Below are 72,089 nucleotides of genomic sequence, written 5' to 3' on the forward strand. Positions count from 1 at the left end.
TAAGTTTGCTCAAAACCGGGTTAAAGTATCTAACCTTAATATTTACTTAACCAATGTTAAGTAATAAGGTGGGAAAATGCTAAGATACAAGTTCCATTAGAACAAAGATACTAAAACGGGTTTTTAACGAGTGTTCGGGTTGTCGGTTCGGGTCTTGGCAAATGGTCAAACCCAAAGTCAACTTTTCAAAATATTAATTATTATGAGATAACTCATTAAAACATAATAACACTTAACCAAGTATGTAGATCTATTGTTTTAGAACTAACAACGTACGTTAAGCGAGTGTTCGGTTTTGTCGGTCCAAACTATGTTATGAGATCAAGTTGGATCCAACATTTCCAAGTACTTAGGAAAATAATTAAAATCAGTTTGTAAACTATTTTTAAATAAATATACAACTCTTGATAGCTAAAAACACACTTGTGTGTCTTAAGCGAGTAAAAGTCGGATTGGTTCGGTTTCCAATCTCACAACAAGTTCATAGATGAATTCTACATACCCATATATCATAGATCTTGTATAAAAATTGTACAAATGAAAATATCTAAGTTATACAATTTAAAAAAGGTCAACAACAAGTCTTTTTAACAAAAGTTCAGTTTGGTTTGGTTTTCATCTCACAATGAGTTCATAGACGGATTCCACATACCCAAGACTTGTAAATGTGACTAACAAACTAAAATAAGCAGAAGTTAGGTATAAATGATATGTATAATAAGTTATGTGTGTGTGTGTATACATATATATATCAAGAACACGAAGTCCTCCATGAAGCCTTGCCTTATGACATTCGAAACTTAACCAACCAGAGTCGGTGAAGTAAAAATAAAGGAAACAAGGGGTGTGTATTATATATGTGTTGTACCACCATATTCAAGAGTTAGTAATGTTAGATGAACAAGTTAGAATTAAAGAGAAAACTCAGTTTGATTTTTAGAGGTCAAACATTCAAGAACACAAAGAAAATAACCTTTAAATCTTTGAATTTGAGAGAGAATTTGAAGTTGTAGCAGAGATTAATGGATGGAAAGGGTGGTGTATATATAGGGTAAGTTAAAATGGTCAAGCATAAAGGGTCTTGCATGAAAATGGGGTATTTTGGTCACATGTATGCATAAAAATAACCAAAAAAAACGTGCAGCTGCAGACCTGCCTTTGCGCCCCGCAACCACCCCTTCGCGCCCCGCGAAGGGGTTATTTCCTGATTTTTCAAAAAGGCAGTTTTGGTCCCCGTAGTTCGTTTTAAGTGATTTTTAAGCGTTTTAAAGACCAAATTGAATGTTTTCAAGACCCAACAAGTGTAAAACAATATCGTAACATAAAATTCATCATTTTGATTATTTCCAAAGTGTCGGTTTACCAAACGGGTCGGTTTACATAATAAAAGTTTACAAAACGAATACTATTCGGACCCGAAATTGACGAATGTCAAGCCTATAAACCCGAATACAAATGAGAAATCGCATACATATACATCCGATTATATAAGGGCCATTCGAATACACATAGAAACTCGCTTACAATGAACTCGCTTATAATGAACTCGCTTGCATGAACTCGCTTACAATGAACTCGCTTGCATGAACTCGCTTACATGAACTCGCTTACAATGGTGAACTCGCTTACATATGAAACTCGATCACAATATGACTTGATTACAATGAGATCGATTACAAAGGACTTGTTCACATACAAACGTCTGATCGATTACACCAAGGAAGTTTGAATACACACAAGTAATTTATACAATATACATATCCGAATACTTAATGTGATTCAAATACATTATACATATAGCCGAATGCATGATAACCCGTGTGCATATATACCTATATATACATGTGATAGTATGGATTGTAAGAACATAAAGAAAAAAAAGAAAAGAATACTAAAATGATTGAGTACCTTGTATTCCAATAAATTAGGACTTAAGGAATAAAATATACTAAGTAAATTGTAATCTAAAACAAGACCATTAGATTAGACCAGACTTAGCCATTTTGGCTAAAATATGAATAATATGATAGGACAAGTATTGATGCATGTAACTAATATACAGTTAGCAGAGCTCAGTTAAGGAAAGGATTAACGATTAACGGAGAACAAAACAGGATCCATGTGAGTTTCTAGCCCCATTCCTTGTTATGTTTTCTGGGTTTGTGCATACTCGATGTGATTAGTTAATACACTTACCTTAAGTGGTAAGTGCATGCCTTATATAATTTATGTATGAATGAATGCTTGTTGGTGCGTGAATGATCTTCGGATATTGCATGTACTGCCAGGGGATGTTTTGATGATATGAATGTTGTATATGATGAATGAATGATGTATGTACGTATGAAACTCATAATTATATATATAGAAAGATATAGCATCATAGTAGGGAAGAACGGGAAATCAGACCCTAATAATATCCGAGGATGGAGGGTACCGGACCCTAATAATATCCGAGGATGGAGGGTACCGGACCCTAGTAATATCCGAGGAAGAAGGGAGACCGGACCCTAATAATTTCCGAGGATGTAGGGCACCAGACTCTAATAATATCTGAGGTATGTAGGGCGAAATGCTCTTTATAATGTAAGGTTAGTTATGATTGTATATGGAAGAATGATGAACGGGTTAAGTATGTAATGTGTACCTTCGGGCACGTTTATGTGTACGTAAAGTAATTTATTTGGTTAACTAGAACTCACTCAGCGTGGCTGACTTTTAGTATGCACGCAGGTGAGTAGGATGAAACAGCTCGCTTAATGGGGACACGTGACATAGAATTGAAGATACTGACATCTCAAGGAAATGTTATGATGTTTTAAAGACTATGTTTTGTTTTTAAATGACCATGAATGTTTGTTAAGACAAGATATGAAAGTTATGTAATATGTTACAGTTGAAGTTTTATATTCCGCGTAAAGTTTTAATTAACTATGATATTTAGAACTGTGTTATGAGCAAATCCAACGTCCAATGTAGGGCACCGGTAACGGGGCCTTACATCCCCAAACTTTAGATTCTTCTCGTTTCACTACAATGAGTGGCATGAAACGACGCACCAGAATCCATCACCCAAGCATCAATGTTACTCTAAACACTGCAAACCAAAGCATCATCACTAGTGACCCCGTCATCTGTGTCGTCTTCTGTAACGTTCACCTATTTCTTACCATTGGGACACTAATTTCTAAAGTGCCCCTTCTCTTTACAACCCCAGCATTCAATATCTTTACGAGTCCTAGACTGACTCCTCTTCATTCTCCCACTGCCTCGTTGTTTTCCCCTATCTCTGCCTTCTGTGACTAACATATTACCTGTTGATTCACCTGAACTTCTGCGTCTTGAATCTTCTCCAAGAATCAAATCCCGAATCCCATCAAAAGTAATTCTTGTAGACGAACTACAAACTGCAGCCACTGTTTGCGACCAACTGTCGGGCAAAGAGGATAATAACAAAAGACCTTGAACTTCATCATCAAACTTAATGTCGAATGACACTAAGCGGGAGAGGTTCGAATTAAGATTATTAATGTGCGTTGTAACTGACCCACCCTCTTTCATTCTTGTTGTCACTAGCTCTCGGATAAGATAGATCTTATTCGCTGCCGAAGGCTTCTCATACATGTTGGATAGTGCCTCCATCATACACGAGCTGTGGTTTCTTACATGATGTTCAACGCCACATCTTCCGACAACGACAAAGTAATACAAGCCCTAGCTTTCTTGTCTAACTTCTTCCAATCTGCTTCTGACAACTTTTCTGGTTTTTTATCCTCAAACACTACATCCAAGTATTTATGAAAAAGTAGCGCTTCAATTTGCATCTCCCACCAACCAAATTTCTATCCATCAAACTTCTGTATCGAACCTTTCCGTCTTCTGCCATATCAATGACTAAACGAAAACCTGGATAAAAAACAGAAATAGACATAACAATTGTACGATCCCTGAACTTAACGACGGTTCTACTGAACTTTGTTAAACAATCAACCTATTTTAAACGCAACGGAATAACGAACTAACAAATCAGAAACTGAAACAATAAAACCTGACAAACGCGGTTGGCACTGGTTTTCTGTTTCTTTAATGCTCCTTCTGATTAACGATGGTTCTTCAACACATAGGATTTTGATTAGCCCACTCAGTCTAACAAAATATTTGAACTTGCGCCCAACCCAAAAAATTCTGACCGTCACAAACTGGCTAATGCCCTTTGTATTAATGGCCTACTTAATTTAGTCTTCTAGGCCCAAGCAAAAATAATGAAACTAATCTTGAGCTTCAATGGTTCACTACCAAAAAAAAAAACTTGCCCACTTTCCTTTTAACTTGTGAAATAAGAAGATAAAACAAAAAAAAATAGAATATGTTGCTTCCTATTTTTCTTCTTGAACGACGCACCACAAACAAAAAAGGAAAAAAACCACAAATGCTATTGGCCACGGGATGCAAATTACAATCGTAGAACAATTGCTTTCAACAAAAAATTAACAAAACCTGTAAATGATCTCCGACGACCCCTGGTACAGATTTAACCAGGTATTCTGTCAGCGATGATTACTTTATTCCCAGTCGAAAACCTAAACGGAGGCTCGCAGTCACGCGGCGGAACCCTAACTCCGATCTTTGGAGCGGCGGTGACGAACCGGACTGGTTCAAACGTGTTCTTCGTGTGTAGTGAACCTAAGATCTAGATACCACTTGTTAGGATTAAACACACACACGAACCGAACACGAACACGAAAGCAATAAACGAACACGAGGATTTAACGTGGTTCGGTCTAAACTGACATACGTCCATGGGTGGCAACTAGGTATTTCTTTTATTGAGTGACAATGATTACAAGTACATAATGTTAAATATACAGAGATACGACTAGGTTTTGTATCTTATTAAACAAGAAATCTAAACCGGGTCGGGCTTCGGTCTGGCCACCCTACACCCGTCTACCCTTTGAACTTCATATAATAAACCGGGCCAACAAGGCCTACGAACCCAACAATAAGGTCTTGAGGTAGTTGTTTTCCACAGTCCAATTTTCTATTTAAAGTATCTTAGTTTTAATAATTTTAGTTTTTAAAATAAAAATAAATTTCAAAAACAAATCTTTGCAGCTATTAATTAATAAGTTTTTAGGTCTAGTTACACCATTCAATCATGTCCATTGGGTTCGATATCCCGGACTTCCTACAATAAACAGGTACACTTTCCTATTTTTAGTGGCATGCTTTAGGATTTTCTAGGTTTTTATTACTAGGTGTGTTAGCTTGTTTGTTAGTTGAAATCCGTAGACTGCTTTTAGCATATCAGGTTTTTGCTTTCTAAGTGGAGTTAATGCTCTAGTATCCTCGAACAAGCATTAATTTCATATGCTAATGACAGTTGGGTGTGACTACGTGACAGTACAAATATATTGATAGTGAAGTCGGTAAAGATGTGGTTTGGTAAAGATGCAGATTCAGGTAATATATATTAATTTTCATTGGTGTAATTTGGGTTCCAAAAAAGTACGATATATTAGGATGGGGACGGAGATGGATTGTTTGCCAACTTTAACGCCTTTTGGCTAAACGGACTCTTCAGGTTAATTATCACTATATGCGTTTTATGTGGTGATGTAGAGGAGACAACATACCGTCTTTTCTCTTCTTGCCACATTGCAGCGGCGATAAAGACATAAATAAATGATTTAAGAGAGAAAGTTAAAAGGTCATAGGACCAACATGTAATTTTCAGAAGTCAGAGGGCCAACATGTAATTCTTTTAAACAGAAAAAAAAAAGCAAAATTAATAATATATCTTGGCGCTTCTTTTATCATCTCAATCGTTTCTTCAGAGCCAACAAGCACTCTGCCACAACATCCGTCTGTTGGATCTTCACCTCACCGAACCACCGTTAAATCAATCCAGTTGAGTAATTAGGTCAAAATCAATTGAATGTTATTGCGCACTTATTAATTACTCTCTCTCCTTCTCTCTCGTAATTGTGTTAGTCTCTGTATTGATTTTGTTGTGATTTTTTTATGCTTAAATAGCGTAATTAGGTCAAAATCAGATGAAATTAGTGATGTTCTTCATTTGTCTCTCTTGATTGTTTGATTATCTGTATTGATTTTGTAGTAATGTTCTATACTTAAGTTGACTTTAGTTGTATAGTTAATTAGGTCAAAATTTGTTGAAATTAATGATGTTCTTCATTTGTCTCTCGTGATTGTGAGGCACTCGGATCGCGCTTCATGAACATATATGGTAGATTGACTATGACTAAAGATTGATGCGCACTAGGTGTTTGTTAAAATGCATAGTGAAGCCGCTTATCAGTCGCTGTTTCTTTTACATGATTTGGCATTGATATATTCACATTCATGATCAGTACGTTTTAACTAGGAGTGCTCATGGTCCGGTTTTGACGGTTTTTTTTATCAAAAACCAAAACCGGACTGTTGAACTTTAAAACCGAAACGCTAAAACGGCTTAGTTCCAGTTTTTGGTTTCACGGTTTGAGTTTTATCTAGCTATATTCATGGGCGGACCCACATAGTTCCCATCGGGGTCCCGGGACACCAATGTTTTTTAAAAATTACTTAGAGACGATATATTAAATTTTGTAAGGACCCCATAAAAATTAATACTTGGAACCCATACTATTAAGGCTGAACTAGTCTAGTGGAAAGTCCCTTGTTTTTTCTTTGAGAGGTTGCAGGTTCAAGCCTCACCATACCCAGTTTTTGTTGTTTTTTTTAATATTCTAGTCAATATTAGTTATTTAGTTAGGGTATTTGTGTTTTTTCTTTAGTTTATCCCATATAACCATTATCACCATGCAACATATATAATGACAACATGAGTTTTACATATACTTAAATTATTTATCTTGCGTATGTATATTATAATTAATCATTTATTTGTGTAAGAGTTAGTTTTTCATGTCTTGGTTATTCATGTAAGACCATATATATATAGCTTACGCTTATGTTTTTCGGGTATAAATAAAAATGAATTAAAAGTGTATGTTCTATCTAGTTTCTAATCTATATTCTTTCTACTTACTTGTTTCCGATGACACCATATTTTCGTGTTTTATTATGTTCCTCCTCTCGACCCGACCCGAATAACGACCGACCCAAAAATTTGTAAACCGGAAAAATTGGGACCCAAAAATCCTGGGTCCGCCACTGGCTATATTGTTATCATCCTTCCTTCATTCCAAATCCACAATTATCATTTCTACGAACCTCTCGGTTATCATAATCTTCAATTCTACTAATATGCTCATTATCTTATTTATAGAAATGCAAATATATATATATATACATATGTATAATAACCCGAATTTTTAAATAACAAAATTTGATTATTATTATTATTAAAGTGTAGTTATAAATTCAATAGATATATATGAATTAAAGATTTTGTTGGAATGGAAAATAATACGTATACATATAGGATGAGAAATCTAAAGATTTATTATAATATTATCCAATCAAGTTTAAATCATATGGTATACTAAATATAATCAATATTTAGTAATGAACCATCAGCCTTTTTGAACTCATCCACTACACGAACCCACCGGATATTTTGGCAAAATAGGTTTTAGTGAGTTATCCCTGGCGACGTGTATAAAACCCCAAATTCACGAAACCCTACCAGTCGTTCTACCTCCGTGCGTGAAAGCACCACCTGTTTCCTTTCCGATCGATTTAAATCGTCGCACCTGCCATCAAGGATAACCTCTACAGCCCGACGGGAATACAACGATTGGCATCTCTGCTGTATCTGAAGCCGTTTAACTTACGATTTCTAAACCCAGCCGTAGGCGTTTGTGTGGTGCCGGCTCAGCCGCTGCCTTATTCCTCAAAATTGTTATTACTCATCCCCGAGGTATCGAATACGATCTCTATTATGTTTCGTCTATGTTTTAATCTTAGCCAATAACTTGGTGATCGTTGATCTATTTCCCGCGACGTAAGGCCTTGTTTAATTAGAAATTACTGTTAAAAGTTAATATACAAAGAAGTGCTCATGCAGGTTATATAACCAGTTCGTATATATATATATATATATATATATATATATATATATATATATATATGAATTGATTTCTAGAGTCATACGTAATATTTATTATGTAACTGATATGAACTTTTATTTATAACAAGTAAAAACTTAGGAATGATTAACTAAACTAAGAGTTTTGTTGGTTTCAATAATAATAATGTGAGTAAAGTTAGTTTTTGATCCTTTATATAAGCAGGTAAATATTTAGTGATTTATAACTATATAATAAACACTTATATATTTGAAGCTTAAAGGTTCTTGGATAATTACTAAATTGATTTTATGACAGTGAGCTTTTAACAATTTATATGAATTTTAAATGGTATGTGTCGTGGGCGAAAATCAATGAATTAACTGGCCGATGCAAATTAAGTTGGTGTCACTAAATCAAAATGTAAATAAACCGTAGGTTCTCATAACTCTTGAAGACTAGCCAACTTGTTTACTTTTGCTTGATATTAAGGTACGGATTCTGTTTCTTGTTACTTCATAGTACGGTTTCTGGTTTCTTTCACTCGTAGTATTAATTATATTCCGTTACTTCATAGTACGGTTTCCGTTTTCGTTTAATTCCGTTACTTTGTAGTACGGATTTTTGTTACGCGCCAATTATATTTTGAGTTCAGTTATTTTATATAATATATTTTAGTTATATGTTTTTAGTTTTTGCACTCTGTTACCCGAGCAATTTCTGACTTGTCGTTGGGGCGTCAACGGCATGGCAATTGTCGTGACAGTGCGTAATTAAAGTTCACGGCGTCTCTAACTAAGGCCACTTAGGGGCGTATGGATCGATCCTAGTTCTGTTCTGAATTCTGATTTCTGATTTCTGACTTCTAGGGGATGGAACAACGCGTGTACGCCACACGTGCCATCTCATTGTTGCATAGATTAGCTAACTGTGTACCCCTCTGTTTCTGTTTCTGGCTCTGGGTGCTTCTGTGTACACGACTTATTTTGTGGATATAATATTGTCGTGCCATCTCATTAGTGCATAGATTAGTTAACTATACCGTTCTGCTGTGGAGTTCCAGGATTAGATAAATGTCTTGCTATTCCATTCTCTTTACAATACTTATTAAACTCTCCACTTCTAAACCGTCGTTTGTTCTTAATTTTTTAACCTTTCTTTCTGTTTGGGTTTCAACTAATACATTCCAATCTCTAAAATGAGCAAAAGTTTCATGCTTATGCTTTAAGATATAGACCTAAACCCTCCTTGAGTAATCATCCATTATTGAAAGAAAGTAAGAAGCACCTCCAAGTGCCGCATGCTTTGTGGGACCTCACAAATCAGCATGAACATAATCTAGGATAGGATAGCCTTAGTCTTATGAACACCCTTTGAGAAACTAACTCTCTTTGCCTTTCCCAAAGATCAATTTTCACACGACCCATAATTTGTGCTAACCAGATGCTTTATCACATTTTGCTTTCTTAACTCTATCAAGTCTTGATCACTCATGTACCCAAGTCTCCTATGCCACAACAAAGCTGAATTGACCATTTTACCCTTTGTAGCAACAAACACACTAGGTTTATCAACACAACCATCTAACACATAATTGTTGTTTTCCCTTCTAGTGCCAGTTATAACCATTAAGGAACCTTAATTATCTTAGACTTTCCATCATTAAGACTAAAATTATAACCACTCTTTTCAAAGGTTCCCAATGATATCAAATTTCTTTCAATTCTGGGATATACCTTACATTTGGCAAGTCTATCGAAATTTCGTTATGCGATTTGAATGACACATATCCAACTCCTTGAATCTGACATGGCATGTCATCCCCTAGTTGCACAAATCCCTTCTTCTCAAGACTTAACTTACTGAACAGTTCTTTACATGGTGTCATGTGATAGGAACATCCCAAGTCTAACACCCAATCATGATTCGACTCAGAGTTCTTGACAACCATGTAAACATCAGAAATGTCCAACTAATCTCCTGAACCATAGAAACATTACCATTAGACTGATTCTTGTTTTTGATAGATTCTGCCTTCTTCTTTCTCCATTCTGGACAGTCTTTTTTGAAGTGTTTCTTAGAATTACATACAAAACATCTTTTCTTCTCTTTTGATTTTGATCTAGCACTACCACCCTTTATTTTGAAGTGCCTTTTGTTTTGTTCTGATCTTCCTCTCACATACAAACCATCAGAACCCTCATCTTTTACTTCACCTCTCTTCCTGCGACTCTTTAGAGTTCATTGTTGCTATGACTTCTTCCATTGACAGACTTTCTCTCCCAAAAATTAATGTATCAACAAAATGTTCATAGATATGAGGAAGAGAAGATAGGAAAATGATTTCCCTATCTTCTTCATTAATTTCAACCTCAATATTCCCTAATCAAGAACAATTTTACTGAATTCATCAATGTGAATTCATCAAGCTGACGACTTATGGAACGTGTACAACCGTTTCTTGAGATACAACCTATTAGCTAATGATTTGGTCATGTATAACCCTTCTAGTTTTGACCACACAGCAACAGCCGTTAATTCTTTGGAAACATCACGAAGAACACGGTCACCAAGACTCAGAATAATGGCTGAATGAGCCTTCTACAAAATATCTTCTCTCTACCGATCGTTTAACCCTTCCGGCATGTTCGGTTCCCTAACAAAGCATCGGAGATACCTTGATGAACCAGGAGTGCACGCATTTTAACCCTCCAAATATTGAAATCATTGTGGCCATCGAATTTATCGATATCAAAGTTTATTGTTGACACCATTCTTCAATCTTGAGTTCAATTGAATGAATCTTGATTCAATTGAACAAACCTTCAACCTTCGTTCAGATCGAGCTACAAGAGCTCCGATACCAATTGTTAATTTGGCACAGCGGAATTGAATAAGAACATACAAGATCAAAAGAACTAATCTCTTATTATTATGATCAAAACGAAACTAATTACACAAAGTCTATGAACAAAATGAATACAAAAGAAAGAAAATGAATGAATTTTATTTATCAGAATGAAAATCCTCAAATATTTATAACCCTAATTTGGAGATAACCACAACTAACAAAATGTCTTCTGAATTTTCACCTTTAGCCCTTGATCTTTCATCAACTTGACATTGACACTTAAACTTCAAAAACTAACTTTTACTAATGTCAACTATAACCTCTCTGACTTTTGTTGACCATTATTAACTTGTAACACTTACTAAAACATTACTAAAAACTAGTAATTCTAATCTCATCATAACAAACCATATCATAAAGAAATGAGTATATAGAAACGAAACCCTCCTTTGCTTTGTTTTGTTTTGTTTTTTTGTTTTTGTTTTTTTTTTGTAGTTTTTGATCATGTGTCCAATTATGCCATAGTTGTGGCTCTTTTAGAGTTCGGCAGTCACAATGATAGTGACCTGGGTTTTGACATCAAAATCATAAATTGGTTTCCAACTTGCATTCTCCCTAATATTGTTTCCTACATTTCTCGCAAAGATCCACCTCTTCCATCATGGCCCTCTTTTCTACAAATTCATGGTTCTGGTGTAGGCATTTCATCTTGTTCATAAAATATCGTTCGCTAAACTAAATTGCTAAAAAAATGTGCTAGGTTTAGCTGTCATCACTAGTCTTTTGGATGTCAACCACAATCCCTGTACATATCATTGTACCTTTTAGCTTATGTAGTCACCATATCAAGAATTAGGCAAGACATTTCACAAGTATCTTTTACTCTTCCCACTTCATTCTCTGACCACTCTTCCTTCAATGGCATAAGGCCTCGTATACAAACGAATTAGCATCATACCTTACCTTTTGGTCTTCCTTAAAGTCAATTATCTTGGTATTTGCATCCATTTTCTAATCCATTGTGAGCAATTACAGCATCCTTAATGCCATAAAATATAGGAAGATCACATATCTTAAAAAAACTATAGTTGCACCTTTTTGTTTCTCTACGTACTAGAACCCCATGAGTTTCATCACAACACAGTCATTAGTTATTTACCTTTTTTCCGTACCTTTCGTACCAACAGTTTTCTTACTTTATTCGCCTCGACCATGATTTTGACCATAAGCATCAAAATAGAACCCCATGAATCGCCATGTACACTTCATCAGCATAAGCATCACGGACAGTACTTTCCAAGGCAACACTATCATTCAAGGGTTGAAAGTTAGTCTTCATCTTCATCAGCTTAGAACCCCATGAGTCTCATCATCACCGTCACACAATCATAGGTTATTTTCCTTTTTTATACCTCTCTTGCCGATAGTCTCCTTGCCTTTCTCTTCACATTCCGAGTCTCTTTAGTTGTGACTTCAATCGCCTCGACTGTGATTTTCAGCTTGTTTCCATAAATCGTCATGTACACTTCTTCAACAATAGTATCATGAACAGTAGGTTCCATGCAACTCTTATCATTCGAGGGTTTAGAGTCAGGGTCCGTCTCCACAATGTAAGAATCTTCATGCATGGATTCGATTGGTTTGGTCTTTAGTTTGGTCATTAGTGATTTAGGAGAACGCCATAACCCCTAAAACGACCGACACCATAACCACTAAAACACCCTTCACCACAAGTTATTTTCGTTTCACGTCATAGTTTAGAAGGTAACAATTACCTGAATACTTGTTCTACGGTCTAATGTGAGAAGTCAATTTATCCACATGCCTAGGTTATAGATTATTAACCTTTACCACCAACAATGTATTAATTTTGCATGGGAACGTTGATCCACTTATCTATCATGGAGATCACTAGTCAATCCACTAGAATTAAATAGCTCACGTGTAAAACTTTCATGCATGGAAGCCATGCATAATAGCGTGTGCAAGAAACCGAGAAAACCGTTTCAACACCTGCGCAACTGGGCCATCCTGGACTTGAACCAGAGACCTCGCCCGTGAAGTAAATCATTGCACCTATGGTCCAACCAATTGGGAGAGAATCAATAGATTCCTTTTCGGGAGCGATTCATCCTTCCCGAACGCAGCATACAACTCTCCGTTGTACTACGCTCTCCAAATGTGCCTGTACCCCCTTCTTCCTTATGGCAAGTCTTTGTGAAAGAACTCCGATGAGAAGAAAAAAGAAGGCGTTAAGAGACCCTCCTGGCCCAACCCTAGACACTCTAAGATCTGAAAAATCCAAATCAAAAAAATCGAACCAAAAAAAAAATCGACGGTTGGTTTTATGCTTTCATAAAAACGAACTAACGATTCGGTTTTAGTTTTCCATGTAATAAAAACCGAACCGAATTCCTAAATTTTTATTTCTTTTATGTTTATTTTAAGTAATTTATAAGAATTTAATAAATATGTAACTAAATATTTTTGGTTAAATGTATAACAATCTATTAGTTAACAAAATTATTTATACTTAAAGACATTATTTTTTGCCAACTTTTTTATCGGCCTAAACTTTTCAAGCTTAAATGGCAAAAAAAATGAACCGGAACAAAAATGGAAACCGAAAAACCAAAACGAACGATTTCAAAAATTTCAAAAACGAAGTTTTGGTTTTAGCCTAAAACCGTACTGAATTGAACCACACACACCCTAATGCATGCATCTAATCCCAACGGTAATCCTAGCATGTAAGATGAGGTTACCGTGGAAGCCACATAAACACCTATCACCACCGTAGGTCGACTATCTTAAACATTACAGATCTTGGAAATCAATTCATCACCATACTTTTCATTCAATTCCACCATTTCAGTTGACCCATATGTATAGGAAATTATGAACCCGTACAATGGTGCTTGACGCGGTTTTTGTCATACGCGTCTCCCTTTGTAACTCAATATTTTGGATCCTCTGTTAGAGCCGTGTAATCTCTTGCCGTATTTTACATATCCAAACTTGCTTATGGAGTCGTTTGATTTTAAGATCCTGTGGGTCATTAGATGCCTCTGTTTGCGACTCTACTAGTAGAATACATATCTATAATGTGGGCTTGTGAGTTGAAGATACTTTTGTGATTGCCTTCGTTGACGATTCTACGATCGTGCAAGCATATCTCTTCATGCACAACCATTTGTCAAACCAAGATCTCTTATTCCAAATGATGCGGGTACGCATTTGAAATGGTAATCAAATCATATAAATAAATATTAAAATAATCAAGGCGAACTTGTGTTTAAAATTTTATCTTTAATTTCGAGTTGAGCTGAGTAGGCTCGGTATGATGTTCGACTCGAGCTAGGCTTGGCTCGCTAACAACCTTTTAAGTGTTGTTTCCCGATACATCGTGCGAGCATCTGACTAATACTAATAATACATAAGAGAAACCTTTCAAACTAAAGATTTGACTCGAATTTACGGGTTTAGATTTCCCTAAACCCATATAGCTCTTAAAAATTTTTGACCGAAAACGGGCAAATTTACACCACGTTTAAAAATTTTCGGGCGGAAAAACACCTAATATTACACTACCACTGCACGAAAAACGAGGGGGGTCGGGCTACCCCTGTCACCTTATTGTGCCTCGCCTCTGGCTATTGTAAACCAAAACAAGCCGAGCTCGAGCCTAGTCAAGCTCTCAGCTCGTTTACACCCCTATCTATAACCAAGCTTGGAACTAGCATATTTCAGTTTCAAAACTTCATGATTGAGCTTTAAACACTAGCCGGACTAATTTCAACCGAAACAAATAAAATAAATACAACAATTAACCGAACTTGGCCGAACCATAATTTTAAAAACTCATTACTAATCAAATAATCAAACAACGCAATCACATAACTAGATTAATATTTCGGTTTTACGGTTTTTTGCCATTTGAGCTTAAAAATTTTAGGCCGAAAAAAGTTGGCAAAAAATAATGAATTTAGATATAAATAATTTTGTTAATTGTAAGATAATAGACTATTATACAACTGATCAAAAAATATCTGAGTTACATATTTATTAAATTCATATAAATTACTTAATATAAAATATAAAAAAGTAAAAATTTAGGAATTCGGTTCGGTTTTTATGGTATGTTTAACATGCAAAACCAAAGCCGAACCGTTATTGCGGTTTTAAAAAAAATATAAAATCAAACCGTCGGTTTTTGTTTTGGTTCGGTTTTTCGATTTGAATTTTTTAGTTTTTCGATTTCTTGCGCACCCTTACGAAAATTAATAGGTCGATTCATGTCTACCTGTTTAGTACACAGAGCCTGTTAAGGCCAATCCTAATACCTGATAAAATCGTATAGGTTCGTATTATGTATTCGTGTATCGTGTCTAAATTGTCCGCCCTGGATAAAAATAAAAAGGCCCGTTAGAAGAAGTAGAAAACGTGTTATATATATCTATACTATATATAATACCTGAAACATAGGCAATTTAAGACATCCCATTTTTAGGTAATTTACAATTTTTAATGGCCAATGTATATCTTATATAACATGCAAGATATGAACAAACTTGTCCGTTAAAAAATATGTCTTGAAATAGTTATAACATAGCCCCTTCAACTTTACTCAACTTTTGTAAATTTAAGAAATAGTTACTGCTTTGGATCTTTATTTTTATCCATATATTTCTTTTAATTTTAATTGTAAATAACTTCTAACCAACGATTTCCCAACGGCCATAACTTTTTCATACGTTAATACTTTTTATAAACAAATTGTACTGTAAAATGAGCATTTTATTGTCTTTAATTTGGGTATGGTTTTGCTACATTTTTTCAAATGAAAAAAATTAACATATTACGTATGAGTATTCACAATTTGGTTTTAACAGTTCTTAAGTTATAGCGTGAGCCAAACCGTTGGTTCGATTTTTTGTTATTGAAAACCGAAACTGAACCGTTGAAACTTTAAAATGAATCATTACTAATGGTTTGGTTTCACTTATTGAACTTCAATAATAAATTTACCGTCTGATCCGGTTTTATATGACCAAATGTTCTGTATAAACTATAAACCAAACCCTTTACTATGGTTTGAACAAACGTTTTCAATGTTTCAAACGAACATTGAACATCCACAATTGTTACATGATTACTATAATTTTTGTTCCCCGCCGCATCACGCGCTAGAGGTGGGCAAATAAACCGGTTAACCAAACCGAACCGGTTAGAAACCGATAATGTTTTTTTTTTTTCGAACGGCAACTTTCATTAAAAGAACCCAAGCAAGAAGCTAGAGCCAAAGAACAACACCAAAATTAAAAAGAAAAATTACACCATTCTCTCCAATTTAAGCTAAGGAACGAAGATCTATTTTTAATCCATAGAAATCGATTATGTAGAAACCGGGTTGGAACCGATTGAAACCGTAGGTTTGGAACCTGTTTGTAATTTTCTCCACCAAAACCGGTTAATCGAACCAAAACCGAGCAAAAATCGGTCAAAACCCTAACCGAAACCGATCATCACTGTTCATGAAACCAGTTTTAACCCGAACCGAAATCGATCATAAACCGCCAACCCGAACCGGTTTCGACTTTTATTGACCAACCCAAACCGGTTTCGACTTTTATTGACCAACCCAAACCGGTTTCAACCTGAACCGATTTCAAATTATAAACCGGTTTGTGCACCTCTATCGCGAGCACCCGTCTAGTAATAATAATAATAATAATAATAATAATAATAATAATATAATATAACTAACGGCTCCCGCTAATTAAAGCCTAAACCCCTACGGTCATCAAACCTCGCTTTCGAACTACGCATTTAACAAATTAAGCCTCCGATCAAATCCATTCTATTCTATTCTAATCTTCGTGTTACAAAACATCGATTACTCAGCGATTCAACGCTTCTGTAAACTCTGTTATTGCTATTACTTCCTTAGGCTTTTCATTCGTCGGTTCTCAGCCGCTTCGATTCGGTAAGAAAATCGAATCTCTGATCTTTCAAACTCAAATATACACTCATCTGTTATTGCTATTACTATTACTATTACTTTCTAGGGTTATAACAATTGTATTTACTGTTTTAACTTAGTTGATCGAGGTTACTTTAAGAGCGATTTGTTCGGTTAATCATCATTGAAAAGTAGTTTCTATCTAGGGTTACAGTTAACGGTTTTAACAGTTGGAGTTGTTTTCAATGTTAAATAATATGATTGGAGGAGATTTGACTACTGATAGGTAGCAGTTTGGTGTAATTACGGACCGGTGGTTAATGATAGACGATACGATACAATCAGAGTGAGTAAATATGATTTGGTAATAACATGGACTTATTAATTTAAATTATTAATTCATTTAACAACGATTCCTTCGGTTATTACTTATTAATCATCACTGAAAACTAGTTTCTAGGGTTGCAGCTGTTAACGATTAGGTTTCAACAGTTGGAGTTGTAATCATACATTCTGTAAAATAATAATAGGTGACTAATTATGGTAGCATGAAGCTTTTAAGTGGTTAGTGATAGCCGATACAATCAGAGTAAATACGATTTGATAATAACATGTACTTATTATGGTAGCAGCTTATAACTGGTAATACCTTTTAATAGGATAATGACAGACGTAATTACTGACTAGCGATCCATGGTAATAGCTTTTCATTGTTGGATTCTTGTTCGTGACATCGGAATAGTGAAAACTATAGGTTAATGATCATACCTCCTTGTGTTTAGCCTGATGAAAAATGAATGTTATAAACTACTTAAATGTTGTATATATATATGGTGATGTTCATTATAGAACAACGAGTTTATGCGAGAACGAAAAAGCAAACTAAATCTTTTAATTTTTAAATTAGTGATTTATATTTTTTCAAAGTTTTTTTTACCTCATACATGCAAACATGTATGTTATATATATTTGTAATCATGAAACTGGCTTGTTTCATTTAACAATTTTTTGCAAGTTGGTTTAGTGATTTTTTTATGTATATAACGTATGTGTTTGTATGTATGATGTATAAATTCAGATGGAAAATATGAAATATTAATGAAAAATTAAAGAATTAAGATTTTCTTTTTGTTCTCGCAATAACTTAGCGTTTTATAGTAAACCTCTTATATATATGTATGTTAAGTAGTTTAAACTATTCATTATAATAATAATGAGGGACTTATGGTAGCGGTTAGGCGTAACTACGAACTGGAGGTTAATGATAGACGATACAATCGGAGTGAGTAAATATGATTTGGCAATAACATGGACTTATTATGGTTGGTAGCAGATTTTAAATGGTAATAACTTTAATAGGCTAATGATAGACGTAATTACCGACTAGTGATCTATGGTAACAAACAACTTTTTACTTTTGGATCCTTGCTCGTGACATCAGAATAGTGAAAACTATAGGTTAATGATCATGCCTCCTTGTGTTTTGCCTGAAAATTGAATATTATAAACTACTTAAATACTGTATATATATATGGTGATGTTCTTATAGAACACTGAATATATGCAAGAACGAAAAAGCAAACTAAATCGTTAAATTTTTTAATTATTGATTTATATTTTTTCAAAGTTTTTTTACCTCATACATGCAGACGTGTATGTTATATATATTTGTAATCATTAAACTGATTTGTTTCATTTAACAATTTTTTGCAAGTTGGTTTAGTGATTTTTTTATGTATATAATGTATGTTTTTGTATGTATGATGTATAAATTCAGATGAAAAATATGAAATATTAATGAAAAATTAAACAATTAAGATTCTCTTTTTGTTCTCGCAATTACTTGGTGTTCTATAGTAACCGCTTATTATATATGTACATTAAGTAGTTTAAATTATTCATTTTTCAATGTAAAGTAATGACGAGGGACTTATGGTGGCAGTTAGACGTAAGTACGAACTGGTGATCTATGGTAATAGCTTTTAAGTGGTTAATGATATACGATACAATAAGAATAAATAAGATTCGGTAATAACTTGATGCTATGCTGATAAAAACTCATGTATATAATGGTAGGGGACTTATGGTAGAAGCTTTTAAATTATTAATGATAGACGTAATTAACGACTAGCTAGCGATCTGGTAGGTAACAACTTTTAGTTTTTGGATTCTTGTTTTTGACATCAGAATAGGCAAACTATAGGTTAATGATCATACTTCCTTGTGTTTTGCCTGATGAAAATTGAATATTATAAACTACTTTAATACTGTATATATATATGGTGATGTTCTTATAGAACACTGAATTTATGCAAGAACAAACGAGCAAACGAGATCGTTTAATTTTTTAATTACTGATTTATATTTTTTCAAAGTTTTTTTTACCTCTTACATGCAAAACGTTTATGTTATATATATTTGTAATCATTAAACTGATTTGTTTCATTTCACAATTTTTTGCAAGTTGGTTTAATTATATTTTTTATGTATATCATTTGTGTTTGCATCTAAGATGTATAAATTCAGATGAAAAATATGAATTATTAATGAAAAATCAAACAATTAAGATTTTCTTTTTGTTCTCACCATAACTTTGTGTTCTATAGTAACCCTCTTATTATATATATACATTAAGTAGTTTAATTTATTAATTTTTCAATGTAAAATAATGATGAGGGACTTATGGTAGCAGTAAGGCGTAAGTACGAACTGGTGATCTATGGTAATAGCTTTAGTGGTTAATGATAGACGTACTTACCGACTAGCGATCTATGGTAATAGCTTTTAATTGCTGGATTATTATCCCTGATGTCAGAATAGTGAAAATCATAGTTTAATGATCATATCTCTTTTTGTTTAATCATCCATCATTGAAAAAACAATAAGATAATAGAATAGTATTTATTAGCTACTGATTTTGTATCTATTATAAAAGCATTAGTAAGATCTAGAATTTAGTTTCCAAGATTAACTTTTCATCTTGATTGCCTTGTGATATTCTGTTTGAAACTATATGCTTGTAATATTCTGAGGATGTAAAATTACACATTCGGCCATTAATTAAGTTGTTTATATTATAATGCTGTGATTATTAACAAGCTAGTTCAAGGATTAACTATACTGTGGATAAATTCTTTGTGTTATTGCATCCTGGCAGTATGTACAATCATCTTTATAGTAGTTAAAGTGTTTATTCACATATTTCTAGTGTTCACTTCTTAATTAATCTTTTTTGTTTTAATAGATTCATTGCAGCACTAGCATTCAAGATGTTGATGTTATCTTTTGTCTTCACTTTCCTAAGGTAATAATAATTTTATATACTATATTGATTATTGCATCCTGGCATACTTGTTGATTGAGTGTTATTCACGTATTCATGATTTACCAATTGTTTTAATGTTATGGGTTTGATTTGTTCACAGTGTCATTGCAGCACTAGCATTAGAGATGTTGAGGTAATAATTTTATATACTATATTGATTATTGCATCATGGCATACTTGTTTATTAAGTGTTTATTCATGTATTCATGATTTACCAATTGTTCACTTGGTCTTTTTTTTAATGTTATGGGTTTAATTTGTTAACAGATTCATTGCTGGTCCACCGTTCAGATACATTACTGCTGTCTTGCGCTCGTTGTTATCTTTTGTCTTTATTGCTCAGAGGTAATATTTTATGTTAATTACTTTAATTGTTATGGGTTGTTAATATGTTAATGTTTAATATAAGTGTGTTAATTTGTTAACTGTCATAGCTTAATAGGTAAATAGTTTAACATTGAATGGAAACCGTAAATACGAATCTGTTAATATGTTCAGTTTTGAGTTTTATTAAAAACCGCAATATTGGTTTTGGTGCGGTTTTGTGTTTTGTGAATAACCGAAAAAACGAACCGAACCGAAATAACCAAAAAATTGAAAAAACCGTAATAAACGAACCAAACCGTATTCATTAAAACCGAACCGACCTATAACTATTTGTTTAATTCTTCATGTGAATAATAATAATAACAAATAATATTACTCTATTAAATGTGCATCGTTTATGTTGAATTATTTTTTGGTTGAATAGTTTATGTTTTGAACTTTTTGTTTAATTCTTCACTTGAATATTTTTTTTTATATTTAACGTTTGCTATTGAATTTATGACATTTTATTTATAATTTTGATTGTAAGCATCTTTTTTAACTCTTAATATTTTATGCACAAATAAACAATATTTTGTTAATCATTATTTAAAAAAAACATTAAGCCCAATTAAGTACCTTGGGTCAAACTTTTTTGGCCCAAAATACGAGTAAAAAAACCGAATTCAAAACCAAATTGAACCCGAAAACCGAAAACCAAAAAAACCGAAACCGAACAGTTTTGAAATACCAAAAAACCGAAAGTTTGGTTTTCGGTTCGGTTTTAGCTTAAAACCGCACCATGCACACCCCTAATCTATACGTTAAACCTACACCAATCTTCCCACGACAAAGCATGCCCACCCGACCTATTCTTGACCCACAAATAATATATATAATATTAAATATACAACATTTAATACATTCTATATTATTTTACTTTTCTTACTTAAAAAGCCCAAAAAAATAATCTAAACCCAAAAGCCCAAAAAGTATAACCTATACCAGTAAACGCTACCCTTTATCATCTCTTTCATATTCAGACACACACAGCCGCGCACAATGAAAGTTTCTTGATCTTTGCTCTTTCACTTTCACTTTGTTTTATGCAACTGCAAATTATTGTGCAGGAAATCAAATGATAATCCGCCTGATGATGAACTGACCGGTTTATTTCCGGCAGACCCTTTACTGAGATATCTTCCCCTTAGTGGGATACCTTGACTGTTTAACCGAAAAATCTTACCTTGCACGGGCAAGAACACTCTCTCTTGACACGCTGACTCAGGTCTTAGTTTTATTTTGTTTGTTTTTTTTTTAATGAATTTCAATTAATTGAACGTTGATTTTAAACTGTTTTGACTCTGATCAACAGGCCTATACACAGCATAACATCAAACACCAGACACTTGTCACTGCAGTTAACTACGTTGACCTGTATTTGTCAAGAACAGAGGAAAAGAATGACTTTGAGGAGAATTGGATTCGGGTGTTTGCTCTGGTTTGCCTTTGGTTCGCGAGCCATGTACATGAGCCAGTCCCTTTGTCCAAAAAAGACTGGTGTTTGAGGTTTAAAATTCACCAACCAACTTTTGTTAAATGTGATGCTCAGTTTCATCTTGTTCTCGGCCCGATTGAAAATGTTCATATCCCAACCGTCTTCACATTTTTTGGGTACTACGAAAATGCATTGAAGCCGGTATTTTTCAAGTATCCAAAAATCCCAGTGCTTGTCATCCAAATCTGCCAAGGTATTTTTAATATTTAAATACACTTATATTTATTTAATTATTTATTTAATTAATTATTTTATTTACTGCAGATACTAGGTTCCTTCAATATCTCCCGAGTGAGATAGCTGCAGCAATAGTGCTGTATTTCTCGACTGATGTCGGTGACGATCTGTTTTTCGACACTACCGAGGTATTACCTTTTAATAGAATGTTTTTTTTTCACAGTACTGATTTTTTCATGTTTTGTAACTGGTAGGCCAAAGTAACTGACTGCGCCGTGCTCATTTTCTCATTGTTTCAACGGTTTAAAGATATCATGTGATAAATATGATGGTACTTTAATATGATCATAACAAGTTGTTACTTTTGTTTTGATGAGACTATCATACGTTTACTGTTTGGTTTCTTTCTTGATCTTGGCGCTAGTTAAATATGATGTTATGTGTTTTGATTTGCGTGTTTACATGGTTGGTAGCTTAAGGTATAAGCGGTTGTGTTTGGCTTCTGTTTACAGAAGTTTATTTAGTTAGAAGGTCTAGTACATCCATCGTTTACAAAATAACCGGGAATGCTCCCCCGTACTTTGTGGCGGGTATCGTTTGATTTTACAAAATATGTATATGGGTTTTAATCTACATGGAATCTTTTAGCTAAACATAACATAAGCACTAAAACAACAAAAGTATAAAGACAAATGCAGTGATGCCTCTTTGGATAAAAAATTGCAACTTGAACCAAAAGCATCAGTTCTGTAATGTAATACATGTAATGTAATACAGATTACAGACTAAGAAGTAATAGTAACTTAGCAAACATATAACTTAAACTAAGAAATCCAATTAGGAAAACATACATTCTAATACAAAAACATTAAATTTATAAAGATTTAGGTATAGAAACTGTCCAAGAAAACATTTTTTTATTGATTCACATTAGAGGCAACTACTTTTGGTAAAAGTGATGACTAATTGTTTATTCGTAACAGGTCAAATGGATAGAATCAGTAAAATGAGTCGAATTCCTGATGTGTAAGTGTTACGCATATAAAGGCACTTTATTTAAACAAAAACAAATTAAAATGTTATTGTAACGGATTTTGTAAACTATTTGAAAAGTAAGCATCATAGGCCACACTGGTCCAATCTGCAACTAAATAACGTGTTCTGGTTAACCCTACCCATGATCTGCAACTGAAACTTAAGCCTAAATGAATTCGGAAATTTGAACTTGTGATTTCGAATATTTTGACCCGGTATTAGATAATTATTTATTTATATTTTGTTTTTCTAATAACTTGGTTTTGTTGGAATCAACAAGTATTAGAGCTGAATTTGAATTGTCGAATTATAGTGTATATCAGTTCGAATTTAGTTTCAAAACTTCAAATCCAAATCCTGATTCAAATAACTCGAAAATTAACTTTTGATGACCAACCCTGCATTAAAATAAAAAAAAAATAAACTATAAATGGTCAAACATTAAAAATTATGGAATTGATTAGTAAACAAAGGCTGCCCAAAGTTTAATATGCCTGATAAATACAAAACGAAAATGATTTGAAAATTGGAGGGATGGTGACTCCACAAATGCACATGTTATCATGTCTGAAAAAGTACAAAAAAAACAGACAGATAATTCATACATGAATCCAATACCATTTGTCATCAACAATATATTTTTGACATGTTCATCATGATCCTAGTACACAAATTCGAAATGTGTTCTCTCATTTAATAATTGTACACTCGTGAGTGAAACCTAGAGATTGTTATCAATACTCCATTTCCTTCTTCGCTTATTGACGATGCTAACATCCCACGAAATTACCTGCGCGGTTGCTGCTGCTGCTGATGATGATACCACGAATGCTTCACAGGTTAGTTCTTCATCTGTCTTCATTTTATCTGATGATGATGCTCAAATTGTAACTTTTGCTTGTGAAATTTGTGATTTTGGGTTATTCTTGCGGTTTAGTCGTGTACCCAATTGTTGATGTAGGTTAAGTTTGTTGTTCGTGATGCGACACCACATAAATATTATCATAACTGGATCTTGCTATAACACTGACATGTTAACCACACACCATGGACACATCATAAAAGCCGTATACATATATCTATAAAGGGTCATACAGGGCCATATGAATGTTTATACGAGCTGTATGAGTTAGTGTTCTTCCAAATCATACAGGCCGAATAACAGAAACTAGTGATATGACCATTTTTTGTGTCGACCCGTATTAAGATTGGTGGTGGTGTACCAATATTAGCCCGTTTCTACTATATATAGTTAGTTATAAACTCACAAAAAGTGATAAAACTTCATAATTTGGTAGATCTTTTCATGATTTGATTGGTTTGCAGGTTGATAAAATTGTGAAGGAACCTAGAAATGCGATGAAAAGTTCTCAAATAAACACACATCGTGCGGATTTATCCCTCGATATACCTAAAAAACATGCACATTTCGGTCCTGTTATTTCATCCGATGGTGGGACCTCATCACGGGGCTTTTTCAAAGGTTCAAGCTTTAAGAAGAAAACTCCCGGTGATGGTGAAAAAAGTCGTCTTCTGGATCATGCAGTACAGCCCGAAAGCCCGATCGTTACCAAGATTAAGTCCATATTTTATGGGAATCATTCTGCATCTCTTCCGGTCAAACACGGGTCAAACTGGTCCCCTTCGAGCACTACACCTGTTTCAGCTAGGACATATAGTGAGCAACAAAAATCTCAGGTATCTTATTCCTACCAAATGTGATTTATTGTCATGTACGTAATAACTCAGGGGTATTAAGACTTTATTGTCATTTAAAAATGATTCTTTATTGTCTCTCATGCAGATAAAGGCAGCGAAACCTCCTGTTTCAAGGTCCCTCACGGAACATTGTTATTGTAAGATCAATCTCATTTGCAGCGCGTAAAGATAATGATCAAATTCATAGTGATGATGGTACATATAGACTTTCATGTTGTGACTACAATTATTTGTTGTGTGTTACTTAAATTTAGCATAATTCAGATATAATATATTTGTGTTTATAGATCAAATCAGGCCGGTTGAAGTGGAAAACGAGGAGGAGATTGATGTGGAAGAAGCAATTTGCAGGGTATGTATGGATACATGTGATGAAGGAAATCAATTAAAGTTAGCATGCTGCTGCAAAGGTGCACTTGAACTTATGCATGAAAAATGTGTAGTTAAATGGTTTAGTATCAAAGGGGGCAAAATGTGTGATGTTTGTGGTAGAGAAGTCACAAACTTACCTGTTATGTTGTTTCGTAAGCGTAGTTATGCTCAACTACCAGCCATAGCTGCTGCACCAAATCAACAAGGTTTGGATCCAAGAACCATAAGATGCATACTTTCTTGACTTTTATGTATTTAATTAATCATACTTGTCAATTAGGCGATAGATATAAATGGCCAGGAATAGCAACTATCTCGCTGTTTTCTCTTTAGTTTAAATGGATGATTCTTATATGTTTATGCAGTGCCGGGCAGGATATTGTTCGGCTAATTTTGATAAGTACAATTTGCTACTTCTTTCTAATCGAGCAGCTTCTGGTGAGCATTTTCATCTTGGCAAACTTGATCTAAATATTTCTTCTGTTTGTGTTCAGCTTTAAAATTTAGGAATGCATAAAATAGTTTTATTCTGCATGATCTTCATTTAAAGTTGGTGAATGTTTTCTGAATTATGGGATATTGGCATAAGTACATATATTTCTTTATATATGCTGGTTGTTCAGAAAAGAGAGGGAAAATTACCAAATTATGAAACTTTGACCAAAAATTCTCACAATAGAGAAAGAGTAAAAGCCCAACCAAAATAGACATGCCAATAGAATTTCAATCCACTTGTTGTTAGGTAGTAAACAGTAGAGGGACTAAAGTGTAAATGTCTATTGGTGTCGGGTTATATCTGTAATATGTTCATATACATATACTAGAGTCGTGAATGAGAAGGGTATCGATACTCTCAAATCATCGATACCCTTCTCATTCACGACTCTAGTATATGTATATGAACATATTACAGATATAACCCTACACTATTAGGCATTTACACTTTAGTGCCTCTACTATTTACTACCTAACACTTGTGCACCTCTATTCACCAAAGTAGCCTAGACTTAATCTTATGAAAAAGTGAGTTGACATCTCTCTTATAAGGACAAGTGTTTTAACTGGGGTTACACATGTGCCTCAACAAGAATAAACGGGCTACAAAGACGCCTTGTCTGCTAGAGGGTAAGGCTAAGGTGGTGCCTCACCTTTGGCACTTGAGCAAGTTCGGTACCAACATAACTTTTTTATGTTTCTTGGGAAGAAGGAACTTTGCAATGATGGTAAGGCTAAGGCTGGGCAAGTCGGTGCCGACACGTCTTTTTATGTTCCTTGCCTCGGGAAGGAGGTAAGCCTCTTTATTACGTTAGGCAACTGAATAGTCCAGTTGAGACGCTTGTCAATACAAGTAATGTGTCAACTCACTTTTGGATGGGATTCCATCCGTGCTACCTTGGTGCATTGTGGACAATGTGTTGGTATTCTATTGGCTATGCTTATTTTGCCTTTTTTTTCCTTTGCTTATTTGGGAGAGTTTTTAGTTAAAAATATGTCTATTTAGATAATTTTTCCAAAAACAAAATAGGTGTTTTGTATATTTTTAAGAATGATTTGAGGCTAATAAACTAGAAGTACGGTGGTGCAGTAATTAAGATCTTTCGAATCTTGTATATGCAATAGCCTTTATTTTTTGTATTCAAATTTGCAGATTGATGAGCTGAAAACTCGAGCAGTTGTGATTGCTGCACCTTTCGCTTTTACATTTGGTATTTTATCTACTTTTGCGGCTGTGCTAGGTATATTGCGATAAAAATTTTCGTGTTATATCACACACACACACGCACACGCACACGTATATATAGTGGCAATTTTAAGTAGAGAACTACAAAAACTACATAAACACTTGCGTATATACAAATGCTTATTACAACATTGTTTCATTTACAGCAATTAGAGAGTATATTTGGAGATACGCAGTTCTTGAATTTGCACTTGTTGCTATGCTTCTGCAAGTATTCTATTCGTGGGTACGTTAATTACACGATTTAAACGTAATCTAGACATGTGCTTAATAAAACCATTAACAGTTTTGACTTTGTATGTTGCAGCTTCAGTTGAAGGCAACATATCCAGTGATGGTGTCTTCGGTTATAGGGTTCGGATTGGCTATGGCTCTAAATGCATTGTATATTCGTTACACTGTTTGGTGACTTCCAACGCCTTCAAGATTACAACATCCTCAATTGATTTATATAAATATTATAATTACGTGTCGGCTGAGATTATTGAATGGTTAATGAGTTTGTAAGTTTTGATCAATTTCTTTGTATTTTATGAAAAGATTGCCTGCATGATTGAAATACATGAATTATATTTTAAAAAAAGATACACTTGTATGTTGCTTTGTGTGTTGGGTTGGATTGGATTGGATTGTGGTAATTGTTCAAATGTGATCCTCAAGGGAATCAGATGGCTTCCAATTCTGGTAAAATGACAGACTGAGTCTGAAGTTAGTAACATGATTTAATGACTTCTAAATTAGTTTAAATAATGATAAAAGGTTACTAATGCTAAAAATAAATTATATATGCCATATGTGTATTATGTGCTTCGGTTATAGTAGTTATCTACTTAAAATTGGTTATTTACTGAACGACTGTAATATATATATTTTTAAAAGTTTTTTTTTTCTTTTTGAACGGCTAGTATCTTTTTTTTAACTCATACTTTACTTTATGTCTCAAGTGAGACTAGTACAACAATCTTTTGATCGAAAGGTATACACCTTTGTCTTTGTCACTAGATAAATAGATAAAGTCATCAAGATAGTGGTTAAAAATAATTACACATATATACACCCGTGATATATCTATATAACACATGATATATCTATATATACATACATATATATATACACACACACACGTATGTGTTTATGGAGTAAAGCGATGTATAACTAAAACTAGACTAGATAACAAAATATAACTTGCTTGAGAAATTCTTTGGCGGCCAATATAGTTTTACACTGTACCAAGTTACATATATGAATCTTTTTGTTGAAACAACGTGAGAATTTGATCATTAAAGAATGTTTAAGAAGTTTCCGTTTAAATACTTTTCATATAATTAAAGTGTCATTTTTCTGGATAAGGTAATTCGAATAAGAGTTGACTTTTCCTTACGTTGACATTTCTACATAAGTACAAAGTATACTAACACGAATATGATACCCGGTTTTTTTATTTTTTATTTTTTTTAACAGCAAATTTGATTAAAACAAAGCCAAAATACTAATTCGAATTAGATATTTTTTTTGTATTCTCAATATTCCAATATAAATTTATTAAAAATGAAGTTGTATTTGAAATAAAACATTTTTTAGGATTCGTAAACTATACCGAGTATTGGTTCCATATTGGTATCGTGACGAACCAAAACATACAACCAAATGACATTGGTACCCATGCAGTATTACTGAGAACAATATTGGTATTCGCTTTATGGTTTTGATCGATTTAAAACATGTAATGATATTCTTGTACGCGTGTCACGACTTTATTTTGTAACTTTTATTGAATTACGTATAATAACATTATTTTACATATCGAATTCCTAGCACAACGAACTTTTGCCGTGACACATTAAAAGAAAAAGTCAACTCATATATCGAATTCGTAGTTTGTCAAATATATAACCCTCTAGGCTATGCGTAGTGGAGGGGCTACAAATTGGGGCGTTTTGCGCCGTGTGGCGTCCAGTCAGCAAGGGGTGAGAATTTGTTTTTTGGGTGTAATGGTGTAGGGCTACAATAGTTATGTAATAATAATAATATATATGTATGTATATATATATATAACACATTAGAATATAATAATAATAAAAAAGAAAGGAAGCAGTCGATAAAAATTTGTAGCCCCGCCCCTTATCGCCCCTCTTCTCGCCCAGGGGGGCGGTGTTGTCGCTCAATATCGCCCCTTTTCACCCCTTTTTGTTGCCCACTACGTATGACCTTACGGTATTTACAATTTGTCAAATGTATAACTTTTAGATTAGATGATAAGTGGTATTTTCACAATCTTAACTTTCTGTCATCATATGTGTATACTATTTAAATAATAAATATAGTATGTACAAACTATTCATAAAGCAAATTTTCCTCTAACAATGTGTTTTGGGTTTCTACGGAATCACTTTATATTTTGTAAGACTGAATGAAACACAATGAATAAAACGTAGTAATAAACGTTACAAGCGTGTTGATATATAGGCCGATTTGTCTCAAACATTTCAAATGACTAGATATTATTAGATAAACATGATTTCCTTTTATACCGAATGTAAAAATAAATATTGATATGAGTTAAGAGGCGTGAAGTCCATACTAGTTCAATATGCTATTATAACTTCAGTAATACGGAACCTCTATGGCTTCGGTATCATAAGGGGGTTCCAAGGTGTAACGCGCTGCTTTGCCAGCATGAAATTTTTTTATTTTGGCATATGTTATATGCTGGAAGTTGCAACGGATTTGCTTTGACATTGTTAAATGACTTGAAAATTGATGATTAGTTAGAATGAATCATCAATGGAAAATAAGTAGCAACTGATCAGTATTGGTATCAATTGATAAGCGAAGGTATAGCGATGACATTTGATCAACGACAACTAACTGTGCATCAACCACGACTCAATCTTCAGTCGCAAGTATTATCGATCAGTAGCAGCTGACTAAGTAGTGGCGACTTGGATCACTTGCTACTAGACAATCAGATTGTGCTTGTCGACTGATGTACACACCAATTTTGATTTCCACATGTCCATACCTTTCCGTGAAGAATTGAAACGATTTGCTTTGATAATTCAACCCATATATAAGATTCATTTGGTCAGATTCATATATCGAATTAATTGGAATTTTAAAAAGAAAAAACCAACTTATTGTTCTTTGATTAACCAATTGTTGACGAAAAATACTTTAATTTGAAGGTGATATCTACGCGATTTAGAAAAGCAATCCAGAATATACGTACAAAACCAACATATATCATGTTTGGTACTAGTCTAGTAATATGGGACACAAAGTTTCAATGTGTGGGATCAATTTTCTGGTCACCAATTTAATTGTGTAGTCACGATATATAGCTCGTTAGTAACCGCCAACCAAAATGTCACAAACACCTCTTGAGTCTTGACAACTGCAATTCTCAATAGGTTAAACTAATCAAATTCGGGTGTTCTCTTTGTGTTATATCCTATGTGGCCCCTAGGTGGAAGAGAGAGTGAAGAGGAGTTTGTGTTTACAATTTACAAATCAATGTTGTGAGGGAAAATGGAGAGAGAAGGAAAAAGAGGAAGGAGAAAAAGTTGGTTGGATAATGTGAAAGTGTTTTATGAAGATCCCAGTTGGAGATGCTCTAAGCATGACTAGACGTGTTGCAATTTTAGTCCGTGTCAACAGCCAAGACGTCTGATCTAGTATTATCTACTTAGATTCGAAGTCCGTGATTTATGAACCTAGTGAATTAAACATCGCAAACGCTACGTATTGGCGACACACTAATCAAATTGAAAATATTATTTTTAGTTTTCATCACAAACGTGTAGTTAAGTTAATAATAGCTACAACTTTTTACATAAAATTTATGACACATTTGTGACAAAACAGGATATAATTATTTTTTTTATTACGTTTGTCACTACTTTGTAGAAATGTCTCAAATTTGGTGTTTTTTTCCATGAGAAATGCATTGCAAACGTGCGACAATTTGCGATGCATTTTATTGCGTCACAAAGTTTGGTAGCAAGTTGATCAGTTTTCTAGTAGAGCATGATCTTCATTAATGATCAGCTTGAGAAGAAAAAACGAGCGTCAAAATAATTAAGGGTTAGTTTCATGATTATCTTAAGTTCTAGATAATCACAATAAACAAATAATTACTCTTTCCACGTGAAAGTTGAAGTTTAGTAAACTATTTCTTAATTGCTCTTAACTTGAAGATGGATAACAAGTTAATTATTTTATACTTTGTTTAATAGAGCAATTTACGTTAATTCAAATATGCACTCTTTTGTGACTTTTATAAAGCCGTGCAAAATTTGGTTTTTGGCAAATAGTAACAAAAATGGCGACCTTTACAATATTATGCCAATGGCTATGCTTAATACTACTCATGTTGTCAAGAGCCGAATGCTCAGACAAAGTTAACATTACTTTCCTCGAAAGCGTTGTCGCTAAAGGAGCTGGTACTTTATTTTGTTTTCTCATACTCTGTGATTCGTTCAGGGTCCGGTTTACCTGGTTTTGACCAAAAATATTGGGCCGAACGTTAAGTTCATTTTCGAAAAGAAAAAAAAAAGTAAACCAACCTGGTTGGTTGAGTTGGCCAAACCGGCCAGTTTTGAGTGTAAAACAATATTTTTTTCTAAAGCATATAATTTTGTATTAAACTTTTTTAAAAGATGACTATTTATAGAAATAACTTTTTATTCCTGAAAATAGAAAAAACAAATAATAAATCTTAAAGTTTCTATGTAGTTTATACGACCGGTTCCAAGTTTCAAACTGCAAACATAATAGTAAAACATGTAGTACATATTTCAAACTTTTTAAACCCACTGACTTGCTTCAGTTTCAATATATATGAACACCCCTACTCTGCATGGGTCAATGTTTGCGTACGATAATTTATATTCGTGCTTTTTGAGTTTAGCTATGTATAGTGCATGTTCTATATTTATTGCGTTGCTAAAGGCATATGTGATATGTGTGGTTCAGTTTGTTTAGACGGAAAGCATACCAGCATGATAAAGGGTTCGGCGATGGTGTTGACAAGTGGTTAATACACATACAGGTTGAGATTATTGCCTTTAATTATGTGTTTGTTCGTTGATGTCCGTATGTTACTTATAAATACTTCAATTATATATTATTGTTGTCATATCACCCTAATAATATTGAAGATATATAAAAGAGTAAACTAGGTGTTGTAAATATTATTTTGTTCTTAATTTGTAAATATAACTTAGGTGTTGTAAATATTGTATGTAATCTTTCTCTCAAATATAACTTAATTTACAATACATTAGCAACCTATAAGAGCACTAGCAACGCTGGACCTTCGTAACACCACATTAGATTCTAAAATTTTCTCAAAACCCCACTTTTTCCACAACACCAAATATTCACAAACCCCATTAAAATATTATTGAATTATATATATATATAATATGTACGTGTATATATATATATATGATCCAAGAGAGTGAGATACGGGGTCCATCTTCTCCAAGTTTGGCACAAACTTCAATCTTACATCATCCATTTTGCTTGTCGTTGGTTTGCCACTTAGATCCAGACCTCGATTCTTACGTCAAGTTGGGGATGCTCTAATATACTCTAGTCCGTTCACTATTAGGACCATAACATCCTAGTTATAAAGTACTATCACCTGATAATAAAGATCACTTGAAATTGTAATATTGTTGTTAGGGAGGAGGATGGTGCGAGTCACCCGAAAGCTGTCTTTTATTTGTGAACAAGACCAATGGAATTGGTTCATCCAAACTTATGAACAAGTTGAGGTTCTCAGGAATATATAGCAGCAAGCAAAGTTTTAATCCAGGTACATCAATCACACACACACACACACACAAAGCTCCAACCACATAATATTTGATGAAGCTAATTTGTTTTTATTTTTTTTTTCAGGCTTCTATAACTGGAATAGAGTCGTCATGAGGTACTGTGATGGAGCATCATTTACTGGAGATGTGGAAAAAGTCGACCCTGTAAGTCTATATAATTACTGGAGAGTAATTGCATAATTACTCTACTTGTATATATAATTACTCTACTTGATTCTCACGTTTAGCACGTTAATTTCATTTGTATGTTAACCTTCCCCTATATATGTATTAGTGTTGCATTTTGTAAATATTAATTAATGGTATTTCTAAATGAAACATAATTGTTTCTCATGCATTTTGTATATGTTCAGGCTACTAATCTTCACTATAGAGGTGCAAGGATTTTTAATGTTATAATGGAGGAACTGCTAGCACAAGGACTCAACAATGCATCAAGTGTATGCTCCTCTCTCTATGCATATATGTATATATAGATGTGTGTAGATGTATGTGTTCAATCTGATGATAGGAGTACACTTATGTTATGGTGGCAGGCTCTTCTAACTGGTTGTTCGTCTGGTGGGTTGGCTGCAATTTTGTATTGTGACAAGTTTCGAGCCATGTTGCCGGCAACTAGTCAAGTAAAATGTGCTCCGGATGCTGGTTATTTCGTTCATGTGTAGTATTCACTTTCTCTTAACTCATTTGCTTATAGAATTTTAGAAGGGGGCATGTTATAGCCACACCACCCTCATTTGACTTACATCATCATAGGGCTGTCCATAAAACACTAGACAGCCGTTTTGATAAAAAAAGTCAAACTTTGAAAACTATTGATCAGAATGGTTGTTTGGACAATATCGTCAAACTTTGAAAATTATAGTTATGAATGGCCGTTTGACTAATTCTCGGACGGCCGTTCTGACCATTGTTGACGGTCAAACTCTGAAGCCTTTGGGTCAAATTGACCGTCCGACTTCTATCCGGATGACTATTTGAAACAATGTCGGATTAGACGTCAGATGGTGTGTATAGCTGGCCCTTTCAAAATAACATGCCTTTTTTACTGACACGTTATCTCGGATTCACAGGAGAGACATTTCTGGAAAGTACCACTTTCAAAAGTTCTTCACCAAGACTGTTAAACTACATGTTCTCTCTCTCTCTCTCTCTCATATTATACATATAAATACATGTATGTATACATGTTATGCATATTGTTAGCTATTCCTGATAAGATAATTAACTTGATCTTGGTTGCAGAACTCAAAGATAAACTTGCCTTCCTCGTGTACTTCAAAGATGAAACCTGGCTTGGTAAGCTCCTATATACATTTGTTATTGTCTTCTAAATCAATACTATCATCTTAAGTTTGAGTAAAATGTTCACAACCATTTTAAGCTTCATAAAAGTTATAAGAATAACTTAATGCTAACAATTTCAATGCTGTTGCAGTGCTTCTACCCACAGTTTATTTTGCCAGAAATCAAGACACCGGTGTTTGTCATAAACTCGGCTTATGATTCGTACCAGGTTCATCATCTTGATCATGTGTTTTTGTCGTAAACTATGCTTGTTGACTCGTGTTAACTCCAATTCTTTGACTTTAATGCTGCATTCAGGTACAAAACATATTAGCACCCGAGAAAGCCGATAAACATGATTTATGGTCTGCATGCAAGTTGAATACAACAAACTGCACCGGGACACAACTCCTGAGACTTTACGGTTACTCTTCTATACAAACACTCGATGCATTAATGAGTTTGTATAGTACAGCCTAACATAGACATTAAGTTTCATTAATACTTGATTTTATTACTTTCAGATTTTCGGGCAGATTTCGTAAGAGCGTTGAGGTCAGGAATGGGTAGATACAAATTCAACTCCACAATGAGAGGAATGTTCATCAATTCTTGTTATTCCCACTGCCAAACAGGAACTCAGTCCAATTATCTTGGAGCTCCGGCTTCAAAGCTGGACAACAAGGTAAACATTGTAACTTTTTCCAATCCAAAAAATTATATGTCAATGTAATACTTATGTGACGTGCAGGCTATTGCGGAAGTACTCAGCGACTGGTTTTATGAAAAAAACACGACTCAATTGATCGATCATCAGTATATATTGCCTCGAAAGTGTTAATTATGTTTATGTAATTCTGTAAATAGTATTGGTCTTATGTATTTTGTGTAAAACTATGTCATTTTGTAAATATTATGCATATAGAACCATGTAATTTCTTTCAATATGTGTAATTATTTAAGGATAACTGTTTCAAGCCATATTTATATTTATTAAAAGGATAGGAAAAAGGTAAAAAATAAACCTCATTTGAAAACTTTACGGAGGGCCATTTTTTAGATCTTCACAGAATAAAGTTAATTAAAACTTGGTACATATTGTCAATGGGTGTTAACGGGTCGTGTTCACGGGTTAGCAAGCTGAACCCTGTACGAACCCAAAACCATGTAAGCACATGAAGGCCGACATGGCAAGCGTATTCAGTAGTTGACATGAACGCCACATGTTATGTATAAACTATAAATAAAAACTTCATTCATGTTTCTTTTTTAACTTTTAAATTTTAAGTTACAGAATTAAACCCAATTTTTAAAAAGATATATAAATAAATGTGTTAAATGACAACCTGTGAGCTTGCTATTTTGACCCGACCCGCTAACTAAACGTGTTCACGGGTTCGACCCGAAACCAGCATGAAACGGTTTAGCCAAAACACTAATCTGTGAATTTTGTGTTAAGTTCGCGTTCACCGGCCATAAGTGCTAATGTGTGGTTTTTTGGATAAAGGTAATATATCTAGTTGACTTTTCCTTTGCAATCTTCAGATCTGAAGATATATGTAGATTAGGTAACATATGTATTTGATATGGATCATTATGTTAGAATGTTGACTAAATGAATATAAGTCAAAAGCTATTTTGGTCAACTATTTCTCTCTCAATGATTATGATACATGAGCTGGACAACATGTTCAATAAATTACACATTCCATATACTCATTTAACTAAACCCACTTGAACTGAAATATGCAACCTTTTCTGATCATAAAAGGACATGAAAGATTTGGTTTTTGCCAATATCCAAAATGGTGACCTTCACAAGACTATGCCAATGGTTGTGTTTGATACTAATGATACTGAAAACCGAATGCTCAGACGATGTTGAAATGACTTTCATCCAAAGCGCGGTTGCTAAAGGCGCTGGTAACCTTAAATTTTCCGAACTCTATGCGCGCGTGTGTTATGTTTCTTTTTTTCTTAAAGTTTGTGTGGTGCAGTTTGTTTAGATGGAAGCCCACCTGCATACCAGTTTGATAAAGGATTTGGAGAAGGTGTTGATAAGTGGTTAATTCACATACCCGTAATTAGTCAACCTTAAATGTACATGTATGATCAATTTACATACGCGCATTAATACACAAACATTTGCATACGCGTGTGTGTATATGTTTCATAAAAAAAGAATTGTCTTCTTTAAGTAACATTTACTATAATCTTAATAATAAAGATCATTGTCGACATTCGATTGTGATTAGGGAGGAGGATGGTGTGAATCGACAAAAAGTTGTCTTTTACGGGTGAACAAAAGCAATGGAGTGGGTTCATCAAGACTTATGCAGAAGTTTAATTTCACAGGAATTTTTAGTAGTAAGCAAGAGTTTAATCCAGGTACATACAAGTGCAATATCTATCACACTAAACTCAACTTATATAATATATCTTTGTGAAAACTAAGTTATTTTTCTTTTTCAGGCTTCTATAACTGGAAAAGAGTCATCATGAGGTATTGCGATGATGCATCGTTCACCGGAGATGTTAAAAAAGTTGACCCAGTAAGTCAAACGAACAAACGTACCCAATAAAATAACATCCCCTTATTGTGAATTTTGCCAACTTTCAGGCTACTAACCTTCATTAGAGGTGCAAGGATCTTTAATGTTATTATGGATGAATTGCTAGCAAAAGGACTTAACAAAGCATCTAGTGTATGAAACTCTTTCTATGTTAATGTATATACAGATGTGTGTATGTGTATATGTATATGTTCTCTCTAATAATATGGGTAAACTTATAATGGTGGCAGGCTCTTCTTACTGGTTGTTCATCTGGTGGGTTAGCTGCGATTTTGTACTGTGACAAGTTTCGAGCCATGCTGCCAGCAAGTAGTCAAGTCAAATGTGTTCCGGATGCTGGTTATTTCGTTCATGTGTAATATTCACTTTTGTATAACTCATATGCTTATAGAAAATTTCAAGAAATATATCTTCATATAATAAATACATTATCTTTGATTCACAGGAAAGACATTTCTGGAAAGTACCACTTTGAGAAGTTCTTCACCAAGATTGTTAAACTACATGTTCTCTCACTTTACACACACTCATATTATACATACATATATGTTGGGTTCGTAGGCCTTGTTGGCCCGGTTTATTATATGAAGTCAAAAGAGGAGACGGGTGTGGGCGGTCGGGCCCAAGCCCGGCCCGGTTTAGATTTCTTGCATAATAATTTACTAACCCTAGTTCAGTCTCTATATAAACAACATTATGTACTTGTAATATTTGTCACTCAATAAAGATATACCTAGTTGCCACCCGTGGACGTATGTCAGTTTAGACCGAACCACGTTAAATCCTCGTGTTCGTTTATTGCTTTCGTGTCGTGTTCGGTTTCGTGTGTGCGTTTAATCCTAACAAGTGGTATCTAGAGCTTAGGTTCGGATCACACGAAGAACACGTCGTCTCTTACGCCGCCGCGTCACCGCTAGCAGTTGCTAGGGTTCCGCCGCCGCCGACAAGAGATTTTCTCGCCAGCAACAAAAATCGAGCAGGGTAAATACCGGCAGTTAGGCCGATATTACCAAGTGTCTCGATTGGTTTTTCTGCGTATTATTGTTTTTTGAGACCAGAAGACGTGGGGTTAAGGTTTTGGTGAGGAAGGAGACCAAATTTATTTCTTTATTTTTTTTCTTTTCTGATCGTGAATGGAGGTTTGACCAGGAGGGGTTTCTTTACAATATTTGTGCACAATACAGTTGTGCTGTGGGCTACAAATATTTGTTGGATATCAAGATCAGTTTCTTTTTATTTATTTGGCTGAGATATTTTCTTTTAGAAATTTGTCAAGAAATAAAAGCAAGAAAAAAAAAGAGGTCCAGATCCAATTTAGCAAAGGACGAGCCAAGAACAGTTGAATCAAGATCCTATATTTTGTTGAAGAACAGTCGTCAATCAGAAGAAGCGTTAAAGAAACGGATAACTAGTGCCAGCAGCGTTTGTCTGGTTTTATCGTTTCAGTTTAAAGTTTTAGTTTTCTGATTTTCAGTTCGATATTCCGCTGCGTATAAATAGGTTGATTTTTAACAGAGTTTAGTAGAACAGTTGTTAAGTTCAGGCCCGTGCCATTGTTGTGTCTGTCTCTGTTTTTATCCAGTTTTTCATTGTAGTCATTGTTATGGCAGAAGACGGAAAGGTTTCGATACAGAAGTTTGACGGACAGAAGTTCGGTTGGTGGAAGATGCAGATTGAGGCACTACTTTGTCAGAAAGACTTGGATGTAGTGTTTGAGGATGAAAAACCAGAAAAGTTGTCAGAAGCAGATTGGAAGAAGTTAGACAAGAAAGCTAGGGCTTGTATTACATTGTCGTTGTCGGAAGATGTGGCGTTTAACGTCATGAAAGAAACCACAGCCCGTGGTATGATGGACGCACTATCCAACATGTATGAGAAGCCTTCGGCAGCGAATAAGGTCTATCTTATCAGAGAGCTAGTGACAACTCGAATGAAAGAGGGTGGGTCAGTTACAACTCATATCAATAATCTTAATTCGATCTTGTCCCGCTTAGTGTCAGTTGACATTAAGTTTGATGATGAAGTTCAAGGCCTCTTGTTATTATCCTCTTTGCCCGACAGTTGGTCGCAAACAGTGACTGCAGTTTGTAGTTTGTCTACAAATATTACTTTCGATGGGATTCGAGATCTGATTCTGGGAGAAGATTCAAGACGCAGAAGTTCAGGTGAATCATCAGGCAATATGTTAGTCACAGAAGGTAGAGGTAGGGGAAAACAGCGAGGCAGTGGGAGCAGGAAGAGGAGTCAGTCTAAGACTCGTAAGGATATTGAATGTTGGGGTTGTAAAGAGAAAGGACACTTCAAGAATCAGTGTCCGAATGGTAAGAAAGAGGTGAACGTTACAGAAGACGACACAGATGACGGGGTCAGTAGTGATGAGGCTTTGGTTTGTAGTGTTGAGAGTAGCGTTGATGCTTGGGTGATGGATTCTGGTGCATCGTTTCATGCCACTCACTGTAGTGAAACGATGAAGAATCTTAAATTTGGGGATTTTGGAAAGGTTCGACTAGCGAATGATGATATTTTAGAGGTTACGGGTATGGGAGACGTTGATTTGATAACTTCAGCCGGTACTTCTTGGACTTTGAAAGACGTGAGGGTTATTCCAAGTTTGAAGAAACGTTTGATTTCAGTTGGGCAGTTGGATGACCAAGGGCACGATGTTAAGTTCGGGAATGGGCAGTGGAAAGTAGTCAAAGGGAATCTCGTGGTTGCTCGTGGCAAGAAAATGGGTTCGTTGTATATGGTCGATATGTCACCGAAAGGAGTGGATCCAGTTTTGGTGAAAGACAAAGTCCGGTTCACAGAATCTCGTGGGCAGAAGAAGGTTCGTTTTGCAAGTAACAAACCCAGAGCCAAAGTGAAGATTCAGGATGAACGAGCTAGGAAGGTTAAATCAGTTGGGGGACATCGTGACAGTGGGAGCACAGATCGTGTTTCAGTTACAGTTCCAGGTCGACAGTGGATTAAGAAAACCAGTATTCCAGCTGTAAAAGTCTCTCCAATGAATTACTTGCTGAATATGGAGAGTGTTTGTTCTCAGGTTATCTCAGGATCCGGTAGTTCGTTACAGTGGGAGCCGGTAGGGACAGAGAACGGGTCAGGGGCAGTTTCAACCATGACTGACGTGTTGGAGCTCCGGGGAGCTTCAACGGGCCTTCAGGTTAATTGATGAGAAGGCGGTGGCAACTAGAAGAAGTTTAATGTTCAGATTACAGAAGTACAATCAGGAGTGCAGACGAGAGTACTCAAGGCCTCTGAGTGGGAGATTGTTGGGTTCGTAGGCCTTGTTGGCCCGGTTTATTATATGAAGTCAAAAGAGGAGACGGGTGTGGGCGGTCGGGCCCAAGCCCGGCCCGGTTTAGATTTCTTGCATAATAATTTACTAACCCTAGTTCAGTCTCTATATAAACAACATTATGTACTTGTAATATTTGTCACTCAATAAAGATATACCTAGTTGCCACCCGTGGACGTAGGTCAGTTTAGACCGAACCACGTTAAATCCTCGTGTTCGTTTATTGCTTTCGTGTCGTGTTCGGTTTCGTGTGTGCGTTTAATCCTAACAATATATACATGCATGTTATACATATATGCATATAGTATTGCTAGTTCTGATAAGGTATTTGGATTTTGGTTGTAGAACTCGAAGATAAATTTGCCTTCCTCGTGTACTTCAAAGATGAAACCGGGCTTGGTAAGTTTAGTTTTCTTTCTTGCTACTCAATCTGCTCCAGAAGAGTAAAATTTGACTTTCAAGGTCAAACTACAAATATTTAGCTTCACAATTAATGCAGTCATCCGCCATTTGATAAAATTGGCATTCAGATTAATAAATAGTTATAACTTATAACATAACTTGATGCTCATAAATCATGATTTGAATTATTACAAGTTGACCTAGAAAGTCAAATCCTTCTTTTACTGCGACAAACTAACAATTATAATACTTTTGCAGTGCTACTACCCACAATTCATTTTACCAAAAGTCAAGACACCCGTGTTTGTCATAAACTCGGCTTACAATTCATATCAGGTTCTACATCCTCTCGTGCGTGTTTATGTGTTATTTCATGTGTGATAATGCTGACTCGGTATTCCATTCAAGATACAAAACATTTTGGCACCAGAGAAGGCAGATAAACATGATTCATGGGCAGCATGCAAGTTGAACATATCAAACTGTTCCGCTACTCAACTCAAAAGATTGGAAGGTCATCCTTATAAACAAACTATAGATGCATAATAAGTTGTACAGTATAACCTAACATTAAAAAGACTCATGTGTTACTATCACTTTCAGATTTTAGATCAGATTTTATAAAAACATTGAGGTCTGGAATGGGTAGATCCGTATTGAACTCCAAATCAAGAGGAATGTTCATCAATTCTTGTTATTCCCATTGCCAAACAGGAAATCAGATTAATTGGTTAGGAGATCCTGCTTCAGAGTTGGATAATAAGGTAACCATTGTTTCATTTAAACAAAGTCTACTTACTTGGGCTACAATAAAGATATAAACTTTTGACTTTCAAAAGTAAAACTAGTATCCTAATAGACTTGATATGAATGCAGGCAATTGCAGAGGTGGTTAGTGACTGGTTCATGAAAGAAACACGACTCAGTTGGTTGATCGCCAACATACATTGCCTCAACAGTGCTGATTTCTTCATATTCTTAAGTTTTTAAACAAATGGTTTATGGAAAATAATGTTATCTTACTTAGAACTATGTAATTCATCAAATAATACGCATACAGAACACGTATTTGCTCTAAGCCTCTCGGTAACATATCAATTCAAAACTAATAATGTGACAAGTAACGTAAGAAAACAAAAAATTAAAGATCCGTTGTAGATGTATATAGCTTTGAATGCCTTAAAATGAAAACCAAGATTAAAACGCCAAATTTCATGAGCGCATTTAATATAACCAAAGTACCCGACTCTCGGTTTCAAGGAATGATGTATGTTTTAAGATATGAAGCAACTTTGTATGATCCTAAAATGTAAGTCCCTATTAAAGTATGTTCCGCGCTTTTTTCCTTTTCAACAAGTATCATCAATCCACTATTTTTGGTAACGAGGTTGCGTTTCCCGAGAAAATGTGACCAATCAGTGGTAACTCAGATGCCTGAGAATGCCGGCCCGCTTGTTGTTTTTCACGATACATTGCCCAAGTGACTAGATAAAGCCCCGAGATGATCAAGAATCCTCCCGCAATGCTGTTTGCAAAACAAATAGTTGGAATGCATGTATAAATGAATCAAACCAGCCAAAAGAATACAAACGGGGCATGTTCATGCTTGTTCGTTTAACTTTAACCGAACAAACGATCGAACGCGAACAATTAAACGAACAAAGTTTCTTGTTTGTGTTGTTCGTTAACAAAATGAGTGTCTTCGTTTGTTAATACTTAATAGTATAAACGAACGGTTCACAAACGTAAACGGACACAGACAAATGAACATAGATGAAAGAGTATAACTTAGCAAAACTAAAAGGAAACGACGTTGGACCTAAAAAAATAAAAACAAATAAAAATGGACTAAATTACAATCGGTGATATTTTAATTTCAAAATGTTTTGACCAAACTATAATGGGCCTAAAACAATTTAATGAAATTATATAAAGTTATAAACAAGCATACATGAACAAACAAATACAAATTTAAATCAACGAACTAAACGAACGATCGCGTACATAAATGAACAAACCAGACAAGTGCTCATGTTCGTCTAAATAAATGAACAAAAAGTGAAAAACATGTGTTCATTTCATTTGTTTATTAAATAAATGCATATAAACGAACTTCCAGTCGAACGATTCACAAACGGTCCACTGCGTGTTCAATTTGTTTACATGCCACTATTAATGGATCAATTTGGGTATTTTGCATCTCTAACAGGTCAAGCATATAAAATAACAATACTAGCTTAAAAAATAAACTGGTCAACTTTAAAATTCGGCCAATGTGTTGTAAAAAAACCTCATAAATCTTTTAACTTTTAAAGTTGGTTTAATAATGAAATGATATAAATTCTTATAAACATATCTCAAAAACTACCCATTTTAGCCCGTTAATATATAAGTGGACTCATATACTCGATGAACAAAAAGAAAAGATGGGAACAAACCTTCCCAAATATATCGGGCTTCCGAGGAAGAGTCTCGACAGAAAAGCAGATGCAGCAGGTTGAAGTGGATTATAAAGTGCAACCAACGCAGGTCCAAGAATTTTGTTTGACCAAGTTAAAAGTCCATAATTTAAAGCAGATGCAATTGTTCCCTGATAACGAACAAACAATAAATCAAGTTTACAATCTGACAACTTGCAACCTTGACAAAATGGAAATAAAGAATAATACTTACAGCATAAAGTACCGCCCAAAACTCGGATTCGGTTAAACTCCAATCTGTTGACTCGTTGTTCATGAAAAACGCTGTCGATACTAAAAAAATAACACCAAAAAGATAGGAATATGCTGTAACTGATAAACTTGCAGGATACCTAGCCAATACAGGAGCCTGGATAGATTAATAAGAAAAAAGTCAAACTTCAAATTCATTAAAAAATGAAAAGTCAACCAAAATGAGACTAATTACCTGAATAGCTAGAAAGGCTGCCATGCACATGCAGTTCCCTAATAAGCATAAGACACCAAGGTGCCAGGTGTCAACCCCAAGACCAATAAAAAAAGACAATAACCATCCAGCTGGCTCGGGTTGGCCCTGTGCGCTAATTTCATTACGTAAAGAAAGGTCATTTTCGGAATAACCGAATACAACAGGCCCACGAAACATGACCATGAAGATGGCACCACAAACACAAACAAATGTACCTCCAACTTTCACCTGACCTTCAGTTTTGTGCAAATTCACGGTTTCTGTACTGCAGGTAAAACCACTTCATATGGGCTTGAAGCAATATATATGTATATATAGACATTACATTAAAAATAAAAAAATATGAAAATAAACTGACCCCATAATTGTAGCAAATATAAATGTAAATACAGGAATTGAAGGCTGTACAGCTGCAGCATATGTTGGAGTCGTGTAGCCAAGACCAAAAAGAAATAATAATTGGTTCCCAAATATCCTATTCAAGGTTAAAAGATCCAGTATTTGCATGAGAAACATAATAATTCATTAATAATAATAATAATAATTGTAGTTTTAAAGATGTAATCTTACCCAGTTAACCCAAGAAAGAAGAATGAAAAGAGGAATCGTCTTGTTATAGGCGGTCTGGTTCTCCTACAAAACAATACATAACTACCTTAACTTAAAGTTTTTTCAGATTTGCATTTAATAAATCCATGTTCATTACAAGTAAATGATAACTAGGATGTTTGTCGAAGTATAAACAGGTGCACTGCTTAAAATTATTAATTTAAAAGTTGAAACACAGCTAAAAACAACAAATGCATATTTCAATTGAGTCCAAAGATTAATCTCCTCATTACCTACTAATCATATCAAATTATCACAATACTATTCATTTTCAAACTAAGCTACACCTATAACAAATTATCAATGACATGTGAGTGAAATCAATGACAGAAGTTTCAAATCAAGCATCAATTTCTAACCATTGCAACTCTAAATTTTCAACTGCTAAAAGGATCTACACCAATAAGATTGTCCGCAACGCTACAACCCATCGTTCCCACATGCAGGCCCCGTCAAGATGTCACATCACTTTTTTACTCATTCTTAAACAAACACATTTGTACCTACAGCACTGCCATACTCATCCTTCCCACATGCAACCTACTTTTTAAACATTTAATTTATTGACAAAAACACAACCAAGAATATAAATAAACGACAGGCAGCTGCGGATGGAACAGCCGTCACCACGTATGGCTTCGCAGACCGTCTAACACAACAAATGTATATTTCATTTAGTTCATAGATTAATCTCCTCATTACCTTCTAATCATATCACAAAACTATTCATTTTCAAATTAAGCTATAACAATGGCATCTGCAACTGGAATCAATAAAAGTAATTTCAAATCAAACATCAACTTCTAGTCCTATAAACGCACCAAACGTTCATTAACTGTTCGGCAGGAAGGCCATCTATTTAATAAACGAACGAACATGAACACATGTTTTCTTCGCTCATTTATGTTCATGAACGTCCATTTATGTTTGTTCATTTACGTTCATAAAGTGTTCGATCATACATTGATCCTACATTCATGTTCGTGTTCGGTATCGTTAAATGATCGAACTTCGAACTATCACATCTCCTAATTTTCAACTACCAAAAATATCTATTACAAGTCCATAGATTGTAAATTATAAAACAACAATATGTTTAAACATTAAACAACCTTTCGCGAAAATAAGCGATGGGAGCGAGAATCAACAGCGCAAGGACGTCACGATACACACAGAACACAAGACGACTAACACCAAAATTCAAAGCTACTTTCGTAATCACATGAGATCCTCCGGCGAAAAGCTGCACCATTGTCATCGCTAAATGTGCTCGCCGTGGTTCTCCGCCGGCAAACGCCATCACCATTGAAATGATATATGTGTATGTATGTATGTATGTATATGTGTTATATATATATATATAAAGAAACACGAATGAATGGTTAACTAATGAGAGGAATCAACGAAATTGGGAAGGAAATGATGTGAATTGAATGAATATGAATATTAGTGAAACCCTAAACCCCAATTCCAAATGATTCATTAACGCCAACGCCATCAACAACTAGTCAATAGACTTAACGCGTTTTCTACGTTAACCTCTGCGAAGGGTTAACCTGGTGAGTTTGTAAGGTTATACAAGTTCAGGGGCTATGTTGTAAAATGTAGGGACCGAAAACAATTGTGAGGCCATGGTTATAACTTATAAGGCCGTGTATTGTGGGTTAACTGAAAGAGGCTAGTTAAAGCTTTAACTAACTAACTCATCATTTAACAAGCATGTTATGGTTTAACCAGGTATGTATAAAAAGAATTGTAATTGGTTGAGATAGGGTGGACCATAACATTTTGAGTCATCTTGGGTGTTAAGGGGATGTCTGGAAGATAAAATGGGTTTTTGACGCACTATCTTTACATTTTAATTTTGTAGTTTGGCGGTGAATTAGCGGATGACGTGGTTGTTGGTGTCACCCATACCGCCTCCACAATACAAAGCCTAATAAGCTATTTGGAATCGGTGTGATTAAATTTTGAATCAACGAGGTTAAAGATATACTTTTCATTATGATCTTGAATATACACTTACGAAGTGATGGTGGCTTCATCCTCCATCGTAAATGATTTTGTATTCTAGTGAGTGTGATATTTTTTTTTTGAATTTTCATCTTCCCCTCGATGGGCTTTCAACTTCTGGGTTGCAATGGACTCCCCACTAGCCCACTAAATTATAAAATTTGTGAAAGTAGTTTATACTATTATATATTTTGTATTTTTTTTAAATTATAATTTTCGTCAAAAAAAATGTTAATTATATAATATTATATGTAAAAGTAGTAAATGGTTTAAATTTAATAAGAAACTACATTAAAGTAAAAAAAAATTTTAAAAATATGACATTGTGTAGTCAGTTGTGAACGTCAAAATGCAATTTTGACTTCAGACTTTATTAGATTATTGTAGTTATGTTCTTTAACCTTTTTAAAACTGGTACAAAAAATATGGTACATCATCATTCATTTAATAAAGGTAAATAGTTTTGATTTACCTGACTTTGTAATTGTCTTTTATATCATTTTGAAATAGTTCTTATATTCTTACTTTTGATCTTATAACGCATACATTTAGCATACAATCGTGGCCCCTTGATTGTGCTTATGGAGGCTCGATTTACTTGCTAGCCCCGGGTTAAAAGATAATTAAGGTGACAGTAGATTAAAGACGTGAGTTGATCCGTTTAAATTTATTTTAATCCGTGTTTATTTTTATTGGGGATTAGTAAACCCTATATGTGTATAGTTAATTTTTTACTTTAATTCCTCATGAGAATGAGAGGTTGAACAATAAAATATATCATGGTCGCAGCCCATAGATATAGATCGTCCTAGACTGAACCACGTAAAAACTCATGTTCTTTACTTTTTTACAACTTGTATTTGTGTGTGTTTGCAACCCAACCTAACACCATTCTCTTTGATAACCATTCTCCCTTCTCATAAATGTGAAAAACACAAACAAATCGAAAGCACACGTCCCTCTTTATATCACACACGTTGAAACATACATGTACATTCAAGATTTTTGAATTAGATCAGCTTTGGTTCGGTAGTTGCGATTAGCTGGTTGATATGGGTTATGAAAAAGGATTATGTGCTTAATTGTGGATTGAGATCTTTAACTTTGTATATCTTTTATTGTGGTTATTAATTAAAAGGGTGATGATGAGTTAATTATATACAACTAGTTTGAGGCCCGTGTATTACACGGGAAATTGTTGAAAATTTTAAACTTTGACCACTAAGTGAAATACATTCAACAAATTGATTATATATTGTTAATACAATTACAATTAAATTAAAATTACATAAATTACATAACTAAAATTACACAAATATGTTACAAATAGGTAAAAACTTTCTTTTACACTACATTTGTGATTGTATTAGCAGGTATACATTGTTTATAAAAAATTAAAATATTTATTGCATGTCTGCTTGTAACTATTAATAAAGTAACATATATATAGGCCTTCTTATAACTCTTGATATAACCATATATAGTTGTCCGTGTGACAAAAAAAGGTTCTCTAAGTACATAACAGCTCTAGATAAATGATAATATATATCCATGATACTAATAAAAAAAATATTCATACACATAAAATATCATAGCTTTGAATCAATTAATATGATGTCATCTGAGAATATCTGCTCATGTTTATAAAAAAAACATGATTATCTCAAAAACCATATACCTGAACTTTAATTGATGATATAATCATCCTTAGAATGTTTACAATTTGAAATTGATTGATCATGATAAATTTGTTGTTATTAATACTGTATAACAAATTTTTAATTAACTATATATTTTACAATTAAAAATTGTATAATCAAACAAATAAAAACCGAAAATTTAAATATAATAAAATGATTTGTTTGTTTCATATGAATGTAATTGCCAGGAAAATGAAAAATACATACTAACATTAAAACTATGTTCAAATAATAGTGATTATTCTGAGTTAGAATAATATTAGAAGATTTAAAGTTGCATAAAGTGAGTGTAGTGATTCTTATATATAATGGTTGAAAGTGGGGTGTCACCTTTACCCGTAACATGAAACCCAACTCGAGAAAACCCGTACCTAAACCCAAACTAACCCAACCCGAGAAACTCGAACTCAAGAAAATACTAACCAGAACCTGAACCGAAGTAATTCAGGTTGGTTCTTGGGTCCGAATTCTAGGTTTCGGGTTAACCTGAAAACTTTTAGTTTTAAAATCATTTGTATTTTTAGGTATTAAAGGCTAAGCCTTAGCCGCTGACGTTATCAGGATTTTGTCCAAGTTGATTGTTCTCATTCCACATATCATGAATTGATGTTTATTGTTTATTATTTTGAATATAAACTATAATAAACACTAATCGTCTCTTGTCAGTCCATATGGAGAATACTTATTATATGTAGTAATGAATTTAGTTGGAATAAACATATAATTTTAATGTCATATATTGAAATAACTTAAAAGATAAGGACCATATATGAAAATTAGTTGAGAAAAAGGTGAGTAGGGCTATGATATTAACAAGTGGAAAAAGTGGTAGGCTTTTATTAGAATAGATAGATATAAACCTAGTAAGACAAACAATAAAAACAGTTGAAAACGATGTACACTATAAACTTCTATCATGCTTAAATCGCATCCCATGTAAAATAAAAGATATCATTAAAGTTTGTACAATTATAAAAATAGTTTCAAGTACAATCAAGGGAGGAATTATGATTAAGGTAGTGTTAGTGGTTAATAAAAGTTATTGCTCCAATGACTCATAAATTGACACACATGTTGGAATGCTCCATGAATATGTTCCAAGTAATATAAAGATGTCATAGCTAGACAATGGTGTCATGTCATTTCTCAATGATCATTGAGCACATCATTTATTTCACAAAAAGGATGGATCATAAACATATATCTTCTCAAAGTGATATTGTGATCTCATTTGTTCCATTTCAGTCACATTTCTTCATGATCATGGAATCAAAGATATAGAAGAAAGCCTATAGAACTATTACAAAGTAATCAAACCTCTACAGAAAGAATATGGAAGGATATGAGAGCATATATTTCAAATAGTTGGTTTAATGGTATTTCTTTTATGAGAGAAATAGTGTGAAAAGACACCCACACATGTTTATGTGAATGAACAGAGTGAGATTTTTGTGATGGTATTGTGGCTCTTAGAGAGGGTGGGTCTGGGGTTAGATACTTGTCCATGTAGACTCATTTTTGAGTCTTATTATTAGTTTGAGTATAATGGGGCGACAAATGAAGGGATTTGGGACGATTTTGGGCCACAACCCCCCCCCCCTCCCCCCATCACAAGGCGAGGGGGGGGGGGGGCATGAACTTGTCGCGGTGAACGTTTGGAAGAATTAAATTAGATCAATAGCAAGCCTTGGTGGCGGATTTTAGGCTACAACACCCCCTCCCCATTTTTTGGCACTCAACTACACATAGCCTTAGCCTATGTGTTGTGGACTAACTGGAGATTCCTAGATGAAGTGTCACATTAATGTCACGTATGCTGAAAGTCATTAACGAACCAGCCCAACCCTTCAACTTCAAGTATTTTAAGAAATTGTAATTATTTTTGTAAAAAAGGTGTATTAGTCTTTATTAATTTCAAGTATCATCTTTTGGTCGTTTTTGGTCCCAACTAACGAATTGGCTGCTAACGGTCCCAGCTTTAAACGTATTTGTTCTCAACGGTCCGCGACTAACAGAATTCTAACGGCGCTAGTTGCAGGTAGCCAGAAAAAAGTTATTGGCCCGAAAACTCACATTTTTTCAGGAAAACTCAACATTTTTGTCATAAACATATATGTAACTTTGGATCGGACCTTTAGTAATTTTTTCTAATAAAAGCCCAACTATTGGTTGGTGGTGGTGCCGGTGTTGGTGGGGTTCAGGTTGAGTTTTCTGGCAAAAAATGTGATTTTTCCGGCCAAAAACGTTTTTTTGGCGACAAAGTAACGACATTAGAATTATGTTAGTCGCGAACCCTTAAGAACAAATATGTTCAAAGATGGAACCATCAGCAGCCAATTTGTTAGTTTGGACCGACAGCGACCAAAAGAAGATAGTTGAGCTTAATAAAAATCAATATACCTTAAAGAATTATATATATCGTGAAGAGAAATATAATTTTACTAAGGACATTTGCTCTACCGATACCAAAGTATCGGATAAGGCTTTGTCTTTTCATGGATGAAGACTCAAGTCCTGTCGTCATAAAAAACGTGTAATTTAAAAGTAGAGTTTGATTTTTTTTTTTCTGTAAGAAGAGAAAGATAATTAAAAAATTTAGAATTTAGAATTTAAATTCTTAAGAGAAATGTATCAACGGTAAAAATTAATTATTTGAGGGATAATGTTGTTTTTTTATTTTGTTTTTGTTTTTTAACGAAAGATGAAAATAAAATATACACATGTTCTAACCAAAATTAGCCAAAACCACAAACAATCACATCACAAGAAGAGGGGTTTTAAGACACTTGACCCAACCAAAGTTCGCTTTAAGGTTCCTATTCACATACCAAATGAAGTGAATAGATGACAATTAATTCAAATAATTCACCAATCCTTGTCGAGCGAGGTTAAAAGAGACATGTTCCTAAACTCCAAATCACCCACCACGTGATCAATAGTTTCCACATGAGAGGAACATAAAGGACATAAGATATTGGAAATATCAAATCCTTTTCTGCTAAGGTTTGATCGAGTAGGAAGACGATTCAAAAGCGCTTACCAACTCATAGTATTAACTTCCGGACAAACTTGTTCCGTCGAGTAACCTGATCACCAACAGGAAGAAAGTCACGATCATCAAAAATTTTGATCTCGGGTTTGAATCTCACACCTTAAAAAGAAAACGTAATATATGACTATGATTAAGTACCCAATTAACTCGGTCACAATGGCCAATTGATCCTCGGCCGGCCATGAAAACATTGCTACTACTATATATATGACTATGATTAAGTACCATGATTTGATAACTAGTTACATCGATTTTTTCATGTCTTCCTATTATTGGTCACTTATACAATTACTTTTGTGAGACATTATTATTGGCGGATGAGTGGACTCTCTTTCAAATGTAAAGCTCACTCATATATTAAAAGTTCTATAATTCTATGGGTCATTTGAGTCAACTAATTCCATGATCACTACATAAATACATATGGTGTTGACATATATACTTCCTTACACACTTTAACATTTTAATCCTCATGACTATTTTGGAAATTCTCATATGATATGTTACATATGTAGATCTCACCCTGTCATGTTTTCTTGCATTCCATCCTGACATAATAAGTTTATTTTTAGGTTAAAATGTGTAAACAATTGATTAAATTAAATTCACATGCTTATTTATATATTCAATTTCATCACTTGGTTGGTTATTTTCAAATTCAAATATTTGATAATACCTGTCAAATTCAGAATTCTTATAATATGATCTTTGATTTAGTGTGTTTCTTCATTCAATAATACACAAATTTCTATTAAAAGTTGCTCTATATTACTTTTGTGCTTTCAATTTGCGTCATATTGCAACCACATCATTTGTTTACATTGAGGTGTGCAAAACTCGATTTAAAAAAACGAAACCACAAACGGGAACCAGGCTAGCTGTAAGAGACCGAGGCCAGTTCTGTAGATTATCATTCTACGGTCTATCTTAGTCCAAAACCAGACTTTTTTCCTATAAGTTTGACGAAATGTCATCATTTAAATAAAAAATTAAGTTTATATTATGTATGGTAGTCATGACTTTTTGGGAGAGACACGGATACCTATGCGATATATGTATTTCAAAAAAATATTATATGTATGCCTTAAGACCAAGTTCTAAACCAACACCGGATCAACATCAAATGGTATTCATGGTATTCTAATAGTTTCATATATTTGATTGATTTCATTCCATCCTGGTTTAATCCATTGGGTATGGTTAACTTGGAGCATTTGCATTAATTCCAAATAAAATTATACCTGGCCTATGCATGTAACAAAACACAAGCCGTCCTTTTTCACCTTTTCCTTTAAAATTTCTTTTGTTAGCTCCTATAGTCCTATGGATGGCATTAGTGCAAGGTGTACGAGATATCAATAATAATATTGCATCTTTAGATTTATTTAACACCTTTTGGGATACACTTCATGTGATTGATACCACCTAGAACGCATGCATATCATAAATTCAAAATAAAATCTTGAAACAATCTCCAAATGATTTCACTTTATGAGGTTACATATTTCATATCTTAATGAAGAACTCATATAAGTTTACCTTTTTTTTAATGACTAAATTTTAACTCTAAGGGAATTAAACCAATGACTTCATATTATACGTCCTAACCACCTTACCATCCCCATCAAAGTGCAAATAGCTCATATACGTTTACGTAGAGCATCATTTCAGAACACTAAACTTTTATAAAAGCACGTCCTTTAAAAAAATTAACCAATTATTTTTATTATTTTATTAATAGCCCATCGTTTATTTGTTCTTTTTCACTTCTTACGTGTATATGTGTATGTTTTGTACATAAGGTTCATCAATCCAATTTGTTTATATAATCTTTTGATTTTGAATCATTACCAACACATGTGTATTTTAGTATATTACATTCACATGTATACGTTGCATTACCTATGCATGCGTAAATTATACACGTAGACGAATCATCATACTGAATAAGCATACTAATTTGTTTGGATTTGTTTGGATTTTTTTGCTGATTTAGGTGGGTTGAAGAAAAAAAAAGTGCTTTTAGGTAATGGACTAGAATTTAATTGCTTTTAGGTAATTATCCATCTGAGATGACAGATTACATGTACACGCAAGCATGCTTTCCACATGTGTCTCCAAGTCGGATGCCATGTCAACGGGTAATACACGTGGAATCCTCTATCTGAGATAGATGATTACATAAACTCATTTTACCAACATTTACCATATGGAATCTCCTGAAATCCTCTATCTCAAATAGAGGATTGTCACACAAGGAATATATGCTAATAACTCTCGTGAATGAATTGTATTCAACCTTCATAATCAGTAAATGTCATATTTGTACCATAAAGATGTATTCAGCTTTCTCGTAAATAAAACCCTTTTTTATGAGTGAATTATCTGAATTGAACTTTTAAAATGTAACCCTAAGAATCCTCCATCTTTACATTTATAGATATGATTATAACTCTTCTTCACACAATCTTAATACAATATTAATTAACTTTTAATGTTAACGAATATGTTACATTTACGTATAGTTAATTAGGGGCTGAGATAAAATAACAATAGATTTATAAATCCTTCACTTCATTTTTTAATATAATACATTACATTAAAAACAATAAAATGCAAAGCACATAAAAATCCTCAAACAATAATTTACTTTATTGTTTTTAATGTAATGTAATGTATTATATTAAAAATGAAGTGAAGGATTTATAAAATCTATTGTTATTTTATCTTAGCCCCTAACTAACTATACGTAAATTAATGTAACATATTCGTTGACATTAAAAGTTAATTAATATTGTATTAAGAGTGTGTGAAAAATAGTTATAATCCTATCTTTAAATGTAAAAATGAAGGATTCCTAGGATTACATTTTAAAAGTCCAATACAGATAATTCACTCATAAAAAAATGTTTTATTCATGAGAAAGCTAAATACATTTTTATGGTACAAATATGACATTTACTGATTATAAAGGTTGAATACAATTCATTCACGAGAGTTATTAGCATATATTCCTAGTGTGACAATCCTCTATTTGAGATAGAGGATTTCAGGGGTTGTGACACGTGTTCAGAAGGTAAAAAAGAAGATTCTATACGGTAAAATGAGTTTATGTAATCCTCTATCTTAGATAGAGGATTCCACGTGTATTATCGGTCGACATGGCATCGGATTTGGAGACACACGTGGAAAGCATGCTTGCGTGCACATGTAATCCGTCATCTCAAATGAAGAATTACCTAAAAGCATTTAAATTATAGTCCACTACCTAAAAACACTTTTATTTTATCCAACCCACTTAAATCAGGAAAAAAAAATCAATTTCTTTGTATGATTTTTCTTTAATTTCAAAAGAGCAAAGACAAATAATGACCATTACATTCATAAAACTTATTTTATTTTTAAAATTTTAAAATCTGAATAACAATTCTTCATCTTTTGTTCAGGGTCGTCCCAACGTTCATGGAGGCCTAAAGCGAACTAAAATGTTGAGGCATTTGAGAAAAATCCATTTGATGTAAAACATCCTCCTTTTCTTGGGCTTAGGACCGGCAATAATAAACTTATAAGTTTATAGTTGGCGTGGTTAAATTTTTTTTGTTTCCTTAACCTTTTAGATTGACCTGATTCAAACTTTCGGATTATATTTGACATTATAGAAAAAACTAACTAAAAAATAATCTAAGATTTTAACCATTGGCTGCCATTAGCTTCCGTACTTACTTTTATTTTTATTTTTTCTACCAGTACATTTTATTTTAAACATGACACATAAGATGATTATGCAACACTTTAGAAATCATGTTCCCGTATAATAATAAAATCTTTAATAAACTAAGTATAGTGTAGATCCACACTAATCATCAGCTAAATTTTTAAAAACCATTTTCTAAGGACACCATCCATTTTTACTAAAACACCCATCAATACGTCTTGTATAGGGCTATACGGGACGTATAGGTCCTCATATATGCCTCGTATAGCGTTATATGGTGCGCATTGGCCCCCACATAGCCTTATACGGGGCGTATATATAAGGGGATATGAGGTGTCCTTAGTATGACCTTTTTTAAAAACTAAAGGGTATTTGGCTTGATGGTATTAAAGGTCGGGGTTCAACTTTATAGTAAACGAGATGGTGTATGGGATATATGTTTTAACGGCTAAAAATGTTTAGAAAAAAAAATGAGATGGGTTGAGTGGGGTGACGTGGAGGGAGAATGACGTGCAAGAAGGGGGGCAGGGTCTAAAGACTTAGACGAGAGATGAAGATCTTGTTTGTTTGGGATGGGAATAAAAATCACGCGTGGTATGTTGGGATTTCATTACTTGTACTTCCACTTAATTAGTAGATATATTTAAATTAGAGGTGACAAATGGGTTGGGTTGGGTCGAAACGGGTCATGGGTCGGAACGGGTTAGGGTTGAAACGGGTCACTTAAAAAAATGGTTGTTTTGGTTCGGGTCGGAACGGGTTAGGTTCAACAGGTTCGGGTTATAACGGGTCAAGGTTGGAACGTGTCAAAACGGGTTTCGGGTCAGTTTTTTTAGGACCAACGAATCAGCGCGTTTCCAGCACGTTACAGCTCGTTTTAACAGCAAAAGCTCGTTCAAGTGATTTTTCAGTTCCTTTTAGCGCGTAACAGCTCGTTTAAGCGATTTTTCAGTTCGTTTCAGCACGTAACAGCTCGTTTAAGCAATTTTTCAGTTCGTTTTAGCGCGTAACAGCTCGTTTAAGTGATTTTTCAGTTCGTTTTAGCGCGTAACAGCTCCTTTAAGTGATTTTTCAGTTCGTTTCAGCGCGTAACAGCTCGTTTAAGCGATTTTTCAGTTCGTTTCAGCGCGTAACAGCTCGTTTAAGCGATTTTTCAGTTCGTTTCAGCGCGTAACAGCTCGTTTAAGCGATTTTTCAGTTCGTTTCAGCGCGTAACAGCTCGTTTAAGCGATTTTCAGTTCGTTTCAGCGCGTAACAGCTCGTTTAAGCGATTTTCAGTTCGTTTCAGCACGTAACAGCTCGTTTAAGCGATTTTTCTGTTCGTTTCAGCACGTAACAGCTCATTAAGCGATTTTTCAGTTCGTTTCAGCACCTAACAGCTCGTTTAAGCGATTTTCAGTTCCTTTTAGCCCCAAATAGCTAGTTTAAGCGATTTTTCAGTTCGTTTCAGCACTTAACAGCTTGCTTAAGCGATTTTTTAGTTTGTTTCAGCACTTAACAGCTTGTTTCAGCATGTTTTTGTTTCGTTTTCGTTAACTTTTCAGTTTCGGTTAATTTGTCGATTTTTTTTTGAACGAGGACAACAGACAAAACGTTTTAGTTTTTTTACATTTTTCGTTTTTGTTATATTTTTTGAGTTATGATTTTTTTATTAATTTTTTTAAGAGTTTTTATTAAGATCAAAATACCTCAAAAAAAATTTTAAAAAAACAATAAAAAAATCATAACTCAAAATATAAATGAATAATGAAAAAAGTAAAAATACTAAAATATTTTCTCCGTTATCCTCGTTTGTCAAAAAAAAAAAAAAAACCCGACAAATTAACCGAAATCGAAATGTCGACGAAAACGAATCAAAAACCAAAATCGACCCGTCCAGTGCGAAAACTCGCAAGAAACCGAAACCCAACCCGTCCAGTGATAAAACTCGTGTCGGTACGAAACCTGATCCGAGCCGAAACCTAAACCGATACCGTTCCAATCTAAAACCCGTTTTAAACCGAACATGTCACTTTTCCTTAAGACACTAACCCATATCGACCCATATAGTTAAATTTGTCAACCCATTTTGACCCGAAAATAAGAATGTGAAATTTCAAGTGACCCATTTTGACCCATTTAATTAAAACTTAGGACCCAAATCAACCTATTTGAATTTTTAAACAACCCATATTAACCCATTTGGAATGGTTTGGTTCAAGATTGCCACCCCTAATTTAAATAAACAATCGTCTTTAGAAATTATTAAATTAATATTTAATTCTCTTGTAAAATATTCTAAGAACATTGACAACTCTTCCATCAAACACTTTATATAAAAAAAATAGTTTTTGAAATGCATTACATGAAATTTGTCAAATCATAAATAAATCTAAAAGCTTTCTTGACGACGATAAAACCTAGCTACTACAAATACAAGGTCCTTTACATATCTTTGAGGAAAATTTCCTTCCCAATTTGTATACCTAATGAATAATAAACGTATGAAAGAAGAAAAGATATGTTTGATATGTAATAAGTATATTTAAAAATGTTTATATATTTATACTCCTTATGTTTTAAATGTTTCAATTATAAAAAAGTAGATAAAAACGCGGAGGGCTTTTGCTTACCATACATCCCGGTCTTAGGTCCAGAGTACTGCATTTTTGTTATATTTAAATTTAAAATCATCAAAATGGTATCCATTGCATGCATCATTCTACAAGAAGAATGAAGATAACTATCACATTATTATTATTATTATTATTATTATTATTATTATATAAAAAGAAACAATAAATGAACACAGTTAACAGTAAATATTATTCAAACGGGGTTGACCCGCATATATTTTGAATCATAGATAGTTTTTCTATATACTTCAAGAACTAAAAATTTCATGTGTTGTTAAGTTAATACATACATATTTCAAACATTATTATTACAACGCTTGTCTTTAATAGTTGATTATTTAATCCTAACTATTTTGTAATAAGTAACAATTGCAATGAAGTATTTACGTGTAACATCCTAAAATTTATAATGTTGAATAAAAAAAAGTTACGTTTAGTGATTTCGCGTTATTAATTAATTAATATCGAGTAAAGAACGGATCATGGACTTAGATTAATTGAGATGGGTTAAATGAGAATGGGCCTTAGGTCCATGGGCTTTAAGGGATATAAATATCCCCTAAACCAACCTAAAACCCTAAACCCTCATTTCATTTCCATCATAATCTCTACACACTCCAAACACACACACACCATAAACGAGCAAGATCCGAGAGAGAGTAAACGTTAGTTGGTATTAGATCTTATTACACGAGATCTAGAGTGCATAAACAAGCTAACCAAGATCGAACGAGCGCCAAAGGTATGTTCTTGACCTTTAAAGTTTACGTAGTATTGAACGTTTTTACTTAAAGGTCCAAGCTTTATAGTATATACGGGATATATATACGACCGAAAACGGTTAGGGAACGTAGTGGGTGATGTCGAACCATAACAAGGGTATTAAAATCGCCAAAATGCTTGATAAAAACCAAACCCGTAGCTGAACTGGGCAACTTCGCCTGCAAAAACCGTAACTTCGCCTGCAACACCATAACTTCGCCTGCAAAGCCATAACTTCGCCTGCAAAGCTTAACTTCGCCTAAAGCTAAGTTCGCCTAAGGTTTAACTTCGCCTAAAGCTAAGTTCGCCTAAGGTTTAACTTCGCCTAAAGTCAAGTTCGATTAGAAAATAAATTAAAAACCTAATGAAAAATGTGTTAAGACAGTTAATGGAAATAAAATTTTTCCAAGCTGACCTGGCAGCTCGACCCCAGCCAGGGGCTCTGCCCCTTGGACCCTGCTAGGGGCTGCCGCCCCTAGACCCCGCTGCCAGGGGCGCTGCCCCCGGACCCCCGTTCGTTGTGGGTCATATAAAGATAGAAATACAACATGAGTAGTAGTAGTTAATTGGTACGTGTAAATATTATACAGTTAGCCGTGCACAGCTCAAGAAGGGAATAAGTATTAACGGAGAGCGTAACAGGATTCAGGTGAGTTTCTAGCCCCACTTCTGTGTTATGTTTTCGGGGCTGTGTGCATACTCGATATGTTTTTTAATACACTTATCCTAAGTGATAAGTGTATGCCTTATATGAATGATGTGAAATGTATGAATGATTGTCTGATGGTACGTGAACGATCTTCGGATATTGCACGTACTGCCAGGTTGTAACGCTATGTATAAGGTAAGTATGATATGTACGCATTTGTGTATGAATGTGATAAAGTTAATAAAAGAAGGAAAGGATGGTTGTATGGTTGTATGGTTACGAAGAGGGTACCGGGTCCTAATAATACTCGAGGTATGATGTATGGTTGTATGGTAACGAAGAGGGAATCGAACCCTACTAATATTCGAGAACTAGGGAACCGAACCCTACTAACATTCGAGGAAAGAGGGTACCGAGCCCTAATAATACTCGAGGAAGGAGGGTACCGAGCCCTAATAATACTCGAGGAATGTAGGGCGTAATGCTCTTTATAACGTAAGATATGAAAGCAAGTAAAACAAAAGAAAGTATGAAAATATGAAATTATGAAAGTATGATTGAAAGAATATAAGTTTATGTGTATTGTATAATGTATGATTAATTAGAACTCACTCAGCGTAGCTGACTTTTAGTATGCACACATGTGAGTAGGATGAGGCAGCTCGCTTGAGGAGACACGTGGCACTGAATAAGAGGCTGACATCGGAAGACTCAAGAAGTTTAAGTTTAATGTTTTGTTTATTTGAAAGACAAGATGACGTTTTAAGACAAGATGTGTTTTGTTATGAAATGTTTTATGAAAGCTTTTATATTCCGCGAATGTTTTAATTAACTCTGATATTTAGAACTGCGTTATGAGTAAATCCAACACGAAAGTGGGGCTACCGGTAACGGGGCCTTACATTATGAGCAATTGATAAGAATATTATAGCAATTCACTACTTTTAATAGGATAAAGCTTATATCTCAATCTAAATGTTTCTATTGGTGTAGGGTGATTGAAGCATCAGAAGCATCAGAAGTGTTTTAAAGCCCCTTGTTATTCAAAATGTTATGTTTCGCTTATTATTTCAAAATCCAAATGCCCAGTTATTTATATCATAAGCGGTAAACGTGTTAAATGGGTTGTAACCATTTTAAAATTTATCTCTTTGACTCAAACCATTTAGACCCTTTACCAATTTGGATAAATACCAGTTGTTGCCCGTATCAATTTTTATTAGTGTTCTTTTGACCTAAACAAAAATTATAGTTTTTACAATTATTCATTCGGATCTGAAAATTGTGTTAGGACAAAATTTGAACCAACAAGTTAAACAGTTCAGACCATTTTTTTAAATTTGTCTTTTCGACTTGAACCATTTTGAAACAACCCGTTGTGAGTTATATCAATTTTTATTAAAGTAGTTTTAACCTGAACCTAAGTCACCATCTTTTAAATGACCGTATTTATTCGATGATTGTCTTAGGTCAAATCAAAACGGAACATGTGATGCAATTGTACTCATAAATGTGACAGGCACGATTTGGTAGTGATATTCCACATCCGAAAGGTGTCTTCACATTAAACACAACATGTGACACAAAAACTAGTATACATATTTTCAAATTTGTAAATAACCATTTTAAGGTCTCATCTGCCATGTAAATTATAATGTATCGTATAAAGTAAACTATCTTTGAATTATAATTATTTTTCAAGTTTCACGACTTATAAAATGTATCGTTTTCATGTCTCACCGCCCATGTGTAATACGCATGATGGAAAATACGAACTTAATGCAATTTCTCATGTAATAATATTTAAAATATGATAATCAATTTGCATATAAACAATAATCTATAGCATAACGGCATCAAACAACATAATTGGAGACCTAAATATATATTTTCTAGTAATGTTGAAAAACCATCATCAACCCAATAATTGATTTTGTTTAGCATAAACTTTTCTTGAAAGGAGATTATAAAAGTGGCATTTATACACATTTAAATAATGATTTAAAATCCACCCAACTATGTTATAACTCGATTGATAAAATGGTTTTGACTCACTACTCATGGATAACTATGATGAATAAGATAAGAGATAATTAGGAATTAGAATGAAAAATTAGACTAGGAGTGCGTGTATGCTTGACACCCAACCTAAGCCCCAATATTTTATTTTATTAGTAGAGTAATATTATTCCAATAACACACTACATCTCTTTCACCGTTTTACTACTATGATCTTAAATTATAAAAAGTTGTTATGGTAACATTTCATATATGAAAAACTACTATTCATTCTTCAACAAATTTATGTTAGTGTATAAAAACGAGAAAAACAACTAAAATAAACATTTGTAAGTAAGATAAAGATAAAAATATAAAATTGGATGTGGAGTTTTTTTATAATATAGGATAAATTTTGAAACAATGATTTTAGTTAAATTAGAGCATTCATATTTCATTCGTATCCCAATCCTATAATTTAAATAAAGTGGTTCTCATTTATCAAAAACCTCTCACATGTCATTCCTGATATTTCTACCTATTCAATTAAAAAGTACTTATTTATTTTTCATTTTTATTCTTTCTATCACTCACGACAACTCACAACTCATAAATAATAGAAAAAAAAATAGATATAGATGATGCAAAGCATATCTCAAAAATGAGGAAAGAGTTTGATTTCTCGTAAAAATATGGGGTTGAAGTATAAAGAGGGGATGGGATAAACTGAATAACTATTTTAATATAATATGAAGATGAGGGGAGGGGTGGAGTGAGGTGGTAAGCATTCATATTTATGAGCATCAATATTGTAAATTTTCAACTTCATAAAAATATGCGTTAATTTTTATTTTTATTCTAAACGGTAAATTTCTATCATTTGAAGGTAACCCAAGGCCTTCTAATCTCTAAATGTTTTTAAAGATTTTGTCTCTGCTAGTGAACCACTAACCTCATTAACAATCTTTTTGATGTAGTATAGTATATAACTTCTCATAAATATAGTAGTATCAATTTAAAATTTTGTTTTTTAACATAAATCATTGATAGTGCGGCGAACCATATGATTACGCCTAACTAGGAATTGAATTAACTAATAATATATTTTGGGATCATAGTTATAATAATAATAATAATAATAATTGTGAATATTTGTAGAAGTGGTGTCAAAACTTTTTAGCTAGTGAACAAGGTCTAGTGGAGGATAGCGAAAGTAATTGTCACTTGGGAGGCAATAGTTGGAGGGGCGTGTGTTCACTTTTGTTTTCATTTCTACGAGATAAAACAAATAACTAAATAAATCAAACATAAATAATTAATTGGAAAAACATTATGAGGCAATCTTTTCATATGATTGAATGAGAACGTGTTCGAATCCATTATCAAAAAGAATTTATAATACATACTTAAGCTTGACTAAAAATAGATTCAAATTTAAATTGAGTAAGAATAAAAAACGTTTTTAAAACACATATGAACAAATTAGTTTAAATATATTTATTTTAAAAAGTAAAAAATTTTTAAAAAAATTATGAACAACTGGTAGAAAATTAAACCATCTAGGTTTTCTCTCTCAATAATTTAGTGTACATTTATGAACCCTAGTACACACTTACACCCAAATATGCAAAAGGGCCTTTGATATAGTGGTGTTAAGAAGTAAGATAACTTAAACTTGATAAATTTCTTGATAATATTGAGCAAGAACTAGCCAAACACAATGTTAACATGCATGCAAAATTGAAGGGAATATTGGGCAATGGTAGAAACATTGGCTTCTAGACATATTATTGAATTCATGATCGATGGGGAGACATTGTGCGACAAATTCCTGAAACTTTTTGACCTTGTTGCTTAAGAAAGGTCGAAGATATATGGCATCAAACATAGCTATTTCATCGGTTATCAGCAAATGATTTTGCAAAAAAGTTGTACTCTTTTGAAATGAAATTGACTGGTAGCTTAATGTAATAAAAATTATAAAATGTCAATACTTTCTTTCTTTGAAATATAACGAAAGGCGGCATAGTTTTGACGTAAAATAAAAATTATTTCAAGAAAAGCAAGTCCAACACAACACACCTTTAAAGAGAAACAAATTACACCATATATAAGTATATCATTAAAATTATCAAGTAAACAAACACCATTTGTGTGAAGTGTTTTCAGAATATTCTTCTAATTTATATATCTTATGAACTAACATCATACATGAATTGGACAATTTAGGTGTAACATTCAACGAAAAAGGAAATTATATATTATTAGTGTTGGTGTCATCGTCGTGTTGGTGTAATCGTGTACCACTTCTTTTACTGGGATGTTCTTTACGTCCATCATATTTACGTTCATGTACTTCATACCACCTTTAAATTTTACTTTATCCAAACTTCAAATCCATGCCTCCTTGTCCTTCCAAAAAGCTATATATGCTAGCGACAAGTAGCTAGATAATTAATATATTTGTTTATATAACCAAAGTGCTTGTGGTCTAATAATATCAAGGTGTTTGTTAAGGTGATAATCTTTCAAATTGTGAGTATTCAAGCCTCATTATGGACACAAAATTGTGTAATAGTTTGTCACTAACAAATATATATATATATATATATATATATATATATATATATAAGTCATTTTATTACGAGAAGTGTGAAAAATAAATCGTGACCCTTGATGATGCTTGATCAATGGTGTAAACTGAAAGTGGCATTATTGCAATTAAGAGTGTCTGGTTTTAATGAATATTTATACTTAAAAGGGTAGTTTAGTATTTTTCTAGGTATACATTTATGTAACGAAGCCAGACTATCAAATCCCTCAATTAGTGCTAAATTAACTCTCTCCCCATCTATTTCCTATTGTAAAAAATTATCACTCCCCTGTAATCGATCGGCACAATCTTCACTAATGTGTTGAAGATTCATCATCAATTGTGTAAGAAGATAGCTTATGTGGCTGAAATAAATTCTATTTGGGTTAGCACTGTGAAGGTTGAAACTTCAACAAGGTTAGGGGCTCTTGATACCTACATTGAGTTATGTATTTAATTTTAGATTTAGATTGTGTTAGATAAAATTATATTGTTTGTTTCTTTTTTTATGTAGTTAAGTGGTAATGCTAAAATATTGTTTTGTTGTAACCCGAAACGCCTTATTTTACATAGATTATGGTAGATTAGTTTGTTCGATTCATGTTTAGGTTTGATGTGAAGGAATAATTCCTAATTTGATCTATGTAGCTACATGATTTAGTATGATGTATACAATGAACACATAAGATATGTAGTATGGTGCTGGATTTTTTTTAATTGTTGGTGAAAATCGTTACAAGATTTAGGGTGGGTAAATAATTGATTATGTGTATGACTGAATGATAAGTTTGCATTTCTTAGTACATGTTTTGATGCGTAGGATGGCATGATTTCTTACAAAAGTGATATGATAATTTATACAAGTATGTTTAGTATCATTATTTGGGGTTTATTTATTATAAATTACAGTAATATATGATTAAATGTGTTATATTCAACATGTATTTAGTATACTACTGTATAGGTTGCTAATGCTATTGTGTAGTATGTTATATTCTATTGTTTATTAGTATATCACTTTGTAGGGCTAGTGTAGGTTGTTCATGTTATTGTGTAGGGTGAGTGTAGGTTGCTAATGTTATGTGTAGGTTGCTGATGTTATTGTGTGTATATAGTATATCACTCTGTAGGGCTGGTGTAGGTTGTTCATGTTACTATGTAGTATGTCATATAATTGTGTAGGGTGAGTGCATGTTGCTAATGTTATCGTGTAGGTTGTTAATGTTATGTGTAGGTTGTTCATGTTACTGTGTGTAGTATGTTATATTCTAGCGTTTGCTAGTATATTACTATGTAGGGCTAGTGTAGGTTGTTCATCATACCGTACATCATGTCATATTATTGTGTAGGGTGAATTTGGGTTGCTAATGTCACTGTGTAGGTTATTAATGTTATGTGTAGGTTGTTCATGTTATTGTGTGTACTGTGTAGTATGTGATATTCTACTATTTATTAGTATATTATTGTGTACGGTTAGTGTTTAGTGTAGGTTTTTGATTATTTCTTCAAAAAATAGGGAGAAAGTAAATTTGTCTTTCAAAAATGTCATCGAAAATACAAGGAAAATCTATGATTAGATGTCATATTTTACGCTTTGTGGAAGAGCGGAAAAAATGGTAGCGGCCTAAGAACATATGATGAGTGTATTTTTCTCAATTAAGTCAGGTGACCATCATCATCTTGTGTGTTTTTATTATAAAAATTTGTGTTGACCTCGAAAAGAAAAAAGAAGGCTGAAACACAAAAGTCTAAAAATGTTGAGTAAATAACTTGCAAGACTATTGTTTTACAAATGGTAACCATCACAAAAACTATATATATTTTTGTATGTTTAGGTTGACTTTATCAATCTGTACTATAATAATCATAATTTACTGTGTGCAGAAAGCGTTATCATGTGAAGTACTTGACGGGTGTTAAGCTATTGATTCTATAACACCAAGATGACTGAAGTTAAAATTGGGCTACGAGATTATCAAGATGTCGGAATCTGAGTCGGAATCTGAATGAAAGTTTGGTTGATCTGGAAGTTGTGAGATACAAAGATAATAGTTATGTTTTTTTTTTGGTTGGTTTAACGTGTTTTTTCAAGACTTATTGTTTGATCTATGCATTGTTGGTTTTGTTTAATGCAAATGATTTGATATCTTCCTAACATATTTACTACTTAACAAAAATACAAACATGAAAATTTTACCAACATGCCCTTATAATTAATAAATAATAAAAGAAAAAGGAAATTATATGATTGGTTGAAAGGATTTCTCACACTTCTTACAATAAAATGATTTCTTTCTTGAACTTAAACCTATATATATATATATATATTTGTTTCTATATGGCAAGTTTGATTGTTCATATTGATTAACAACTAACAAGTATTTTGTAACAACATAATCACTCAACGATATACCAAATAACAAGTAATTGATGTCCCTGTTTTCAAGTCAACTTTCAATTGCGGTCTCAATGTCCCAAGAAGTTATGACATATAACTAGGGTTGTTCAAATGGATCATACCTTGTAACTCAGTTAGTTGGATAAAAATTTGTTCGAAATCAACTCAAGTCAAATTAGCTTGTATAAATCTTGAGTTAGGTGAGCTTGCTAATCGGCTCACTCGAATAAAAAAAACATATCTAATGTAAATAGATAATTCACCTGACAGCCCACATAAGACACCCGTTAAAGGGCTTTTAGCCTAGTGGTACCAAAATGTAACGGAAATGTGTCCTTCCTCATGAAGTTGAGGGTTCTAGTTTTATGATGGATAAATTGTGTTGATTTGTAAGTATAATTAGTAGGTGTAATTGTAAGGCCCCGTTACCGGTAGCCCTACTTTCGTGTTGGATTTACTCATAAACGCAGTTCTAATATCAGAGTTAATTAAAACATTCGCGGAATATAAAAGCTTTCATAAAACATTTCATAAAAAAACACATCTTGTCTTTCAAAATAAACAAAACGTTAAACTTAAACGTCTTGAGTCTTCCGATGCCAGCCTCTTATTCAGTGCCACGTGTCTCCTCAAGCGAGCTGCCTCATCCTACTCACCTGCGTGCATACTAAAAGTCAGCTACGCTGAGTGAGTTCTAGTTAATCATACATTATACAATACACACCAACTTATATTCTTTCATTCATACTTTCATACTTTCATACTTTCATACTTTCTTTTGTATTAACTTGCTTTCATATCTCACGTTATAAAGAGCATTACGCCCTACATTCCTCGAGTATTATTAGGGCTCGGTACCCTCCTTCCTCGAGTATTATTTTGGCTCGGTACCCTCCTTCCTCGAGTATTATTAGGGCTCGGTACCCTCTTTCCTCGAATATTAGTAGGGTTCGGTTCCCTAGTTCTCGAATATTAGTAGGGTTCGATTCCCTCTTCGTTACCATACAACCATACATCATACCTCGAGTATTATTAGGGCCCGGTACCCTCTTCGTAACCATACAACCATACAACCATTCTTTCCTTCTTTTATTAACTTTATCACATTCATACACATAAGCATACATATCATACTTACCTTATACATAGCGTTACAACCTGACAGTACGTGCAATATCCGAAGATCGTTCACGTACTAACAAGCAATCATTCATACATTTCACATCATTCATATAAGGCATACACTTATCACTTAGGATAAGTGTATTAACAAACATATAGAGTATGCACACAGCCCCCGAAAACATAACACAGAAGTGGGGCTAGAAACTCACCTGAATCCTGTTACGCTCTCTGTTAATCGTTATTCCCTTCTTGAGCTGTGCACGGCTAACTGTATAATATTTACATGTATCAATTAACTACTACTACTCATATCATCTTTCTAGTCTTAGCTACTACCCATAACGAACGGGGGTCCGGGGGCAGCGTCCCTGGCAGCGGGGTTCTAGGGGCGGCAGCCCCTAGCAGGGTCCAAGGGGCAGAGCCCCTGGCTGGGGTCGAGCTGCCAGGTCAGCTTGGAAAAATTTTATTTCCATTAACTGTCTTGACACATTTTTCATTAGGTTTTTAATTTATTTTCTCATTTGCTAACTCCAGCGAACTTATCATTAAGCGAACTTAACAATAAGCGAACTTAAGCATAGGCGAAATTTGTGTTCGGCGAAGTTAACCCTAGGCGAACATATGCCAGGCGAAGTTATCAGTTAGGCGAAATTGTCACCACGCGAAGTTATCAGTTAGGCGAACTTGGCCTTAGGCGAAGTTATCAGTTAGGCGAACTTGGCCTTAGGCGAAGTTATCAGTTAGGCGAACTTGGCCTTAGGAGAAGTTACCAGTTAGGCGAGCTTGCTTGCAAGCGAACTTGCTTGCAGGCGAAGTTCGCTTGTAGGCGAAGTTGTGCAGCAGCCGCTGCTGTTCATCCTTAATCCCCAAAATCATCATCGTTTTACCGAGAAATCCATGGGTATGGCGTTAACAAGTCCCGCGATCATTCCTATAGCCTTGTTTGGGTAAAACTTAGCCCAGAATGACATAAAGTTTGGACCTTTATGGTAAAAACGTTCAATACTAATGTTAAGGGTTCATTAATCGAGCCGTTTCCATTTTCGGGTTCATTACACTCGTATTTATCATCAAGTTTACAACTTTATGTTTCGTTTATACCCGATCTACTCTCGTTCTAAGTTTCAAGACTAAACGTTTATAAAAACGAAATCTTTAGGATCAAAACATACCTTTTATACGTTCGGTGTGGTCGCGGTTTGCTTGGTTATCTCGTATATTGAAGATCTAATAATGGCCGGCTTGATTTTTGGACTCGAATCCGCTCTCTCTCTCTCGGCCGTATGAGGTGTAGTGTATGTGTGTGTTTTTTAGTGTGTAGAGATTTATGAAAGATGGAAATGATAGTTAGGGTTTTAGGATGGTTTAAGGGGATATTTATATCCCTTAAAGCCCATGGACCTAAGGCCCATTACCCTTAATCCATCTTAATTTATCTAAGTCCATGATCCGTTCTTTACTCGGTATTACGTACTTAATAACGCGAAATCACTAAACGTAACTTTCTTTATTTATTATTATAATATTCAGGATGTTACAGTAATTGTGTCGATGACAATTTTAGCCGTTTTATATAATGTCACCTAATAACCAAAAAACTCATCCCATGGTAACCTAAGTTCTCCTTTTCTAAGTAACATTCATCCTCACTTTCTCATCCATCGCATGAAGTTACTGCCTTCACATCCATGAAGTTACTGCCTTCACATCCACCTCAGTGCATTCGTCTTTGCTATCCATTGAGTGTGATTTTTATGACTATATCATTCCATCCTGTGAACCATGAGAAACTATTTTACGAGAAGCTCTCTTGTCATCGTCACCCTCATTATCACCATTGAAACATCACATATATCTCTCAACATACTTTTACTACAACTTCTCTATTTCATATCTCCCTCACCTTCTGTAACCTCTCGAAAAATACCATACATATTTTAGGTTAAAAATGACAACTTTGAAATAAAAGGACCCAAATTTTTTTTTAATATGATAGGAGAATAATATATATAGATTGTAAGTTGGAAAAATTCCGTACTTTAAGAAAATGGAGGAATTGAAATCCATTCCACATGGAAAAAAAGAAAGAAATGAAACTCCTTCACATGAGTATAAATAAAGAAAATAAAGTTCATCCCACATGAAAAGTGAGAAACTTTTGGATGTTCTTTATAAAAGGAAGAATTTCCATAGTAATATTCTTTTAACTCATGCATGCACCAGTGGTCCTAGCGTAGGGTGCGGAGCACTTGACGCGTACAGGCTCTCAGGCGAGGACGATGGCGACGAGCGCAATGTGGCGCTTTGATGTCGCATTAAATGGGCGGTGTCGCGATACGCGATCCCCAAGTCACAACTTCATCGCGTATCGTGATGACGTGAAATGACAGACGGTGACACGTCCCCACGTGGCACCGCAAGTCCATCCACGTGGCAAGGTCTCATCGGCTCATCGCGTATCGCTATGGAATATTATATTATAAATTTTGTCGCCAATCCATCGTGATATGCGATGGATCCTTTGCAAGACCCATCGCGTATCACGATGGGCAGCTGACCAGCGGCTATAAACAGGGCCACCGGCCCTCATTCACAACTCACAATCTAACTTTCTCTCTAAAAACCCCACTCACTTTACATTGGTTTGCGTGCCACCGACCCGACGTTCGCACCTCGTAAACGGTGTCCAAACCGGACATTGCCTCGAAGTACGTGCCACCAAAAGACCAATCAACACCCCACCTCGAAGTGCGTGACGACAAACTTTCAGGACCGATGTACCTCGATTTACGTGCAATAAGTGTTGATCAATATTTTTCGATAAACGTGCAAGCTTGGAGGTGTTGCCCGAGAGTTTAGGAATTTTAAGCCAATCAAGGTAGGGGTTCTGCCCGAGTAAAATATTATAATAATATTAAAATAAGCTTAGACCCTAGTCGAGGGTATACTCGATACCTCGAGAATAAGCAAAAACAATATAAACAAGAAAAATATAAATAAAAGTATTTAATATTCATGTAATTCTTTGTTATTAATATTATTTGAGTTTCTTAAATAATAAGTAAAGAAATAAAGTATACGTTTCTTCGAGAGGAAGAAACGTAATGTTTAAAAATCTAAATGATCAAACTAAAGGTTTGAGTAATTGAGTGTATATAATAAAGAAAGATATTTTGAACTAAAGGTTCGGTAATAAAATATAATCGAGGTAAAGATTATACAAAATGGACCAAAGGTCTAAAGCTAGACTATTGATCTAATAATAACGAATGGTTATACTCGTACTATAGGTCCGAGATAGCAAAGACAACTCGATCAGTGAAGTGAAGATGATCATTTTATAAGGTGAATACGCCCCAAACTTTTAACTAGTTTAATCAAGCCAATTACAATTGATGACATGAGATTACATATCTCTAAAACATTATGAACAAAAGTAATCGTTGGCCCTCAGACTGTCGTGTACGCTTGTCTGGATCCTTTCATATGTAGTAGACGGTGGGCACACCGTGCCACACATGGTTATATGCCTCAGCCATGACGAGCCGGATCTAAGTTACGTCCGAGAGAGGGTAATCATGTGTATACTGATGGTAGCTAAGTAACCTCGAACACTGCGGTGTTTGCTGAGCGGTTTAGAGTTGAGCTTAAGTTTGTAATTGTGTTTTAAGTTTTTTAACTTGATTATCCCTAAGCCACGATGGGCTGAGACCTAAGTTATGTCTCTTATTCACAAGCATGTGTTGCTGACGTAATTTTCAAACTGTTTTACATGTAACGAAGAATAGGCGCTTGAGGTATCGAAGTCGTCATTAGGCGATCTGATGGCTCAGTTCATTTTGTTAAATATTAAACTTGAATGGTGGTTTTATATAAACAATGAATCTTTTGTAAACATTAAACGAGTATTTTATAATCCCGTATTTTGATATGTAAATATTAATATTTTAATCCACGCTAATATTTTCGCATTTAACCCGTAACTCTGATTTATTTACAAAAAAACGCCTAGGCCTAAGATGGGGGTGTGACACCTTTCTTCAGTCTAGTCACCACAACCACTGTTTCGAATCCAAGGTATATGTGTTTGTATGCAGGCTCATTTTCATGTAGTTTAGTTTGTTTATGTTTTGATTATGCATTTGTGTTTGTTATCTAACAAATGTCTTTCGTTTAGGGTTTAAAAATCGATATACATAGCCTATCTAGAGTAAAGTGTCATTTTCGTCATTGTGGTTTGGCAAATAATGCGAATTTAGTTCAAAAAATTTATTTTTTGCATATGGACCCTCTACGTTTCCTAGTTCTTGCCAATTACATCCAAATCACTAACCCCGTTAAATTTAATCGTTAAGTTATAGGCAAACATGTCTTTTCACGATTTCTTTATTATAATACTTATTTCAGTGAATTGCGGTTTGTCCAAAACTGCGGTTTTAGTCCAATAGTTTCAAGTTTGCAATTTTTGTCCTTATAGTTTCATTTCACTTGCAATTAAACCCGAATTTTTTAAGCTCGTTAAGTCTAGTCGTTAACCCATTTGTATGCCTCTCACGTGACGACCAGTTTTGTTGTTTTTCTCCCCAAATAAACCTCAATCCTAATTCTCAAGCCCTCTCACGTGAGGGGCTGAGGTGTATTTAGGAAAAAAGGAAAAAAAGAAGGAACAAAATTGCCCCTCATGTGAAGGGCACACTGATGGGTTTAACGACAAGACTTTACGAGATTAGGGAATTTGGGTTTAATTGCAAGTCAAATGAAACCATAGGTAATAAAATTTCAAACTTGAAACTATTGAACTAAAACTGTAGATTTGGACAAACCACAAGGACGAAAACCGCAGTTCACTAAAATATTTATTATAATTAAGAAAGAGTGAAAAGACATGTCTACCCCTGACTTAACGATTAAATTTAACGGGATTAGTGATTTGGATGTAATTGGCAAGAACTGTCAAACGTGAAGGGTCCATATGCAAAAAATAAATTTTTTGGATTAAATTGACATTATTTATCAAATTACAAGGACGAAAATGGCACTTTACTCGCCTATCTAATTCCATTAGGGATTTTGTTTTTAGTGTAGTGTAGATGCATGTGATTTACAATCTAGAAACAACTTAGCAAGTTGTGATATAAGATTCACTTGATTTGCATTAATTTGTTAAAGAAACGAGTTAGCTCGTTGAGACGCAAGCTGTCTCAAGTTGTAAATGAATCAAGTTCGAGCTCAGACTTCAACTTAGTAGATAGATATTGAATCTATCCAAGTTCTCACGTATAACTTCAATCTCAAGTTAGTTGACACGGCTCGTGAATAACGCAACGTGTAACACTTAGATCATCTAATATATATTACATTACGTTCTTGTTGGTCTAGACAATAGATTAGGATTTCGACCTCTGGTGTCATCGTAGATGTCGATGATCTTAGTGCCATCAGGCTATATT

At 34.1% G+C, this 72,089-nt stretch overlaps 4 protein-coding genes and 1 pseudogene across 4 annotated transcripts; 4 read left to right on the forward strand and 1 right to left on the reverse strand.

The window, feature by feature from the left end:
- The first annotated feature begins 23,903 nt into the window (after positions 1-23,903).
- On the forward strand, positions 23,904-25,582 carry LOC143581091 (uncharacterized). The gene is made up of 4 exons (XM_077063955.1): positions 23,904-24,086; positions 24,574-24,945; positions 25,052-25,103; positions 25,254-25,582. Exons 1-4 carry the CDS (start codon positions 24,015-24,017, stop codon positions 25,580-25,582), a joined length of 825 nt encoding a protein of 274 aa, XP_076920070.1. The 5' UTR covers positions 23,904-24,014.
- On the forward strand, positions 25,083-27,810 carry LOC143581093 (uncharacterized). The gene is made up of 5 exons (XM_077063956.1): positions 25,083-25,161; positions 25,254-25,776; positions 26,987-27,074; positions 27,226-27,305; positions 27,387-27,810. Exons 2-5 carry the CDS (start codon positions 25,681-25,683, stop codon positions 27,486-27,488), a joined length of 366 nt encoding a protein of 121 aa, XP_076920071.1. The 5' UTR covers positions 25,083-25,161; positions 25,254-25,680; the 3' UTR covers positions 27,489-27,810.
- Positions 27,811-30,607: 2,797 nt separating this feature from the next.
- Positions 30,608-35,050, forward strand: LOC143581092 (pectin acetylesterase 7-like; annotated as a pseudogene).
- Positions 35,051-36,341: 1,291 nt separating this feature from the next.
- On the forward strand, positions 36,342-41,275 carry LOC143581094 (pectin acetylesterase 7-like). Its single transcript, XM_077063957.1, has 4 exons — positions 36,342-37,137; positions 37,228-37,288; positions 40,426-40,479; positions 40,741-41,275. The coding sequence occupies exons 1-4, from the start codon at positions 37,079-37,081 to the stop codon at positions 40,861-40,863; spliced, it is 297 nt and encodes a 98-aa protein (XP_076920072.1). The 5' UTR covers positions 36,342-37,078; the 3' UTR covers positions 40,864-41,275.
- A 311-nt stretch (positions 41,276-41,586) lies between these two features.
- On the reverse strand, positions 41,587-45,559 carry LOC143581084 (WAT1-related protein At4g19185-like). Its single transcript, XM_077063950.1, has 7 exons — positions 45,132-45,559; positions 43,981-44,043; positions 43,769-43,885; positions 43,390-43,675; positions 43,156-43,311; positions 42,921-43,072; positions 41,587-42,007 (listed from the first exon to the last, which is right to left on the reverse strand). The coding sequence occupies exons 1-7, from the start codon at positions 45,323-45,325 to the stop codon at positions 41,845-41,847; spliced, it is 1,131 nt and encodes a 376-aa protein (XP_076920065.1). The 5' UTR covers positions 45,326-45,559; the 3' UTR covers positions 41,587-41,844.
- Positions 45,560-72,089: the final 26,530 nt, after the last annotated feature.

The sequence above is a fragment of the Bidens hawaiensis genome, unplaced genomic scaffold (assembly GCF_021521415.1).
Source record: "Bidens hawaiensis isolate Kalapana, Puna unplaced genomic scaffold, B.hawaiensis_p1.1 tig00030804_1, whole genome shotgun sequence".
In the NCBI taxonomy this organism is placed as follows: Eukaryota; Viridiplantae; Streptophyta; class Magnoliopsida; order Asterales; family Asteraceae; genus Bidens; species Bidens hawaiensis.

Excerpts from the sequence above, each read along its gene's own strand:
- LOC143581091 (XM_077063955.1), top strand. The coding sequence starts at position 24,015 with ATGCTAACATCCCACGAAATTACCTGCGCGGTTGCTGCTGCTGCTGAT. Across the intron at positions 24,087-24,573 it reads ATACCACGAATGCTTCACAG|GTTGATAAAATTGTGAAGGA; the intron begins GTTAGTTCTTCA and ends ATTGGTTTGCAG. Across the intron at positions 24,946-25,051 it reads GTGAGCAACAAAAATCTCAG|ATAAAGGCAGCGAAACCTCC; the intron begins GTATCTTATTCC and ends TCTCTCATGCAG.
- LOC143581093 (XM_077063956.1), top strand. The coding sequence starts at position 25,681 with ATGATTCTTATATGTTTATGCAGTGCCGGGCAGGATATTGTTCGGCTA. Across the intron at positions 27,075-27,225 it reads TACTTTTGCGGCTGTGCTAG|CAATTAGAGAGTATATTTGG; the intron begins GTATATTGCGAT and ends TTTCATTTACAG. Across the intron at positions 27,306-27,386 it reads TGCAAGTATTCTATTCGTGG|CTTCAGTTGAAGGCAACATA; the intron begins GTACGTTAATTA and ends TGTATGTTGCAG.
- LOC143581094 (XM_077063957.1), top strand. The coding sequence starts at position 37,079 with ATGCTGCCAGCAAGTAGTCAAGTCAAATGTGTTCCGGATGCTGGTTAT. Across the intron at positions 37,138-37,227 it reads GCTGGTTATTTCGTTCATGT|GAAAGACATTTCTGGAAAGT; the intron begins GTAATATTCACT and ends TTTGATTCACAG. Across the intron at positions 37,289-40,425 it reads CCAAGATTGTTAAACTACAT|AACTCGAAGATAAATTTGCC; the intron begins GTTCTCTCACTT and ends TTTTGGTTGTAG.
- LOC143581084 (XM_077063950.1), bottom strand. The coding sequence starts at position 45,325 with ATGGTGATGGCGTTTGCCGGCGGAGAACCACGGCGAGCACATTTAGCG. Across the intron at positions 43,676-43,768 it reads ATATTTGCTACAATTATGGG|TACAGAAACCGTGAATTTGC; the intron begins GTCAGTTTATTT and ends TTTTACCTGCAG. Across the intron at positions 43,312-43,389 it reads CAGCCTTTCTAGCTATTCAG|GCTCCTGTATTGGCTAGGTA; the intron begins GTAATTAGTCTC and ends TAATCTATCCAG.